This window comes from Chenopodium quinoa, unplaced genomic scaffold (genome assembly GCF_001683475.1).
Source record: "Chenopodium quinoa cultivar QQ74 unplaced genomic scaffold, ASM168347v1, whole genome shotgun sequence".
Classification (NCBI taxonomy): Eukaryota; Viridiplantae; Streptophyta; class Magnoliopsida; order Caryophyllales; family Amaranthaceae; genus Chenopodium; species Chenopodium quinoa.
In genome coordinates this window covers 3,149,741-3,210,059 of record NW_018742359.1, presented here as the reverse complement: position 1 = coordinate 3,210,059, position 60,319 = coordinate 3,149,741, and the positions used below count along the sequence as shown (strand labels likewise).

The 60,319-nt window shown below is 35.2% G+C and overlaps 5 protein-coding genes across 5 annotated transcripts; 1 reads left to right on the top strand and 4 right to left on the bottom strand.

The window, feature by feature from the left end:
* Positions 1-20,920: 20,920 nt before the first annotated feature.
* LOC110696112 (protein CHUP1, chloroplastic-like) lies at positions 20,921-23,277 on the top strand. The gene is made up of 5 exons (XM_021873397.1): positions 20,921-21,707; positions 21,869-22,185; positions 22,293-22,404; positions 22,698-22,829; positions 22,923-23,277. Exons 1-5 carry the CDS (start codon positions 21,120-21,122, stop codon positions 23,013-23,015), a joined length of 1,242 nt encoding a protein of 413 aa, XP_021729089.1. The 5' UTR covers positions 20,921-21,119; the 3' UTR covers positions 23,016-23,277.
* Positions 23,278-24,301: 1,024 nt separating this feature from the next.
* On the bottom strand, positions 24,302-25,117 carry LOC110696368 (RING-H2 finger protein ATL63-like). Its single transcript, XM_021873657.1, has one exon. The coding sequence runs from the start codon at positions 25,115-25,117 to the stop codon at positions 24,302-24,304; it is 816 nt and encodes a 271-aa protein (XP_021729349.1).
* A 2,269-nt stretch (positions 25,118-27,386) lies between these two features.
* LOC110696357 (protein ALP1-like) lies at positions 27,387-28,718 on the bottom strand. Its single transcript, XM_021873649.1, has one exon. The coding sequence runs from the start codon at positions 28,716-28,718 to the stop codon at positions 27,387-27,389; it is 1,332 nt and encodes a 443-aa protein (XP_021729341.1).
* Positions 28,719-29,198: 480 nt separating this feature from the next.
* On the bottom strand, positions 29,199-30,392 carry LOC110696349 (glutathione S-transferase T3-like). The gene has a single exon (XM_021873642.1). The coding sequence runs from the start codon at positions 30,390-30,392 to the stop codon at positions 29,199-29,201; it is 1,194 nt and encodes a 397-aa protein (XP_021729334.1).
* Positions 30,393-31,972: 1,580 nt separating this feature from the next.
* On the bottom strand, positions 31,973-50,205 carry LOC110696102 (6-phosphofructo-2-kinase/fructose-2,6-bisphosphatase-like). The gene is made up of 23 exons (XM_021873385.1): positions 49,947-50,205; positions 49,784-49,847; positions 49,331-49,620; positions 48,438-48,635; positions 47,154-47,360; positions 46,966-47,061; positions 46,709-46,807; positions 46,589-46,618; positions 46,406-46,459; positions 44,803-44,856; positions 44,634-44,711; positions 42,458-42,549; positions 42,325-42,382; positions 42,159-42,233; positions 40,846-40,893; positions 39,066-39,163; positions 37,095-37,170; positions 34,161-34,223; positions 33,935-34,026; positions 33,452-33,520; positions 33,266-33,329; positions 33,097-33,162; positions 31,973-32,295 (listed from the first exon to the last, which is right to left on the bottom strand). Exons 1-23 carry the CDS (start codon positions 50,124-50,126, stop codon positions 32,218-32,220), a joined length of 2,229 nt encoding a protein of 742 aa, XP_021729077.1. The 5' UTR covers positions 50,127-50,205; the 3' UTR covers positions 31,973-32,217.
* Positions 50,206-60,319: the final 10,114 nt, after the last annotated feature.

Sequence of the window (60,319 nt, the reverse complement as noted above, 5' to 3'; positions counted from 1 at the left end):
AAATTAACCTGCCTATTGAAACTAGACCTAAACATTAATTCTCATCTGTCGAATCTCGAATCAATATTGTTAAACTCATGCATAAAAGATCTACGTAAATCTAGTCACAGAGCATTAAATCAATCAATAGGAAATTAATCTAGCATTGACAACAAACAACCATAAATTACCCCTTCATATTATTTATGGATCCCCACAAACCCTAGAAATAAAACTACTCACACATAATAAAAACTAAACTAATCAAAGCAATAAAACAAGACATGATCAAAGGAATAAAATAAGGAAAAATTGCGGAAAATAATACAACCTTTGTGCGGTTCATTTATAATAATACAACCTTTAGATTAATTCTTAATATTATAACCTTTTACCTCCCATCTATTTTAATCAGGCAAATTACAGGCAACCTATTGAACGCAAGTCAACAGTATTCTAATTAAAGGTTGACCCAAAATTTCCCCCTAAAATTATCCAACGTGGAAAAGACGTTGCCACCTACCCCATTTACTCACTCTCTTCTTCTCTCTCCTCCCTCCATTACTTAGGCTACCAAACTCAAACTCTGAAAAAAAAATCCGTACTTCGACATTGATGATTCTCAACCACTGCACCAAGGAAGTGCAATTGGCATTGGAGAAGAGGTTTGAAGCGGAAATCAGTTGCATGCGACACAATTCGACCATGGTATGCTGTGCTATCCCTTAATTTGCCCAGATTTTGTTGGATTTTGTTTCGATTTTTTTGATTTACAACAATTCATATCTAAAAATGAAGTCTTTAGGGTTAATTGATGTTTGTATTGGTTGAATTGGTTATGAATTTGGTAATTTTGGGGAAAATTTTAATTTTCTTATTTACATTTGCATGATTTAGAATCCAGGTAATGTAACCCTAAGATTTTGGCATGGAGGGAAGTTTAAACATGTTAAAAATGGGGAACTTGTTTATATGGGTGGTGAAGGCAGGACTTATAGTGTTGACCCAGACGAACTATGCTACTTTGACTTGTTATTGATGGCTAAAAAAACTTGGCAGTATGAAAAAATTGAGGGGTTGTTGTACTTAGTTCCAGGGATGTATTTGGTTGATGGGTTAAGGAGAATTCAGGGTTATGATGATGTGTTTGAGATGGGGCAGCATGTTTTGAACAATAGATCTATTGAGTTGTATGTCATGCATCCTTGTAATGATCCTTCATGGCAGCTTAGTGAGTCAAAGAGTACATCTGAGTCTTTGGATGACATGAGTGTGTCTTTGGTGGACCCTACTCCCACTCAACTTGAACTTAGTCAGCCAAGTATTAATACAAAACCTCACTTATTACTCCACCTAGAAGAAGCCCAAGAAAACATGTTCAAATTGATGATTCAGCCACCACCCAAAACAACAGTATTAAAAAGACATGTGGCAAAGGGAAAAAAGTGGATTCCCACTCATCCAAAAAAGATGCCCACCCCTCATCTAGCTCTAAACCAACTGCCTCTGTTTCCCCTCTAAAACCTACACAACATTTGGTTGAAAACACTAACCCTCCTCCTGTTGGTACTATATATGACCCAAACAACAACATACACTTCCAGCCTACTGTTGAGGATCTTGATCCATATGGTCAGTATGATAGTGATGATGATGATGTAATTGACTCGGATTGGGAAGATAATAGGCCAGATAGTCAAATACCATGGAAGGAGTTAGTTGGGTATTCTAGTGGAGATAGTGATGACCCTAGCTACAATGCATAAGATGATTTAGATGTTGCATTAGGGGATGATGAAGATGCTGAACTAGATGATGCAGATCTTGAGATAGAGGTGGGAGAAGTGGAAGAGGAGAGAACTGATTATATAGTTGGTGAGTCTGGAGATGAAGATGAGGAAGTGAGAACAGCTAGGGAAAGGGTGAACAACTACAACAACAGGCTGCTACAAGTTGCTGAGTAGTTACAAATAGAAGCTAGTGAGGGAAGGCTTGCTAATCAACAACAACAAGCACATCCAGAGACTGGTACATCTGAGGCTAGGAATGAAAGTGACTATGAAGCTAGTGAGGATGACATCCACACTCCTCCTGGAAGTGGGGATGATGATGTTGAAATTAAGAGGAAAAGGGGCATGCTAGTGAGTTTGAATGCTGATTTCAGCAAGTTCACTTGGAAAGAAGGATAGAGATTTGCAAAGAGGGATGATTTCAAGCAAGCTGTGGCTAGATATGCTATTTTGCAAGGTAGGAATTTGAGCTACTCACATAGCAACAAAAAGAGGGAGCAATTTGGTGTGAAGTGTGTCAAAGGGTGCCCATTTTACTTGTACTGCTCTTGGCACTCTAGGAGTGGTACATTTCTGGTGAAGAAAGTGGTTGGTACTCACAGTTGCCATAGGAATATGAAAAGCAACAGGCAACTTACTTCTGTTTGGGTGGCTGCTCAATTAGTTGAGGTGTTCAAGGCTAGGCCACATTGGCCAGCCAAGGACATTATTGAAACTATTAGGAGGGCTTACAGAGTTCTTGTGAGCAGGGATTTTGCTTATAGGGTTAAGTACAATGCCCATAAGTTACTGCATGGTTCTATGAAAGACCACTACTTGAAGCTTGGAAGATACATCAAAGAAATTCAGTCCAAGAGCCCTGGCACAGTTGTTAAGCTAGTGACTGTAGCAAGTGCAGATGGGAGCACACCAGTCTTTCAAAGACTGTTCACCTGCTATGAGGCACTAATGGAAGGTTGGAAGGCAGCATGTAGAAGGGTTATATGTGTTGATGCTGCTTTCTTGAAGACCTTTCTTGGAGGGCAAATTTTAAGTGTTGTTGGCAGAGATGCCAATGAACAAATGTATCCAATAGCTTGGGCAGCTGTTGAGGGTGAAAATAACCTTTCTTGGGAGTGGTTTTTCACCCACCTTCAAAGATGCTTAAACCTAGGAGATGGTGCTGGCATCACAATAATATCAAATGAACATCAGGTATACTTTCCAAACTCATTCTTGTTGGTTCTTTATATTATTGCCACTATAATATGTTGCATGTTCTGTACCCTATTGTTGTTGATATGTTATGCAGCCATGTGTGTTGTTGTTTATATGTTATTTTCCTTGGTTTTGTTGTTGTTGGTTTGTATTCTTGTTGGTTTGTGGTGTAGCCTGAAATTTGAAATATTTCTTGTTGTTCCTGTTTGTGTTTGTGAAGGCCATACTGCATACAGTAGCTACAGTGCTACCTACTGCTGAGCACAGACACTGTGCTAGGCACATATTTTCCCATTGGCATAATAATTTTAGGGGAGATGAAATGAAACTTCTTTTTTGGAAGATAGCTAAGTCCTATAACAGTGCTGATTATGAGGAGGCATTAGAGGAGTTGAAAGAGCTTAACCCTGATGTTGAGGTTGCCTTTATGAGTTATAATCCCAAAGTCTTTTGTAGAGCATTTCTAGACACCTCAGTGAACTCAGATGCAATAACCAATAATATGGCTGAGACTTTTAATGGCTATATTATTAATGCTAGGACTAAACACCTTATATGCATGCTTGAGGATATTAGGATTGCTCTTATGCAAAGGGTGGTGAAGAAAAGAAGTGAGATGGAGAAATCTGCTTCAATATTGTGCCCTAGGATACAAAGTAAACTAGAAAAAGAAAAGGCCAAGGCAGCTAAGTGTGACGTTATGCCTTCCTCCCAGACCAAGTTCAATGTGAGATACATTCTTGATATAGTGACTGTAGACCTTCAAGCTAAGAGCTGCACCTGTAAAAAATGGAACATGACATGTATACCCTGTTGCCATGTTGTAGCCTGCATTTTCTTCAAAAACCAAGAGGCTGAGCTGTATGTTGATGAGTGTTTCAGAAAAGAGGTGTATCTCACTGCCTATGTTAGGGCCATACAATCCTTAGAAGGAGACATACATTGGCCTAGGGTGAAATGCAATGTGGATCCCCCCATTAAAATTGGTCCTGGTAAACCAAGAAAAAATAGGATCAAGGATCCTTTTGAGCAACCAAAGAAACCAGGAACACTGTCAAGAACAGGAATGGAGATGACCTGTTCAATATGCAAAACCAAGGGACATAATAATAGGAGATGCCCTGACAAGGGTATAACATCTGTCTTAGAGCCAGCACCTAAAAAACCAAGGGGCGGGCCCAGGAAGGAGACAGTGAATGAAGCTTCTACTTCCAACATTGCATCTGCAGCACCTGCAGCATCTGGTTCAACAGTTCAAACTCAGCACCACTCTAACACAGCTCAGCCAATTCAGCTAGGCAGAGGGGGGAGGGTTATATTGGGTGGAAGAGGTGCTAGAGGTGGTAGCAGCCAAAGGGAAGTGGGTCCTGGAAGAGGCAGGGGAAGGGGCACAAATCACGTTCCAGTTGGTGTTGGTGTTATAATTGATGCAGATGGCACAACTTTGATGCCCAAGGTATACTTTTGCCTTTTTTTATAAGTGATTACTACTAAGTTATCTTTGCCTTAATGTGTTTCCTTTTTTTTTTTTTACTCAGCCTTCTCCAACAAGAGGCAAAGGGAGGCCTAGGAAGCAACAACCAAGTCAACTAGGAACCCAGTCCAGCTAAGCTTCCACGGCCCACCAGCTCACACAGTAGCATCAGCATAGCAGCATCTGTTCTGTTTAATTCTGTCCTAGGATCAACATTGCTTTAAAAACTTATTTATGAACTTATGTTCTTACTTATGAACTTGCTTCAAGTTGTAATTTTGGTTGGCAGTCACTTGCTATGGTCTATGTATTTTGTGGGATCAACATTATGTCTTTTGTGGGAACAACATTACTCTTATGTATTTTGTTGAGACAAGTTTATGTACTGATTTTGCAAAAGTTAACATTTCCAAATGAAGTCTAAGTTCAGCTTAGCAAATTGCAAATAAATAACATACATAATCTTGTTTATCTAAAGTTATCACAACTCATACAAAGAGTTTACTCTACTACATCACTCACCTAATCATAAACATAAAAAAAAAAAAAAAAAAAAAAAAAAAAGCAAACACAATCCATGACAACAACAACATCAAATACATTCTTCTCTCATTCTTCCTACTTTTCTTGATCCGAGTCTTCAGCTCTTCCATTTCTGTCTTCATCCCAGCAAGTGCATCAGAGTACTTGTCCTTCTTCAATTGCAGCTTCTTAATCTTGTCTTCCTTCAATTTCTTCTCATATTCCAACTCACAAATCTCAGTATCCTTCTCCATAATTTTCAGTTCAAGATCTTCCAAGTCAGTAGGTACTAGTAGTTACCCACTTAAACATCTCACATTGAGTATCCTAAATCATACCCAAAATCAGAGTAATTGTACAACATTAACAAGAATTAAGTAAATTTAAAATAAATAAATAAATAAATAAAATAAAACTTATTGGCCATAAGGGGCAACCATAAAATCTCATCCCCATATTTGGACCATTCTTCACTGTCCTCACAACAGCATACTTCCTACATGAACACCGAATTCTTGAGTTAGCGCCCCTTTCCGAATTGGTTGTGCTTCCGGATCCAACCGATTGGGATGGTTGCCTTATCCCAGACATATCAATTATTGCAGAGTAATTGAAGGGGAGAGTGCGAATTTGACCAAGAAAAAAGAAAGGGAAAACAGCAAATTTGGGGAAAAATGGTGAAGGAACAGGGTATATAAGTAAAGAAAGGGATTTTGAAAATGATGTCCAACGGTCAATTACACGTACGAAGTATTACTACCACGTCATCAGTTTACCTCTTGTAACAGGTTGCCTCGTAAATTTGCCTGATTAAAATAGATGGGGGTAAAAGGTTATAATATTAAGAATTAATCTAAAGGTTGTATTATTATAAATGAACCGCACAAAGGTTGTATTATTTTCCGCAATTTTTCCATAAAATAAACAACTAAGATTAAGAGAAGAGAAATCGTTACCAAATAAATCTGGAATTAAGAATAGATTAATAACAAAGTATAAGAGAGATAAAACTAATCTAAAAGCTAAGTAGAGAGAGAAAATCTAAGAAATAATTAAGAATCAGTAAAAGGAGGTAAAAGAAAGGTACTAAACTCGTTTTACGGAGAAGTATTTATATTCCGTAAAAATGTTAAACTAAAACAAACTTAAACGACGCTAATAGTCTCCTAACAATAACACGCGCCCGATCGGGCGAGGCACCGCCCGATCAGGCGCGCCTTTTTCCATCATGTACGTTTCTCGCGCCCGGCCAGGCGCGTCTTTGGACGCCGACCAACCTTTGCTTCCCTCGCCAGGCCGGGCGCGCCCCCGAGCGCCAGCCTCTTTGGCCGGGCGGCTCTCTTGGGCCATTGTTTGGACTACGATTGGGCTCCAATTCTTCGTGCCAATCTGGGTTTCCTCTTTGGGTCTTAAATACTCGGTCCAAACGCCCCGGTATCACATGTACCGAGCCCTTAATCACCGGTTCGATGACTCTAACCGGCCCTGGGCTATAAAAACTGGTCGTGCTTCTCCAATGCTCGTAATTGCTCCAAAATATCTCGGGAAAATGCTCCAAAAGTGCGAATCCCTACAAAAGTCATCCAAAAATACGAAAACACTAGAAAACACCAATTAGTACTAAAAGTGGCTCTAAAGAGCCAAAAACACTACTAATTATGACCAAGGGACGGGAGTAAAATACTATATAAAATAGACACATCACCGCTGGGGAGGATTTCTATTTTAATTCCTGAAATTTATTTCGGCAATGATTTAGAATGAGTGGATGAGACTCAAAAAGTTCTAAGTATTTCATGTGCATAATTTTAATTAACATTATTGTCATATGCATAAAAAAGATCTCATTGAAAAGACCATCCGTAATGAGTTAAAAAATAGGATTTTTACAAGTAGGAAATTTGGGGAATATCTTTCACAACTAGGACTGAAATAATGCTGCGCGAAACTGTAAAATTTTATCGAGCACAGAAAGTTGCTGAGGCATGTGGGAACTAACGTCAGAAAACAGAGTCTAGCGCCAAGGATTTGACTCTGGCACCAGGCGCCACTCCTTACGCTAAGCGCTAGAGCCAAATCGCGGCGCCGACCTCTGTTTGTTGGTGCCAAGTTCTTCCAATACCGAGCCAGAAATATGCATTCTAATTTTGACCAGTTTTTAACATTGTTTGTTCGATCCTACTTCCTGATTGAGTTTTTCTCACTTTTCTGAAACACATATGTGTTCTACATATGGACATAACCCTCTGGGAATTCATGCTCCATCTACCTGATTGAACGCTCTGTGCAACTAAGGGTACATCCGAGAATGTTGAATTCACCAAACTAGGAAAGCCAGTTTTTAACTCGCGGTGTCCCGTCCACTCGCGCCAACCCTTCAAAAGGAAAGGCTTCGCGCAGTGCATTCGAACAATTAACCATGGACCCTCTCAGACTAACCCATATCCTGAACTTTAGAGAACTAGAGCCATGGTTAGGTTGCAAACTCATTGCATCATGTTGTGACTACTTGAGTACTTGTGCTTCTCTTACTTGTGCATACTTATTATGTGATTAAACTAACCATTTGGTTTGACTTGAGTTTGTAAATAAGTCTAAATAAACTAATTAATGACTAAAATACTTTGCTTAATTAATTAATTAATTAATTTGAGCTAATAAATATACCTAAAATCGAGTTATAGTTCCTTTAAGTCAACCCGAATTTTTATTCCCGTATACTGCACAAACGTCAACTTGTTTTGGTCATAGGCGGAGTTCTAGGATCTGTAGCCCCGAGTTTTATCTTTAATTTGGTGTTGGTTTCATCCCAATCAGAGTCACAGATCAAAAGTTATGACTAAAATACCACAGCCTGTCCAGTTTAATCCATATACGTGAGGTCTTAACTTAGTGTTTGTTCGAGTCTAGTCACATGGTCTAACCACATGGTCATGACACGAGTCTTAACATGTCACTTGCACTCACAATAAAGCACCCACTAATATGTATATACACCATGACCATTTCTTAGGTTCATGCATGAGTCGGTTTTTTCCGTCATTTGAGTTGGAGGTACATTATATTCCTAATTTTTCATATCTCTCCATCTACATCATCTTTCTCCATATCACAATATTCATTCTTCTTAATTTCTTCCATCCATGCATGTTGAATCGAGTTTGAGTCATGTGATTGAAAAACAAAAAAAATGAGGGTAATGATGAAACAAATGCACAAGGCAAGCTTCTCACCAAGTTTCATACTTTCTTCTTCTTTTTTTCAAACCCTTTCCCCAATAAGTCTAGCATAGGCACCATTATTTTCCCTTTAATTTATTTTGTAGGTTTTTTCTTTTTTCCTTTAAAAAAATGAGAATTTATTTTCTTGCATATGATCATTGCATTGAATTGCATCAAAAAAAATTATAAAAAAAAAAAAAAAACATGTCGAACTAAGCACAAGGTATACCAATGATTTGAGGCACCCCTTGTAGCCACATCATATCACCTTTCACCCTTTCAAATATACAATCCTTTCTTGATACACAACTTTGAGCCTCGTCTAACGATACACGTTTCTTTTTTCCACCCATATCTACCTAATCTTGGGATGGGATGGCGTGCAATTTATGCAAATTTCAAAGAACAAAAGCTTGAGTGTATCAAAAGATTAAAATAGCAAAAATAAATAAAGTGTACAAAAGGGCAATTGTTCCAATGTCTTTGACATGAACATGTCTTTGATATGAACACGTCTCAGATTGCGTCTCTTATCGAGTGCTCGGTACCGTGCCTGAGAAACATAAATGCCAAGTGAGTGATAGGCCGCATGATCGGGATTGCCCACACTTATAAAAATAAAATAAATAAAGCAAAAAAAGAGAGCTAAACCTCAAGCATGAAAATATAAATATTCCAAAAGCAAGGTTGCACACCTTGGGTGCTTATCTAGGGTCTTGAGCCTTTATCCCTTTCCTCTTCAACCTTTAGCCTAACCACGTTACAACCCTTCAAAAGACCTTTTTGAGGTACACACACACTTGTGCGAGGTTTGGCTAGAGCTACGTTCGGCCTGATTCCTAACGGATACGTAGGAAACCTCACATCGAGGTGCGTCCATAATAAAATGCATTCATATTCACATTCAAATATCATGATCATATCAAGGGATCTCCTATGCTCATCCCTATCTACTTAGAACTAGACTTGGGGGCTTGATCCTTACATCATTAGCCTACCTAGCCTAGGAGTCACCATCATTTGACTCTTCTAAAAATAATATCTTTCCACACACTTAGCCCTTGCGGCCTAACTTTAGTGTCACTATCACACACATCACAGATACATGACCAAATATACTTCCCTTAGGAACCCTTTATCATGAAGTCTTAACACAACGCTGAAGCATGCCTTGTCAACATCACTCATCAATCATCATTGCATCACAAAGTATGAAGTACTTAGCCTCCGCGCCTAAGTTACCTAAATACTTTCATTATCGAGTCAACTAGGATAGTCTAAGATGTTACAATCCTTGTACTACGAGAGACAACGTTAACAGATTAAGCTCATTCAACATGCACCATTAAAAGCTTCAATTTTTTTTTGCTTCTTTTATTTTCGGGAGAAAGTCGGTACCCTCTACAAAAATGACAGAAATTTTTTGCTTTTTTGCATTTTTGAGTCGCACGATCACATTACAATGCACACACGAATCATGTACACATTGAGTCATGTCGTGTTATCACATTGAGTCAACACTAAGTCTTAGGTCAACCCTAAAGAAAGATGAGCAAAGTCCTATAGTCAAATATATAAATGCAGGTGCATCCCAGCAATCGAGGACATTCCCGGATTTTTTTCAAAAAAACCGCGAATATGACACATAAGATTCTTCCAAGATGTGAGGAGTTTGAGCAAAATTACATGGATCAGTAAATTAGACATGAAGAGATTTAATTTACAAAATATTTGAGTGGATTTGGTTGAAAGGAAACAACCAAGCTCAAAGTTCGGAGCAAAACTAAGCAACAGCGACAGCAAGAGCAGAATAGGGAAGACCCAACTCCAGCACCAGGCGACAACATCCGTCGTCTGGCGATAGAGTTCAGCGCTTGGTGCTAGATCCCAGCGTCTGGCGACAGCGCCAATTCTTGACGCCAGCGATATTTCAGCAGCGACAGAGCTTGAAGCCTCTCAGAACAATTATTTCGACCTCATACAACAATTTCGGGTTCCTTGGTACACCAGTTAGCCCCTCTAAGCAAATTGACATGATTAGTAGTCGGCTCGATTACAATCGCAGTAAGTGATTGACCTGACAACGATCATCTCACTTAGCTTAATCGCCTAAGCATTGGCTTATTTCAAACATCAACACATCGGTTCAAAGGCAAAGCAAGCACTTATACGACAATTTTACCAAGATTGGATTGTCATCCTTAATTGACAATATTTCCAAAAATGGATTGTCACACATTCTTCTTAAAACGACAATTTTTCCAAGATTGGATTGTCATCCCCAACTGACAATATTTCCAAAATATGGATTGTCGCGCATCTTCTTCAACGACAATTTTTCCAAGATTGTCATCTCCAACTGACAATATTTCCAAAATATGGATTGTCGCGCATATTCTTCAACGACAATTTTTCCAAGATTGGATTGTCATCTCTGGAAAAGTTTCCAAGCATGGATTATCGTTCTCCTTCTTTGTTTGGCAAGTCTTTCCAATTTTGGATTGTCATACATTCATTGATCTTTGGCAATTTTTCCTAGATTGGATTGTCATGCACCCAGTTCCCTATGGAAAAATTTCCCAACGGATTGTCATAGGTTTCTATTCATCATAAATTTCGGCAAAGGTTCCTCAACGTGGATTGTCATTCATTTCAGTAAGTGGAAAATTTTCCCGAAGTGGATTGTCGGTCGACTCTTTTTTGCAAATGTTCCAAGACGCAGATTGTCAATTGTGGCAATATTTTCCTAAAAGGATTGTCGCATATCATTGGAAAAATTCCAAGGTGGATTGCTTTCAAGAGTTATATTCCAAAATGTGGATTGTCGATCGTAACAAATTTCTTATGATAGATTGTTACGAAGCATTGGAAACTTTTCCCAAAAATTGGATTTTGGCAAATTTTCCGAGATACGGATTGTCGCTTGATCGTAGGAACATTTCCAAGGATGGATTGTTACGAAGCATTGACAACTTTCCTTAAATCGAATTGTCATATATCATACAAGAGTTGTGTTGGCAACTATTCCCAAAGAAAAGAGGATTGTCATCACCAAAAGCATCAACAGCAAAATTCAAGTAGCATTAAGGATCAACAAGCAGTGGACTTTTCGAAGACTTTCACGGTGGAATTGGAGGCAGTTACAGGCGTAGCAGTCTTCAGGCGGTATTCTCTAGCTTGCAGAAGATTGTCAAAACAAACAGCAGGATGGCGTTACCCTAGCTTGTGGAAGGTTGTCACAACAACGAAGCAACAAATCGGTTACCCCAGATACGTGTGCTCGACGGTGCAAGATACGCGTTTCTTTGACTCTCTTATTAGTTTTAACTAACGCCAGTTTGCATGTATCGGCATTATAACAATGATTTAGGATTGCAGAACGTTCTGAATCATTCTCCGTCCCTATCGCTACTTTGACTTTTATTTTCAAAACTTGCATTTCTCCAAACTCAGTCAAAGTGGGGGCTTCTGTAGACACCCAAATGTGTCTCCCCAAAACCAAACCCATTGATGAATAACTTTCATGTCATTTGATTATCGAACAAAGCGAAAGTGTGAAAATTCTAGTGATGAGGATGTTTTTATTAAAATATCGTTTCTTTCTGTTTTTGAAAATATTTCTTTTCTTACCTTATTTATGAAAAACGTGCATTTCAGTTTAGTTTGGTCCATGATAAGGGTCCAATAATATGAAGTTGGATAGGGCTTGAAAAGACCTTTACAACGATATATTATTAGCCCAATTCCGATGAATAATGAGGAAGTTATGGCCGAAATACTAAACTAGGCCCGGTTTGGTTTTTATATGCGGCCCAATGATCTAGAGGAGGGCCTAATATTAATTATCATTCCTAAAGCTATTAGGATTGATTATAGTCTTCTAGAATATTCTAGAAGGTTCTTTTAAATCCTAATGGAGTTAGGATTGATAATTACGTTTTAAAGAGTTTGAAATTGAATAAAACTACTCCTTTTGAGAATCCTTGTTTTGTACGAAGTGGAATATATTCAGATTTTATTTTTGTGCCTCACAATCTTTATCCAAATTTTATATTGTTGGATAGATCTTGAAATTATCTTTCCAATGATATATTATAATATTAAATCCGACAATAACGAAAAAGAAAACTCTATCCAAAACTGACACCCTTTCACTATTTCGGAAATATATTTTTATCTATAAAAGATTTTAATCTGATTTGAATTGGGTTGGAAATTAGACTTCAAGACCTTTCCAACAACATATTATATGACTTATTTGGACTTCTGGATCAAAAGATATGATAAAATAAAATCCGCAAAAACTGTTTTGCAGCGCCGGACGCCAAGCCTAGCGTCTGGCGCCAAGCCTAGCGTCTGGCGCCAAGCCTAGCTTCTGGCGCCAAGCCTAGCGTCTGGCACCAAGCCTAGCGTCTGGCGCCAAACCTAGCGTTTGGCGCTTCACTCAGCGTTTGGCGACACGCGCGTGTTTGACGCTGCGGTTGTGTTTTATTCTTTTCAAAACTCTGATTCGTTTTTTATCACATCCGGCTGATTTTCTCTATAAATAGCCTCCTAAAATCTCCATTTTTAATCATCAACAACAATCAATTCTTATTTTTTTTTCTCTCTCTCTCTCTCCATACTCTCATCAAGAATCTCTTGATTACTCTCTCTCTCTCTCTCTCTCTCTCTTTTCTAAACTAGCTTTTTACATACAAAATTCCGCATTCACAAGATCTAGAAACACCTAGCATTGTTCGAAGTTGCCTTTGCCCTAGACGTGAAAGGTTTTAATTTCTGAGGGTTTGGTCTCAAATCTCTCTTTCAATTATTTAATTTAATTGTTTTTTTTATTTTTTTCCTTGAAGTTACTAACGTGTGTATTTTGTAATTAGAAAGAAATACGAGGCATCCAAGTAAGTGCTTTAATTGATTTATTGATATTATGATTAAGAAATCATGTCTAGGTTATTATTATGATTCCTAATGTCATGTTAGGATGTATTGATCTTCTAGTATCATGTTTTGGGTAATAACTATAGTTTCTAATATCAAATATGACAATTGTGATTCCTGCGATGCTTCTTATTCTTTCCTAATATCATGTTAGTATCATGTTAGGGATATATATTTGATCTTTGTTGTTTAGTGACATGCTAGGGTTTGTTATTAATCTTGTTAGTATCATGCCTAGGATCTTGCTATTGTTATGCTTTAACATTTTTATGATTGTTATGATGATTATTATTATGTTACTTGATTACATTTATTGTTATTGCTTGATCACACCTTTTATGCATGTTTAAAGGGAATTGGCACTTGTAATCACGCTTAATAAGATAATTAATAATCTTGTTTAGGGTTAATTTGATTATAATTCAAGTGATCGCCAGTAATAGATTTATTTGTGCATTATATTCAACCAACATAGATAAACAGGTTTAGGGTTAATCCTATTGATTGTATGTTAATAAGGAAGCGCACATGAATACGATCAGAATAAAGTAGAGGCCTATTATTAGGGCAGGTTCAATCTCTTTTAGGTTGGATTTGTACCTTCATCCCGAACTACCAGTCATGGTTCCAGACCTATTGGAGTTAACGATCTCCTGGATCGTTAAGGGGTGTAACCTTCACCTTGTGAACGGTTTACAAGTTCCTAAAACTTGTTGGCGACTCTTTTGCTCTATCTTCTTTCCATTTGGACGCCACCGTATTTTAGTGTATGATCACAGTGGGGTTCAAGTTTGGAGTAATACTTGAAATATTCCCTACACAACCAAAAAACCTTTATATTCTAATAGAATAACATAATTTATACTCCGTAATATCTAATTCAAGCAATGTGGGATTTAAATTTCAACATACACCTCAAGTAATAATCCATATATACATACAAAATTTTATCATTCAAACAATTAGAAATTACTCCATATTATTATTGTAGAAAATGTAGTATGAATTTTATATAGCAGTTAACTAACTAATGATTTCACCAAAAAATAATAATTACAAGTTAGAAAAAAAAATAATTAAAAAATAATTTTTTTATTATTATTTTTTTGGGGGGGGGGGGGGAAGCTGTCCCCTTTGTATCCCCCTCCCTCCGCCACTGTATGGGACATGTGGTATGTGACCGAGAAGGAAGTAGGAGATCAAAGGGTAGGATAGGTGTTGGGAATCGATTGTTGGTAAGTCATGAAATATATGTAACTTTTGTTTGGTAGTGATGAGAATGTGTAAGAAATATTTAGCAAATTTACAAAAGTATTTTTACTAATTTTTTTTTTCTTTTAATATATATTTACCAAAAACATAATTCTTCCTTACTTTTCAATAATGACCATTTTATCATTTTGCTCGTTTCTCTCAATTTTCCATTCCTTAATACTAGCCCTCTATTAGTTTGTGGGAATAGAAAAATTTTATTACCAACCCCAAGGAAGCATTGTGCTCCTCAACATTCGATATAGGAACATCATATGTACCTCAACTTTTCTTATATGCGGGTTGATACTTCAACCTAGTAGAGATCTTTTGGGTAGGAATTTTGGCCTGCACCAAAGCAAACCTTATGGACTCGGTCTAGAGAAGACAATATATATCTACTAGTGGGTTTATATTGATCTGGCCTACTACACAAAAAATTTAAATTCATGCCTTAAGTATCCTTATTTCTCACTTGAAATTCTACTACTACCAACTCTTAACTAAAGTTAATTTGAACATAAATTAGTCTCTACCCTAATTTCGGCTAGTTTAACCCATTTGACATGTCTGGTCATATCCAATTATTAAACACCCCATCATCCTCTATTGTTAGGCTTATCTTCTTCTTCTTCTTTTTTTTTCCCCGATTTGTCGTCCTTTAGATTCTATCCCATAATATAAAGGCAAAATTGTCCTCAACTGCAAGGATTTTGAGATTTTTTTCAAAGACACATAATCTTTTATGTTTTGTTAATTTTTTGCAAAATTTGACCTTGTATTTAGTTCTTAAGGTTCAAATTGACCAAAGACCTTAGCCGAAACATTTTATAACACGCAAATCGATGCGTTTTTGGTAAATTCATGCTAAATTTGATCTCAAAATTGATCCACATGGACAAAGATGATCATTGAAACCTTGTTTGATCATTTTTCGAGCATGCAAATCGAGTCACGCAATCCATGACGATTTTTGATAATAATAAAATATTAAAAATGCCCTATCTTTGACAAAATCTTTGGTGTCAAGTTTCATTTATGATATTTTGTGCACCTGTTGAAGAAGTTTGTGTTATTATAGCTACTAGTCAAAATTATTGCTTCTACGTGCTATTCAACTTGCTAAGAGTCTATGCTTTTGAGGCCAATTTTGCCTAAAATATATGGTTAATAATAATTCCATAATTATCACAGGTTCAATTTGGTGTGGATTGAGACTCAACCCAAACCAATAAAATTTTACAATTTGGCTATTTCCAAACAAAACCAAACCAATTACATTACCTCCCACATTAGACCAAACCAAACCACACCACACCACGTACAATAATTTGCTACCAACTTTTTTTAATTTTTAAGTTTTTTGTACGGTAAGGTTAACTCTGGGTTTCAGTTGAAGGCTCCTATCACAAGGTTAGCAATGTGTAGGGCTTGGGGGAGGGAGGGGGTTAGGGAAGGGGATTTGTTCACGGTAAAGGTCGAACCTTACACCTCGAGGATGCGAGGCGACCCTTGAGCCACTACACTAGGAGATCTTCCATCCTCTAATAGTTTGCAATATAGAAGCTCAATATATTAACAAAATGAATTAGATAAGTCAATATTCTATTATATATATGGAGTACTTGTCTATATATGTAAACTAACTTTAATTTATTTAAACTAAAATAACTTATTTTTCGCGTTAAGTAACTTAGGGCCTCTTTAGTTCTAATTGACTGAAAGCTGAATTGAACTGAACTTATTGGAGCTGAACTGAACTAAACTGAATTGAATTGAACTGAATATTTTATGAGAAAAAGAAATTAAGATAAGAAATGAAATGAATTGAACTTATTGGAGCTAAACTGAACTAGGTCTGTTCACATTTTGAACTGAACCAAATGGATTGGAGTTGAACTGAACTGAATTTAGTAGAACTGAAATGAATATTTTATGAGAGAAGGAAATTAGAAGCGGAACTGAACTTAACTAATTGGAGCTGAAATGAAGTGAACATGCCCTTACCCTTATTATGACTTTTTTTTTGTGCGTAGGGGGGGTGTTTGGTTTAAAATTTGAAAAGCAAAACAAAATCATTAATTAATTGAAAAAATATGTCAAATCAAACTGCTAATAAATTAAAATCGGTTTAGTTTTCGATTTGGTTGATACACATACAATCATTGTATATTGTTCCTACATACAACACCATTAGAAATTTGACACATCATCAAAAAAGGGGAGAAAATTAGAAGTCAAATATAAATTGAATTCTAATGGAACATGGGCCCATTATTGTAGCCAATAAAAACATGACAAAGTAAGGTTGTATGTAGGGACCATATAACAATTGTATGTGTAGTCTTTTGCGATTTTGTGCGATCTTCAACATAGTTTAAAGTAAGAACACCTCTAAATTCCTGGTACATACATGGAAAAAACTTAGAAGTTGGCAAAGGCATGCAATATTTAATGGAATTTCTACCCAGATACTTGTATTATAAATGATGGACCGACCTTTATCTTTTGTTCATAAATATTTTCAACTACAAAATAAATGAATGTTGTTATACATTGATAGTAGATAAAAATACGTTTCATTCAATAAGAAATGCCCTCAATTTTAGGCAATGTGGGAAGTTTTAAGATCTTGATATTGGCATGTTCTAGCTATATGAATGATAGCTACTATGAACTTGCTACGTAGTGTACTTTCTTTTTCTTTTTCTTTGCTTTGGTTTGCTTTTTCAAGTTTCATACTTCGTATTTTTTAGGGTGGTGAAGGAATAAATAAAGATTAAAAGATGAGTCTAGTTTTTCAGCTTTAAAGGATAAGAGATGTCCCTTTCTGGATTAAGATAGATTGTTCATGAAGAAATATTATTATTCTGTTGATCTACTACCATAGTTGGCTAGTTCATAACACAACTTCTAAGCTCGAGATTAAGTTATTATACGTATTAGCTCTAACCAGATATGAAATTTCTTCAATTCAATACAATATATGTCTTTATATACAGTGGTAAATTCAGATTTTTTTTTAATGGGGTTAAAATACATTTAATAAATTTTAATGGGGTCATTTGATCAATATACAAGTAACTTTTATAGGAAAAAAAATATATAATTATATAGGAAACTTTTTTTTCCTTGTTCAAATGGGGTCACACTCGAATATACATGCATTCGCCAATGTCTATACAAAGGGGTGTTTGATATTATTTGAATTTACCAATTGAAGCATAATAACTTGACAATGTAATTTTATTTTATTATTTTATTTTTATTTATTAATTTTTTTTTTTTTTTGAGGAACTTGACACTGTAATTTGTACATAGTTAAAACTTTAAATTGAATTTTTATACGTAGTATAAATAATTGATAGACACGTTACACTTTCTTCAATTCTCGTATTTGTTACATATCTTTTGTTTATATGGAAAGGGAGAGGGTAAGGGGGTTGGGTGTAATTTGAACATTGTTCAAACGAAGAAAGAACTTTCATGCATTGTTCACTTTGTACGCTTATTTTTAAACCTTTAATTTGTATAATCATGTAGATCTTTTCCATGCATGCCAAATATAAATGTCATCCATGTTACTCGATCTACCATGACCCTACCTAAGACGCTTATTTAACCAGAACTATGTTGAGATAAAATTTGAGTTCGATCCAAATCAAAGTTGATTGTACTTAAATTGATCAATAATAGATTAAAATTGAATATTGACCGACTTAATTGTTTTCTACTTGATCTAACAAACACTGAATGGCTTGTTATTTAGTTACTCCCTCCGTCCCTAAATTACATTCGTCTTTCTCTCTATTATGTGAGGAATAAATGCTAGAAAGAGGAATGTAATGTAGGGACGGAGGGAGTACAATCTAAGCCCAAATCAAATGACATTCTCCCTCCGTTCCCGATTGATAGTCACTTATGCTATTTTTAGGCACCCAAAATGTTAGTCACATTTGCTTTTTTCAAGTACTATTAATATTATTTTTTTACCAAAATTCTCTAACATTTGCAAAAATATTTGTGCAAATTTAACTTTCCAATGTAAATTTTACTTTCCCATGTACTTTAATTACTTTCTCTTTCTACTTTTTTTTGCATACCAAAATGTAAATTTACTTTTTCAATATACTTTCTTTAATTATCCTTAATTCCCGTGATTTTTCTTCAAAAGTGACTATCAATCGGGGACGGAGGAAGTATTTACCACCTTTAACTAGAGAAAGATATGTAGTGTTTCAACAAAAAATATTTTTAACCGTCCTTCATGTCATTGTTAAAATGACTATCATTATAATTATATTTTATTGGCGGATTGATATTAATTTTTTTTTAAATGTCCAAATTTATAAATTATTTATTTAATTTTGAAATATTTATTGTATTTTTTTAAAAAAAAATTCCTAATTAAGTTACAAAATTTAGTTTTCATTATTATTGAAATTAAAAAATAGTTCATAAATTAATTATGAAATTAGAAAAAAATTAAAAAAAATAAGAAAAAACATTTATAATTAATTTTGACATGAGATGACTAGCTACCATAGAATTTTGCGTTATCAGATGATGAATTGACTAAAAGACTAAGTTGATGGTTTAGAGACTAAGCAAATTATAGAGTATTGTGAAACCCTAAACACAAAAACTTTTACCCATAGAGATTTGAGTAGCTCTTAAAGTAATTCCAGCCTTTCAATTGGGGTACAAAGTTGGAAGGTACCTTTATTACCTTTGGGGAGCAATCATCATTGAAAACCTCATACATATTGGTGGTGGCGAAATACACTTTCAAGGCAGTCGTAAAACACATCACATCTTTTTTAGATCTTTAATGTGGTCATCGTATTTTTTCCTAATTCTATATTATTTCATGGTTTTAACATCTGTATTTCCTACAACGTCTTAATACTATAAATATATATATATATATATATATATATATATATATATATATATATATATATTTTGAAAACTCTTAATACTATATATGTCAAAGTACTAATTTAACTAAAATCTTAATTAAGTTGATGGTTGAATTTGATGATCGATTATTATATTCTTAATTTTACTTCATACTAACACTTGTAGATGGTTAGGATGACAATGTCTTGCCAGCAAAATGTATATTTTGTACTTCAATTAATTAATGTGATTATTAGTAAACTAATACTAATACTCCAAACCAACTTTGACAAGATACATGGTTGTTTCTTAAAATTGTTCAAGTCCAATAAAATATAATAAATACATCAATATAGATAAGATGTTGCTCTCATTGTTTCTTTTTTTTTCCCTAAATGTTTATACTGTCGGTGCACCTAAGTGCCTTTGAAATGGTTTCAACCTTTTACTGTTATTTAATTTAATTTTGATAGAAATAAATAGAAAATAAATGTATGTGGTCACATACATGAAGCAAAAACATAATAAATTCAAAAGTTTACACTGATTTGACTTAATAATTTAGAGAAATTGACATAGTGTATTAGTCCCCATCCTAATTTATGGCTAAGATAAAGAGTACGTACTATTCATTCTTTAACTATGACCATGTGATATACAAATTTATAATAGAGAAATGTTATTACATTGTACGTTATTATATGTTGTTGAATTACACTCACTGTATGCATTCAAATTACTATATAAAATCAAATAATTTTAAATATTGTTGGATTACACCGAAGCTATGTTTTCAAATTATAACATATGATTAATTAAGTTTAATTAATTGAAAAATTATATTTTTTTTATGGTAAAATACAAACAATGAAATGCGTGACTCCAAATATTGCAATACTTTTTTTTGAGAAATAGAGGAAATATACTGAACAAGTTATCTTCTTTTCTAAGGATTGTATTGATCACATTTAACTATTATTGGTAGAAATGGTATAAGGTAAAATGTTTAAGCTTTGAAACTATGCAATGAAAAGTGTCTAATATGGACTCGTTGGTAATGCAATTATTTACATTGTTCATTAACTCAAGCAATAAGATCGATATCCTACCTACACAAACAGTAAAATTGTTTTATATTTTTATGAAATATTTTTTAATCGTTTAAAATGTGAAAAACATAACAAAGACAACTTTTTGGTTCACCAATTATTGTCCTATTTCAATTTTAGAAAACCAAAAATAAATATAAAATCATTCTTTATATAAAATAACATTTTTTGTGATAATTGATTGTAGATTAATAACTCCTTAAAAGATGACATATAAAACATAAATCAAAACGACCTCTATAATTAAGAGTAATCGCAGATTTTGTAGAGAATTTCACGTCTCATCACAGGAAGAGGCTTTTTCTAGAATTTGCCATGATTGTGGAAAGCAGTACATGATCTACCTGGGTTAACAAAGTACAAACAAAAATCTAGTTGAAGCAAAACTTAAGTTACATTAATTCACACTAACTGAAGTTGCATTAAAAGGCAATGCCAGCTCATATAAGAAGGTTGCTAGGTAACTTTGACTAGAGACTTTTCAGCTTTTGTAGGACATATCACAGGAAACTTAAAACTTAAAATCTAACAATTTAGTCACTAGAAAAAGGAGGCTAAAAATAGCCTAAAACTAAGAAAGCCAAGTTTTTAGGTAAGAAATTGATTAGTTGAGAAGTAACATCATGTAATATGTAGTAAGATCCAAAGTTTTTTCAACACTTAATTTCTCCTTTACTTTTTTGCTTATTGCATATTTGCATTGCCTAAAAAAAGAGCAACAGCATTGCATAGCAATATGCAGAGGAGCAATAACAGTTCAGAGATGACCTTCCTAGTCGAAGACATCGAAGCTGTCCTCGAAATGAACAGATTACTAGAGAAGGAAAACCTAGAGCTGAAACACGAAGTGACTCGTCTAAAATCACAGATTGCTTCCTCGAAAGCTCATGATATCGAGAGGAAATCGACTTTGTGGAAGAAGTTGCAGTATCCCAGCAGTGTGGGAAATAATAAAGAGGAAAGTTTACAGAAACAGACACTTCAGAGTCTTCAGACATCAGAACAGCTACGTACACCAGTGTCAGAAAGTAAAAAACCGTCGCCACCTCCACCACCACCTTGTAAGCAGATTATTCCTCGGGATTCAGACATTGGATCAATGAATAATGGTCCGCCACCACCACCACCGCCACTGCCTTCTAAACTACTGCTAGGCTCTAAGTTAGCAGTTCGTCGAGTTCCTGAGGTAATTGAGTTTTATCGTTACCTCAACAAGAGAAATGCCAAGATAGAGAACAGAACAAACAAAACAGTAGCTTCAAAGGAAGTCAGTCCAGGGAATATGATTGGAGAAATTGAAAACAAATCAATGTATCTCTCTGCTGTAAGTAATTCTGACTTATTTTTTTCTTTTTTCTTTTTTTTTCTTGTGTTCCTAACTAAAGTAATAATAAAGTCTCTGAAAGTCATGATTTCTGTTTCCAAAACTCGGAAACTCAGTAATTGGGTAGTGTTAATATATATTTGATATTTGGGTTTGAACAGGTTAAATCTGATGTTGAGATGCAATGCGAGTTCATCAATTACTTAATAAGAGAGGTAGAAACAGCAGTCTTCACTGATATATCAGCAGTGGAAGCATTTGTAAAACGGCTAGATGGAGAGCTGTCAAGTCTGGTAGACGAGAGAGCTGTACTGAAGCATTTTCCGCAGTGGCCAGAAAGAAAGGCTGATGCTCTAAGGGAAGCCGCCTGCTGTTTCCGTGACCTGAAGAGTATAGAGTCCGAAACACTGTCTTACAAAGACAATCCCAAACAACCATTGCCTCAAACATTAAGGCGGATACAAACGTTGCAAGACAGGCGAGCATGTATATAAAAAAAATTATGATTATGATGCTAAGGTTCTAACAATTCTCAAAGTTAATAATCCAGATTACTGATATTATGACCAACTGTTGTATATGCAGGTTGGAAAGGGTAATAGAAAACATCGAAAAGACAAGAGAAGGTACGTGCAGAAGATACAAAGAGATGCAGATTCCTTGGGATTGGATGCTGGATACAGGCCTTGTTGGTCAGGTAAAAAGAAATGGTTTGCTGTTTAATTGATTCCATACAATGATCAAATTTCTTGTACAATGATTTTGAAAGCACATACAATTTTTTGAAATTTCTACAAGACCAATGATATTAGGATGATTGGGGAACAGAGGTAATAAAAAAATTAGGAAGAAGAATGTTTGTCAATACATGATTTAGACCAATAATAATTATAACTATCTTTTAGTTAAATGTTAAAAGGTGGATATTTTACATTCATTACTAATAAATAGCTAATGTATTCATTTTCCGAATGTGTAAATTACTGGCAGATTAAGTTGAACTCATTGAAGCTATCAAGAGAGTATATGAAACGAATCATCAAAGAACTTGAGAGTTCTAGATTGCCTAGTTCAGAAGACATCATACATCAGGGTGCTCGTTTCGCATATCGAGTTCATCAGGTTAGAACACTTACAACCTTACCAATTTCTGTTTCTCATTCTAACCACTAACTTGAACCATGCTTCTGATGTCTAAACATATAACTATTACAGTTTACGGGCGGTTTCGACATAGATACAGAGCAAGTATTTGAAGAACTCAAACGAATACATTGTGCAAACGCTCCACAAGTTTGTAAGGCTTAAGATATGGAATAATCAGTTATTGCAAAGCAATAAAATAAATTATAGTTTGTAATATAATCTTCCATAATATTTATTAGTGTATAATAGAGTATAAATTAGGGTAATCACTCTGTATAATTCTCCTTACTCTTGAACAAATAGTTTATAGGTATTCCGTATTTAGTTGATACAAATCAATAGAAATATAGAGCACTTTTTATAATAGTCTATCATAACATGGGATTGTATTAGGAAGAAAAACATAGTTATATAATTTTGAAATTATTCACTCTTGCTTGTTCCAATTTTTTTTCATTATGCACATAACAATAAATATTATAAGATTTTGTGAATATTTAATGTGCATACTTCATTTTAATTCGATTTTTGCTAGCAAACTTATGGCTACATTTTACGAAAACAAATCTTGAGATTTTTCAATTAACTATCATGTTCTTTACTAATCTTTACCAACAATAGACATTTGAATGTTCAGATTGTTTGATCACACGAATAGTAAGTTAGGTTGCTCCTACGAAACGAGTTTATAATAACATAGTACCTCTTCCCTGATTGGAAAAATGAGAAAGGGAGTACTTAGCCTACACATAATCGTCGGACGAACTCTGATGAGGCTTTTATGTTAATGTTCTATACATAAGTGAGATATACTCCTACATAATTTAGCTATAACTTTTTTTAAACTTTGAAACAATATGAAATGGGTCTGGGCAACCCAAACAAGGTGGAGGAGAGTTTGGTTCACAAACAAGGCATTGGAGCTTCCATACTAAAACCAATTGGCAATAGTAGGAGTAACTCCTCTACCTTATAAAGTGGAACCACCTCTCCTCTTTCTTCAATGTGGGACACTCACAAGTGGGCTACAATGGGTTTCAACACCCCCCCTCACTTGTGAGTGTCCTTAGAATTTAGAGCACACCAGAAGGTACTATATAATCCTCATTGGGAATGAACATCCAATAGAGGCCCCTTAACCAGTGGCTTGACAAATACCCAGTTTTTTGAACGGCCCAACAAACTTGGGCTCTGATACCATGTTAAATTTTGAAACAATATGAAATGGGTCTGGGCAACCCAAACAAGGAAGAGGAGAGTTTGGTTCACAAACAAGGCATTGGAGCTTCCATACTAAAACCAATTGGCAATAGTAGGAGTAACTCCTCTACCTTATAAAGTGGAACCACCTCTCCTCTTTCTTCAATGTGAGACACTCACAAGTGGGCTACAATGGGTTTCAACAACTTTGAAGTTAAATCAATAGAAAAAAAAAGGTCTCAAACAACCTATACTGTTGAAGTAGATGAAGGATTAAACCTTTTCTCAGATCTATTCCTACTTAACATCCGTCTTAGAGAGCAATCTAACATGGGATAATCCCTACTTCCCACATTCTCGTCTTCGGAATCTGCATCAATTCCCATAATTTCTACCACAACTTGATCATTATTTATGATGTTATCAAGGTTCATGATGGCAGACTCATCCGACTGATTCGTACCATCATCCACGAGTAGATGCTCCTCTGCTGCCAAATTTTCAGCAGCACCATCAGTTCCCTCACCACTCAGTGTCTCGCTTTTCTGACTAACATCAGCTTCCATCACAACTTGAGCTCGACAGATTGGACAGGTAGAATGGCTAAAGAGCCACATATCAATGCATTCCATATGAAACGCATGTGAGCATCTTGGCAAGCTCCTTCCTACTTCCCCTTCCTCAAACATACTCAAGCAGATTGCACACTCCAACGCCACCCCCTTATACCCTTCTCCCCCACTTCTTCCCTCCGACACTGGTCCATACACAAACGTCGGGATCAAATCTATCACCGTCAAGTCAAGACCCTTAGTTTGGTACGAACAAGAAGACAGAGAGGTGATATCATACGTGTAGGTTGTCGACGATACTGTGTGTGACCTGCGGAGGTGAGGTGTGCGGCCAAAGACACCAAATATAGACGTTCGACATAGGTGGCCCTCAGCAAGGAGCCACCTCGCGTAAATATGAAGTAGGAGGACAAAAAGGATGACTAACAAAAGACATAAGATGGCAGCAAGCAACAAGTTATTCTCATAGGCGATAGTGGTGCTACTAAGCATATTGTTTGTGTAGCTTATTATACACAAAGATGCTTCAACTAGTGATCGTATCGCTTCGAGCATACATACACATATATATATATGTCCTTACAAAGTATAGAGTCAATAGAGAACAAAGGAACAAAGATTAAGAACCATAGGATACCATGAAGAATGTGAGAAAAATGTGAAGTTGCGTAGATGCTAAGTTGTCAAAGAGAAGGGGAGGTGCCTCTAATAGTGTAAGTGTATAAAAATAAAATCGGTGTTACGTAAGTCAAAAGGAAGGTTCCCTGCATCCAAGGAGAATGGTTGGAGAGTAGATAAAGGACTCGTGAAGTTGACGGCAGACTACCCACGGAAAATTTTTATTTTTTACAAAAGCATATTTTATGAATTTGGTGCATTGAAAAGCGGATGATTTTTATGAATTTGTTGCATTGAAACTGGGATTTTTTTTTTACTTCAGAGATTGAGGATCCCAATCTCTAAGCACACGGGAACCAAAGGTCAAATTATATGGTATTAGAAACAGCAAGGGTGATAATAGCGCTAAGGGTAATGTTATATGTATTTAATATACTTCCTTTTAGTTGGAAATTTATCGACAATTCAAGAGTAAATTTGGTGTAATAAATATTTATTTATTGCCTATTATTTTCGCTTTTAGTTTCTTACAAGCAGCCCATAGGGCTGCAAATATTTTTTCCCGAATGCGAAATGTATATACTATAAGACTAGAATAGACCCGGTCTACAATAACTTATTGTAGACCCAACCTTCTAGTTTACTATACGAATGTGATTATATCATACGAAATATGATTATATTATTACAAAAGTGATTATATCATCTTGAAACTATTATGTAAATGTATCACTCAAAAAGTGAATTTATTATTATAAAAAGTATCAAATAGTAAATTACATCATTCAAAAGATGATTTTTAAATTTTATCATCCTAAAGATAATTATATAATCTCATTAAATGGTTTAATATGAGATCAAAATATGACTCACAAAAAGATAATTATATCATCTAAAAAAGTAATTATATCATCCAGAATGTGATTATATTATTTGAAAGTGTCAAATTTTGGGTCTACAATAATTTATTGTAGATCGGGTCCATACAAGACCAATTGATGACTCAGACTCAACTCAAACTGAGCTCGAACTTGATTCTATTTCTAAATACACTAAAAATAGATAAAGAATAAACATTTTTAAGGTTCAAAAAATTATTATACAAGTTTATCTAATGTTTATAATAAATGATATATTCTTTCAAAAAAAAATAATAAATGATTTATATTTAGAATTTCTCTGCAAAAAAACAAGATTTTTTTTTCCTTAAATTCTAACAATTCAATTAATTCTCTTAGATTTATATATAATCGACTTTACTATTTAAAGTTTTCAACATGTATCCTCGAGGTTCATTAAAATTCACCATGTACCCTAAAATTTTTATAAAGAAATAATCATTTTCTACTCAATTTTAGTACGCGTAAAAGAGAGAGATTGAAAGCATCAAAGCAAGAGGGTAATGTGCAGATAAAGAGTGTAAAGGTTTAACATGCATTGAGATTTTTACCCAATAATGTTGGTGACATACGAAGTACATTAAGTCACTAATACGTATATTGAAAATTCTCCCAAAAATTATCAATTAACAATTACAAAGTAAGTCTAAACATAATTTCAACCAAGGTTTGGTTCACTTAGAGCATTGCCACTAATGGGCATTTTTTTGGTTGCTCAATCTCTCTCTAACCACTTTCTCACTCCTCCTCCCCATGGGCATTTTCTTAATTGGTCATTTTTATTCTACACCAATGGTTAAAAATTATAATCCCCACCATTCTCTCTCCTATTTTTAACCCTATACCCCACCAATATTTATCTCTCCTACACATCATTAAATTTGTAATTTAGTATTTCTTAATTTTATTGTTAACAAAATTTTGTATTGATTAAATTATTTATGAGTAGTACAATATTAATTATTTTTAATATTAATTTTTGCAAAATGTATTTTTTAATAAAATAATAATATTTATTCTTAACTAAATTTTTTTATTGATTAAATTATTTATGAGTACAATATTAATTATTTGTGTCATTATTTTATGCGAAATTTCATTTTTCATTAGTACAACATTAACGATTACAACATTGGAACATAATGATCGTACACCAATCATACAAACCAAATAAATTAACGATTACAAAACTATTTATTCATTACGACCGTATTTTTGCCAAATATGCTCAACTAAATCATCTTTCAAAGAAAAATGGGTTTGGCTATCACACAGGGTAATTCTTCTTTGAATATACGCGTCAAAATCAACGTTTGGTGGTCGGCCACGTCAAATTCGAAAGGCTCGTTGTTATTCACTGTGACACTTGTACTCGGACCGGACCTTGCTCTATGAAGCTGAGGGCGATCTTCTTCATAATACCTTCTCAAAACTTCGGCACGAGTGTAATTGTGTCGTTCATCCTCGACAATCATGTTGTGCATAATGATACAAGCTTTCATTATGTCGCTCAAAATGTCTTCGTCGAAAGCAAGTGAGGGTTGTCGTAATATGGCAAACCTAGCCTGTAGAACTCCAAACACACGTTCAACGTCTTTCCGAGCTGCAGCTTGTTTATCTGCAAATAACTTGTCCTTCTGGAGTTGAGGATATGTGATACCTTGTATAAATGTTGCCCAGTTCGGATATATACCATCTGTTAAGTAGTATCCCATGTTGTACTCATGGCCGTTTACCATAAAACTAATTGGTGGTGCCCGACCTTTCAAAACATCGTCAAACACCGGAGAGCGGTATAGGACGTTAAGATCATTACAAGAGCCGGGTATTCCAAAAAATGCATGCCAAATCCATAAATCTTGATCCGCAACAGCTTCGAGGATAAGGGTTGCATTCTTGCTACGACCTGCGCATTGTGCTTTCCAAGCCATAGGACAGTTCTTCCACTCCCAGTGCATGCAGTCGATGCTACCGATCATGCCCAGGAATCCACGCATTTCATTTTGGTGAAGGATTCTCCTTAAATCTTCATCTGTTGGACTTCTTAAGTACTCGGCCTCAAAATGCTTGATCACCCCTTGAGTAAAATGTTGCATTGATTTTCTAGATGTTGTTTGACCCATGCGTATGTATTCATCTACGGCATCCGGAGCAACACCGTACGCTAACATTCTTATTGCAGCGGTACATTTCTGCAGAGGTGATAAGCCAAGCCTACCAGCTGCATTCCTACGCTGTTGGAAGAACGGATCACCCTCAACCACTTTATTCATAATCCGACAGAATAAAGGTTTGTGCATTCGAAATCGACGACGAAAATGATTTTCGGAATACACAGGATTTATTGCGAAGTAATCATTATACAATTGAAAATGCCCTTTCTCCCTTTCTCTATCTCTCCTATGCTGCGAGATTGTTTCATCTTCATTTACAATTTCGATCTCAGATGGAGGTGGTTGAGGAAGCATTATGTTAGGTAAGTGATTTGTGACAAATTCGTCAACTAGATTATCAAATTCCGCATATTGATCTGAATCAGAAGAATTTGAGCTTGAGGTTGAGCTTATGGAAAACATTTTCTGTGTTTGGTTTTTGAATGTTTTGGTGTTGTGGATCAATTTATGGATTTCACACCTTTAAATAGGAAATGTTATCAGTGCATGTCCTTCAACTAAGTGTGAACTGACTACTCAATGTATAGTAAAAACAAAATACATGACTACTCAATTCTTAATAATCAATACCAATGATTGTCATACGGTTGAAGTTATGTATGAAATGACTACTCAATGCTTGTATAAAACAAAAACTACAATTGGACTTGACTACTTTTTGGGATTTGACAGTTCAATGGTTGATAAAACCAACCACTTGACTCATAATTGTATAAGACAAAATCTACACACACTAGCTAGTACTTCACTCATAATTGAACAAAATATTTGAAAATGTAATATAATTTGATTAATTTTTGGAACATAATTAATAATAAAAATTAATTCATTGCAACATAAAATAAACAAAATACTTGAAATCATAATGCATAATAAACTACTCTACTTTCCACCATACACTTCTTGAATTAGTTCCTCCTTCCACGCTTCTTCAGTTGGTGTAAGTGGCGTCGTTTTTGACATAATTGCTTGCAACATATCAAATTTCATCTTCTTCTCTTGTAATTCGACCTGTTTGTTTTTCCTCTTTTCCTTTTCCCTTTCAAGCTCCAACCTTTGCTGCCGTAAATTTGCCTCAAAGCTTCTAACTTCAGTACAAGCCTGTATCTGTTCACCAATACTTAAAATTGCACTATCATGAGCAATAGCTTTTCCCTTACGCTTAGCCTTTGCTTTTTTTACCCCGTCGGTTCTGGGTATACCTCCTGATGAAAACCCACCAACGGGAACATCTCCTTCAGCTTCACTGTCAGTTCTCGATCTCTTTCCACTTCCACTGATATCCTCGGTGTCCCCTTTCGGACGCAGTTGACAATCCTGTCGTTCCTTTAGTGACAATGCCCATCTGAGTTTCGGCCTCCACTTTGGGTCATTCTTTATCATTTCCCAAGCGTGGGAAAAAACAAAATTGTGTGGTGGTTTGGCTGATATATGGAACAACTTCGAGGCCTTTTGAATTCGACCAACTTCGTTGAATCCACTTCCAGTTAACGGACCCGCTTCATCATAACAACTTGTCCATAACAATACATCTGTCGCCATCCTTCTCCAACGGTTCTCCAAACTCTTCGCATTTCTGGGTGGTAGTATTTCTGGCTTCTTAGCTTGAACCATGTCGTATGCCGCAGATATTTGTCGCCAAAGTTCAGCTACTTTCATGCCCGTACCCACTATCGCATTTCCACTGTATTTTAAATATAGCCCAATAAGAGCTTCATCTTCTGCGACTGACCAAATACAACTAGCTTTAGCGAGTTGTTGGTTGGAACCCACCCGCATTCTTTGAGTCGACGGAGGGTATTGAGGTGTCTCAGGCACATTTTCTTCTTGGCTATCATCGTACTGAGAGTTACTTCCTTGGTAGACATGAGGTGATTGCTCGTAATTAGTGTTTTCAGTTGGAATTTGTGGAGGTATTTCAAGTTGTGGAGGTATTTGTTGTTGTGGAGGATTTTGCAGAGAGGTGTTGCTCAATCTTTGTAGGAAAAGTTGAAATTGAGGTTGATTCATGAAATTCTCATCTAAATCATTACAATTTTGAGAAAGTATTGAGTAAAAGGGGTTATTGGGATCCATATCTATTTTTTTTGATTAATTTCAAAAACTAACACAATAATAACAATAATAATAATAATAATAATTATAAAATAATAATAATAATAATAATAATAATAATGATATTAATAACAAAAATAATAACGAACAACAATAATAATATTAATAAGCTAAAATAATAACAATAATAATTATACTTCCAATAATAATAATAATAATAATTATTATTATTATTATTATTATTATTATTATTATTATAATTATAATAATAATAATAATAATAATTATTTTAATAATAATAATTATAATAATAATAATAATATTAAAAGGATAACTAATTATGAGGGAGAAATTGAGTGAAAATGTAAATACAACAAATTTACGTGAATTTTGGAAATATGAAAATATAGGCAAAATGGGTCTCTATTTGTAGAGAATTTTTTTTTCTAGCCGTTGGTAAATTTTTTTTTTTTATTTTATAAGCACAAAATACCCGTTACAAAGTTGTTACCGTTGCAATAATCAGGAATTTCCTGATTGATCCAACTCACCTGACAGAACGCGTGTCAGCATCTGATTGGTCGTGCTGACGCGCCTGTCAGGGCTGCACATATATTTTTTTTTTGCTAAGCTTACCTCAAAGCGCAGCGTTTTGAGGTGAAGTAAAGCAGACGCTTCCTCAAAACGCTGCGCTTTGAGGTAAGCTTAGCAAAAAAAAATTAAAATGCAGCTATGCACGTGGGGCCCAGTTCTTCTTGGTCAGTTTTTTAATTTTGCCCAAACTTTGATCAAAAATTGATTTGCCCATGGGCATTTTTAATTTAGACCATTGATGGGGAGTTATTTTTTTTTATTAAACCCCAAAAACTACCCATGGGCATTTTTCTCCCCATTGGTGGCAATGCTCTTAGTAAGGTTTTTACCGCGTCTAAGGTTCAAATGTTGCTAAGTAAGGATACTTGTGGAAAGAGATTCCCTTACCTTCTAACTACACATAAGTGTCTAACCAGCACATATTGAAGTTAAAAAATAATAATAATATAATTAAAAAAAAATACAGTCTGAGTTGAAGACTAGTGAGAGATTCTGTTCCTTGTCAAAACTAAAAAAGAAAAAAAAAAGTCAAAATTTGCTTAGACATGCAAATCAAGTGAATGAGTCAATCCCAATCTAAACTGAAGCTGGACAAATATATAAAGCCTGATTTGTGGCTCAAGAGCCGCAATAGATGGCCCAGCTAAATTTGATTTAAATCAGCTTGGGAAAAAGTGGGAGAGGGCTTGCAATAGTGCCACAAGTCAGAACATATTATCCATCATGAAATCCTTTTCCATTCTTAGCATGTGGCCTGGATCAAACAACAGAAAGCTCTAGTATACAGGCCATACGCCCATACACTGCCTTTTATCTTGCGAGTGTATTATAGAGCTGTCAAAACTAGCCCGACCCTAAATAAGACGACATAATAATTGACTATATATATGCCCAACATGACTAAAAACCGACCCAACTCTGAACGTGAACTTTCAATTTGACAATTTTGACATGACATCAATCAACTTTGATGATTTACAGTTGCATCTATTAGATAATCTGACACAAAAGACAAATGTAGCAAATTTATATTGACATTGAACTTGTTATTTATATACGATGTATATTTGTTTTTATGAAAAATAAATTATGGTCAACGAGAAAAACCATGACCATGAAAGATATATGTCAATAAGTACATAGAAATAAAGATAGTAATACATTCATCATGGGAGAACAATAGAAACACACCAAATTCAGATGAAGGATTTTCATGTTATAAAGCAACAAAAGACCAGCTTCTCCCACCAGTTTAATCCATAAGCTTGTATCGTTTCTCTTGTACACCTGTTACTCCCATTTGGATCTCTATGATTGTGTGAAGAGGCACCTACACATCGATAACTGACATTAGCAATACAAACATGAAAAAAAACATATAGGCTCATGTTATATAGGCTCAGCTTCTCTCTCTCTCTAAAAAAAAAAAAAAAAAAAAAAGGAAACAGAAAGCAAAACACTGGTGCATCCAACCCTGACTTTCAGAATTTGAATTGAAAGCATGATGTATTTGATAGCAATGCCATTTGAGAAGTACTTCAATTTTATGTACCGATAGTAGAAAGTGTTAAGTTATTACGGTTTAAATTTTATAGTTAAATCTGTCCATTTACAATTTCTAATCACCTCTTCAAATAGGGTGCCAAAAAGGTGTGTTGCAAGTATGAAATGACAGAGGAAATAGTAAATAAAAGTACAAGACCGTCAAGAGTACGTACAGATGCTTTTAGACATCCCCAAAACCCTACCCATAGCAGGATTTAAACTTTGTTTATTGTTCTTAAGCTCGGATCTTTCAAGGACCTACGAGATCTAGACACTACCAAAAGGGCTCCTTAACAATACCTAATCCCAAAGAGGGCAAGATCTCAAACTTTTTCCCTAAACTTTAAGGAACCCACAAACATCCAAACTTATCACTATTAGTACTTTCTGCAGAATTTTGTATTTCTGGCAAAGTGTTTGGAGATGAGATGCTTGGAAGTAGTCTTTTTATAGCAAAATAATTCTAGAAGATATTTGGTCCCAAATGGAGGTGAACAGGACAAGTCTATCTGTCTATCGGTTTTGTTTATAGGTGTTCATTGTTAACTTGTGAAACAGCGAGGCTATAGATGTCTGCAAAGGTTACCTCAATATGTGGTATTTCTTTCAAAGGCCTGTCAGCAAAATAAGCATACAATGCTCTCAGAACAGCCTGCAATTAAAAAAATAAAAAAATCAGGATCATGGTAACATGTTATTATCAATAACCAAAATTTGGGGAACACGTTGAGTAAATTATCATTAAGCTGTATTACCTGATGAGAAATTACTACAACAGGTGCTCTTTGTCGCTCAAGCTCAATGATTACAGGCTCCAGCCTGCATCACAGGAATTTATTTATAGCTATGAATTTTGAAATCAAGCATATATTACTCTGGAAAATAGTGTGAGGAGAGAGAAAAAGGGGCTCTTAAGATTATCAGAAGATGAATATACAAACCTCTGGATGACATCCAAGTATGACTCTCCTCGAGGATAGCGATACCGAAGCTTGTCTTTTTCACGTGATCTGGAATTTGAAGAATAAAGGAATTAAAACAGATATGTATTCCTTTTAAATTGCCATTTTACATGTGTAGGTTATGCTGATATAATGATGCAATAACCTATATGCAAATAATCCATAAATGAACAAGATATAAATAGAACAGAGTACATTACATAATTTGAGTCTATAGCATACACTATGTCAAATATTGACTGTCAAATATTGACAGATATCCTTGGTCAGAAATAAGATTCAATCAAACCAAGTCCACCCGGAAATAAAAGTTAATAAATTAAGAGGGCCTTCCTCAGTAAACTGTAAATTTAACTAAATGTTCACAAATTAGATCAAAAATATGTATTCTAAGTTGTGGAACCATTCATAAAACGAATACGTAACAGTCAATACTATATGTAAATGGAATGAGCTACATACTCGTATTCTTCAGGCATGTTCTTCTTGATCTCCAAGTAAGTCATTCCATCACATGCTCCAGCATTAATTTCATCAAGTGCACGCCACTGCACCTGTGGAGTTCACAAGAATACGAGAGTCAAATAGTTTTATAATTTTTATGAAGTAAAAATCACCAAAAATTAGCAAAAAGGAACATTTAATGTCAAGACTAGAGACACATATTGCAGTTCTCAATTTAAATTACCTTGGGAAATCCAACTATATGATTTGCAGTTGAAATCGATCTCTGCAAAGTGCTGGTCCATATCTGCATGATGAGAGAGAGAGAGAGAGAGAGAGGAGGGGGGAGTTTTAGTTCTCTGTGAATAGGAAAACCCAAAGATGTCTAAAAGTCCAACATACACAATTTTTTAAGCAGACAGTTCACATAACAATCATTGAGGATGCAGCTGAAATAGCTTAGGTGCAGAAACCACTGCAGAAAATAACTAAAACTATCTGGTCAGACATCAATAGTAATGATACAACCCTTTTTGTGGCGCACAGTCCATCAGGACCAGAAACAAACAGAAAGATGAAATTACTTCTTAAAAGGGTGTGGGGAGGCAGAAGGGGGGGGGGGGAGACCAAGTCCCTAGGCATGGACTCCTGAAGTTACCGTAAATGGATAGTATTTACAATATTCTCCATAAGCATGTGGTCAGGTAATGACAAAGTTCTCTCCCAAAGTGGCTTTTCCAGTGTGGGCTTTTATGTTAGTACAATTACCAGATAAACAGGTGATGAACTAATGACACCAATCTAATGATGGTGAAATTTCGTGAAGTCAAATAAATTCCCAGCTTATCTTTCTTTTGCAAATGTAGTAATTCCATAACTAGTTAAATTCATTTTTTTTCTTTTTTTTTTTTTCTTTTGGGGGAGAAGGGGGGGGGAGGTAGTGGGAAGAAGAGTTAACTATTATAGGAGAGAGGATATATGGAGGAGATCAATGTACCAATGAAGTAAATCAGAGTAACATGATGTCATGATCAATATAAAGGACCCTTACACCCATTCAGAAACTGCTTATGAGCAACGACAACTAGGGATAGGGAAAGACCCCCAACCCTAAGATACGGGTATGAGTCTTATTTTTTTAGATCCTATGGGTACAAGTAGAATATTGGTCTAGGTGGCATTGGATAGGGTAAGGGTCCGGGTATAATGTTTTCAGACCTAGACCTACCCATGGACCCTTAAGACCCATACTCTACCCATACTCTACCCAAACCCGTACATAGACTCACACAATATATACACTAGGAAAAAGTTTCAAAATCAAATTAAAAAAACTTAAGGATCTTGATTTTGTACGATGTTGATAATGAAATCAAGTATGATATGAAAGACGACTACAAAATGGAAGCCTATTAACTTTACGAGACTTTAGATTGTAATAAGCTTATGGATTACATTTAGAGAGCATAATTGTCCAAACTCTATTTATAGAGTGTAATCATTAAATTACATAAGGAAAATCTTAAATGCAATTAACATCATATCAAAAGGGGCATATAGGTAAACAAACATTTTAAAGAGATAATTATCCTCACACTATTCATAAATATTTTCGCATACTTTTTAAAGGGTAGGATGTCGGTCATGTTTTTATGTACTCCCTCCGTCTCATAATATAGTTCTTGTTTGTGATTTTTCACAGTATTTAAGGAATAGGAGGAGAAAGTGGATGAAGCACATTAATAAAAGTGAAAAGTACAATCATAGACAAAAGTTAGAGAGAGAAAGTGGAAAAAAGTACAAAGTATGTACAAAATTCAAAGGTAAATTAGAAAGTACAATGAATAAAGTTAAAAAAAGTGAGGGTATAATGGACTTTATATACTATCCAAAAGTAGAAACAAGAACAACATTTTGGAACTCCAAATAAGAAAACAGGAACTATATTATGGGACGGAGGGAGTATTAGTTTATTTGTTTTTGGCACAATACAACAATCGCACACTAAAAAATAGACAATAAAAATTTGAGAAAAAAAAGTAAGCAAAGGATCCAAATGGGACCCTAGACCCTACCTACATCCTGCTAGACCCATATGGTCAGGGTAAGGGTCTTAAAATTTTAGACCCTAAGGGTCCGGGTAAGGTGTGGATATGGATTAAGGGTCCTGTTATTACTAGACCATACCCATTTCCATCCCTGACGAAACCCATAAAAATTTGATGAATTAGACTTTGAAATAAAAATCTTTTCTATAGGATCAACTTATTTATTATTTTATTCTTGATGAAAGATGACCAATTTATTGTACACTCAGTTGGACTGGTTCAACAACCATCACCTATATTGAATCCTAATGTGGGAAGGTCTTCTAAGTAGTACTATATGTACAGCTGTACCCAGCTCCAACCCTAAACAATAACAAAACCACTAGAGAGGCTCTTTCAAAGATACTTCAAATAAATACTCACCTATATGAAAATGAGGTATGGAGTAACGAAAAGAATTTTTTAAAAATTTGAAGTATAAATGATCAAAATAAAAAATAAAAAAAAAGTTCAACAAAGCCTTTTTAAAATGGAGATTATAGGAATAAAGGCTGTCTAATAGATAGAAAATGCTAAATAAAGTAATACTGAATAAGCACAGATGAAAACAAAAACAAAAACAAAAAAAATCTTACTGTTAGCAGAATTTAAGGATAAGGCCAGCATCATGAGTAGAGTTCAAATATCTCAGAAAATACCCAAGAAAAACGAACACTGACATAGAAAAGTAATTTACTGAAAGATGAAAATGAACAAGTCTCGATGTCATGCCTACTACTAATGGATGGGAGAATTGGCTCAGGATACAGGACAAGTGACTTAAGGAGCCTATATACACTTCTCAAGGTTGGTTTGGAGAAGAACAATGCAAGTTATATGCACTACGCATTGGAACTCACTTGGTCCAAGCCCAAAAGATAAAAGGAGACAAGAGAGAATTTCCAAAGAATCACTAAGGTTGGATCATTTCACAGCATTAGCATATGAACCATACAAGTGTCACATTGTACTGCAGCATTGCTTTTTATAATTTTTCAACCATCAAGTTCCTAATACAAGGCGTAAATAAAAATAATAATTCATTGTACCAGCTTCTAGTAACCAGTTCAAATTGTTGATAATATACTTACTGAAGCAGCACGTTCAGATTTTAACCGCTTTTCTACAAAGTCGGCAAGCTTCTTGGCATACAGCGCTCCAGTATCACTGCAAACACAAAGCAGATATTCATTTTTATAGAGAGCTATCATCACTATTAGTAATTCAGCAGCTAATATATCTAAGAACAAAGTTCTAGTTAAGTATGATATTAAAGAACTAACATATAGAAATATTCAATGAAAGAGGTCAAATAAGAAAAAAAACAATGCATTAATTAACATTTATTGATAAAACTAAACTATTCTTCTGAAGCATACAAAGGAAATGAGAAAGCTAAAAGGGGGTTCATAGCGCAGGTCCCAAGCTAATATTCATTCCATTTCCCTTCATTTCCATTTAATTTTTAGAACCAAACATAGGAAGCCATAATATTCCTTTCCTTTTTTTTCTTTTCCTCCGATTTCCTCCCAACCAAAAAGGGCCTCACAGTTGCAATATTTTGACTTTCACATTTGTCAATGCATGATTTCAACTCTTTAAATTTCTTGTTGTAGGCAAGTAAAATATATAAATAATTGACATTGTGAAAATTTAAATTGAGACGAAGCTAATAAGACCCTACATGACTATATTTCCCAACATATAAATCAACAAAGGTGGTTAATTGAGAAAACATGACCAATGTAAATTTCACTATATTGCAACTAAAAGAGAACGGAGTTAGTATAATTTTTACATAGGAACTTTACTATGTTAATATATATACAGGTTTGTTGGCCAATTTTTATAGGAAAAATTGTCAAAAATAATACAAACTTTGAGCAATCCGCAAAAAACAAATCAAACTTTTAATTATTTTTTAATAATACAAACTTTGAGGGGTATTTGCTTTAAACAAGTTAAAATCGATTAGTTACTTCATGAACAGGTTATATTAAACACGTGACATTGTATTATTTTTATAAAACTATAAAATAAGTTTATAAGATAAATAAAAAAATAAACCGGCTTAATAAGTCGTAGGTAAAATAACTTGTTTATAGCGGATATCCCTCAAATTTTATATTATTTAGAAATAATTAAAAGGTTGATTTGTTTTTAGCGGACCGCTCAAAGTTTGTATTATTTTTGACAATTTTTCCTTCTATTTTTATATAAAAGTTGTCCATCATTAAGTTGAGGCTAACAGCATAAACTCCTCACTTCATAAGTCATAACAAGACTTGCACCTTACTCAATAGGTACTTAATTGGCACTAGTTTTTTAATATAAAACCAATTCACCATAACGATCTATGATCACCACCATATGGCTTTTTTCAAAAAAAAAATAGAATCAGTTTACTCCTAAATTCTGATGTTCCTACTTTAGAATGTTGCATTTGTACGAAAAAGTCAAAAGATAATAATAAGAATCTTATATTAGGTATGATTTTTATGTTCAGCAAGCCTTATCAAATGCTTCACTAATTGTATTATTTGACATGTTAAGTATGACCTAGAATTAGGTGCACACATTTTTAATTTTATTCCCAAAAACAAAACACTAAGCTATATCCTTAATTTTGTACATGCCTTTAATTAAGTCACATCCATATCAAGATTCAAATTTACGGAAGGCATTACATGACATGGAAAAAGAGAATGTCAATGGAAGATGCAAAGATGAACCAAACAACTTTTTGTTGCATATGATTAATTATTTACGATAGTTAGCATTTAGCACAAATTTGGAAGTTTAAAATTATAACGATGAAGTATAAATGGATGCAAAGATGAAGAGAAATAGTTTAATCATAATTTAAAGATAAATAAATGACCCAACTTTACCTTTCACATTACATTTGAGTTATTTAGCAATTATCAATATTTAGCATACACTTGGAAGTTAAATCTTAACACCGTAGATAAATAAAAACTAAGAGGCAGTTGGCAGTTTTAGAACATTGAAAGAATCAAATAGTCTGAAAAAGAAGCTACAACATGGTAAAGCTAATGCACCTTAAAGCAGAGTCACCACCAATCCTGGTTCTGACATTATCTCGGCTTTCACCATGTCTAGTAAGTAATATAGGACGGGGGGTGAGATGGGTGTTGACCTGCAATACAGTGAATAACTATGGTCATGGATTGTTCAACAAGCACTGTATAATTCAATGCATCACACAAGCTTGTGCACTCTTAATTTAAATTTAGCATGTTGTTAATCAGCTACTTACCAAATCATGTAAAAAGACAAAACAAATATCATCCAACAAAAGAAATGGCATAACCTCCACCAGAATCTAAGCAATAGACATATAAATCCAATCTTGTAATACATTAAAAAGGGATGCAGTAAGGAATAACCCCATGGGTGTGAATCTGAAGGGAAGCTAAAGACATCACTTGCCCCCAAAGAGCAAAAGACCACCAACCATAAATAATCTCATCACCCATTACTTTCCAAATATAAATTCAACTTGACCCATTAAATTGATTAGAATGCAATTTATTAGTAGCACACAATCATAGCATTTTGAGTTAAGGGCATTTTGGGTTGAGGGATAACTGGAAACAGTCAATATGCTGTCAGACTTATCTCACAAGGATAAGGCTTTATACAACCTACCCAGGCACCCAAAAAAATAGCAAGTAAAAATAAACAAATAAATAAAAACCATTATAAATCTAATTAGAATCATGTTGATGCTGATTTCATACCAACAACAAGATCAAGCCATCTCAAGTAACTTCGGAGAGATCTCAACTTCATACAGTATTTTAAATCATGAATTCAATATACCATGAGTCCAGATCCAAATCTTATTCATAGTACTTTGCTATAAAGTAAGTTTCATTTATCAACAAGAGAAAAGAATACGAAGTAGAGGGACCATCCACCACACATCAAAACAGACAGGAAAGAACACTTATTTTTGCAATTAGTCAGAAAGGAACACATGACAAAACACCCCATGAACTTGAGCAAAAAATAAGAAAAGTGAAATATACTCTCTCTCTCGTTAAGTAACAATTCCCCAAAGACAAGAATTTGCATCATTTTTCTTCAACCAAAGCACCCATATGATAGAAGATAAAATGACCATATCATGTCTTCTCCTCTTTCTGAACTTCATTACTGAATCTGTAAAAGACCCCTAAAAGCAATAGGAGCACTCTGACAAACCCCAATATAGCCAATAACCTCTTCCAAATAAATATCCATGATGATGCAAAAACAGCAAACATAATTAATCACGAAAGGTTAGTTTGTTTTTCCATCACTTTAAGTGCCTTAAGATTTCTCTAAAAATAAAGGGTTCAAGTAGCTTAGTCATCCAAATAAATTTGCAAGACATCCAAATAAATTCGACAACAAAGGCAACTCTGTCTAGAAGAGGAAGCACCATCAAGATATTAGCGAAAATTGTTTTTAGGATTTCTTATAAGGTCTTCTAATCAATGACAATTCAGAACGGATGAAACATTATTGTAAACATCTTTAGATAAACATTTGAAGCAACGATAAGTGCTGTTACATTTGTGGGGTTTAATTATTACTTAATTGGTATTACTATTCCGGAGAGCATGAAAATTCTTATGCACAAATTTGTGAGAGACTATTTCTTAGGTTATATTTTGGAGGTAAATATTTTAAGTGCCAATAAGTTGCTGGCAGAAAGCATTCACCCACATATGGTAAGGAACAACACAATAAAAAAATAAAATAATAAAAAATATTAAATAAAAAAAAGAACATAAAACAAGATTTTAACATTTAAGGATTCTGATAGCATACCAAGAAAAAGACAATCCGACCTGGAAGGTATCCACTTATGTTATTCACCTACACGAGAAGAATATATAGGTTCATCAGCAAATAAAAGCAGGAATTGCATCAAAGCCAACAAAGGACACTCTTGGGCAATTTTGCTTCAACAGAAGACCAAACTTCAGCTAAAACATGCTCCACCTAAAACAATAGGAATCATGATACTAATAACAAGCAGGTAAATAATGAATGGGGAAATAGGGGGGAAAGGTTGATGCCTTGATGGAGGGGAAGAATTTACTAAAGCTTCCTTCTTTCCACTTCAACTGAAAAACTTATTTGCACTTCTTATAATTATACTGAGTTTACTGATCCTTATTTGTATTTATACCAACTTATTTGAACGTGCTTGAACCCAAAGCTTTACAAGAAAATTTAGATGGGATACAATAACAGTTGCAGAACTACAGGTAAAGGCACTGTAAATAACCTGTGACTGCATGGTCATGGTAATTTTTTCTTTTTTTTTTTTATTACCTTGAGGTGATGCAGCCTTAATACTCTATGTGAATATATCTACACTTGTCTAAATTGAAAATTCAAAATGGAATCCCTTATCTGAGCAAGTTCATTTTCCCACAAATATTCATTTTAGGTGAAAAGAACAAAACCTAAGAATTCTATTAATCCCTATAATTTCATTGTTCAGGTAAGCTGCACAGTGCTAGTTGCAAAGTACAACACTACAACTACTCCCATCTTGACTCTTCTATTTGTTGAGCCTAACCCATATTAAGGTTTCGTGGACACTTAGATGTGATCCTTTAGGGATATGTAGCATAAAATAAAGGCAAAATTGGCCGCAACACCCTGAAGTATGGCTTAGGTGCACTGAGCACCCTAAATTGTGCGTAGTAGCCAAAACACCACAAACTATAGTCTTAGGTGCGACGCGTGCCTTAAATGAAAATTTTCGGCCACTTATTTCATCGGAGGAGGTGAATCCATGCGTGCTAAGTGGATGGAAAACTACATCACTGTTCTAGAGAGTGAAGATTCACCTCGTCTCGGTGAAATAAGTTGCCAGAAATTTCCATTTATGACACGCGTTGCACCTAACACCATACTTGGTGGTGTTTTGGCTACTACGCAAATTTCAGGGTGCTCGGTGCACCTAAGCCATACTTCATGGTGTTGCGGCCAATTTTGCCTAAAATAAATTCAAAACAACATTCTAATCAATTCATAAATATTGATTTGATGAGTTTGTAGAACTTTTGATAAGACTAAATAATAAAATAATGGTAAACATGAGCATGAGAAAAGATGGAAAACTTTACCTGAATTTGGCCACCATGTCCACTGACCGTATCTATCATTTTTATATAGGACCCTTCTTCCACTGGTTCATAAACCTAGTATAATACACAAAATGGTGCTACTCTTAACTTTATATACACGATTCACATCAGAATTATCAGAAATACAATGCAATTTTGTCATTACCTTTTCGTAATTATCCAGTCGACGTTTGAAGTCTCTATATCCAGCTTCAAAATCTGGCCTGATTATATCACAAAAATTAGTATTTTTGAAATTCCAAGAAATGGCAAAGTTACAGCAGAGAGAAAATGCATACTGCTCTGCATAATCTGGGCTCTGTTGGACCTTAAGGCGTATGTTTCTCTCAATAATTTTTTCATCATAACATAAGGTCTCCAAAAATATAATCTGAAAGAGGTAGATAAAAGAATAATCAATAACAGATATAAGAGGCGTAAGGTGATAAATACCAATTGTCACGGTCCGGGAGTTTGGAACCCGAAACGTGCGGTGCGCTCTAGCCTTTTGGCAGCAAGAATGCTACCCTTGAGCGAAAGAGGGGCTTGTGAGCACAAAGCAACACAAGCGGGAAATTAAATCACAGGAACACTCACGTCTATTTGGGCGACGGAGTGCGGGTGGTCGAGGGCCTGTGACAGCCGATACTTCAAGGCGGGCACAAGCGGGTCCGAACCACGAGTTCTTAGTGCATTAAGTTGGTTTGGAGGGGAGCTATTATGCAAGTAAGACACAATATCTATAAAGGTCTAACAACAAACAAGCATTAAAGCAAGGCAACACTTGGAAGAAGGCTTTTTATAATTTGGCACAGTTGCTAACAGTTACTCCGTCAGTTTCATAGGCAATCTGATGCTGTAATTGAACAGAAGGTACCAAGTGATTTTGAAGGTATAGCGTATCCTTGTCAAGGTTTCAAGTTCCAGTTTTTTAGGTTTTATATTGGATGATGTATCTTGATTTGTCAGATAAATTGCTTCATGATAGTTCAAGTGCATGAGTTACTTTTACCTTAGCCTTCCTTATGTAAATGGATGGCACACCTTAAAGGCCTTTTTAATACACTTCTTAACTAATCGCCAAAAAAGGCACTCCTTCCATCGAGCATTGACCCACTCACCATGAAGAAAACAGTCACAAAAATAACTAGTCAAAGTAGTCACTGTTTTGCATAAAATATCCTAACCAAATTCCTATATACTTTTCGGTCCTAATGCCACACATTGACCTTGCATAGTTATCGTATACAACCCGGTCACCTGCTATTGATGTCAAAAATTTAGACAAATAATTCTAAGGATATATAGAACCCTGTTTTAAGTTCCAATGATTTTAATGGATATCAATCTTAGGACAAAGGGTATTGATCAAAGTTGGTTAAACAAAGTTGGAATTTTTTGGCAAAGGGTATTGATCAATTTCAGACAGAAGTACTTTCCATGATTTAGTGGGTGCTACTAGCAGAATAACACGATATTCTTGGCTGCATCAACCAAAAAGAATAAAATATTTCACTTAAATTCATCCCTCTTACAGAATTATATCATTCTGAAATGCAACAATGGGATGACCAGGATCTAGTTTCCAATAACAGAGTTTTTAAATGATGCTAATAATTAATATTATGTTTCATTTAGGTATTGTTATAATATATCATTTACTTAGCAGAACATGCATATTTTTTTATAGATAGATAACACTGCTAGATGATAAATATACATGATTTGATTGACAAACATATGTGAAGGTATAGAGTAATAATAATCATATTTCATATTTGATCCTCAATATCTATATAAAGTCATCAGTGGCACAAAGTTTTAGGAGATTATTTAGATAATAGTATAATACTATGAAAGTGGGGCTAGTGGATGAATAATATATTCTGATAAAAGGGGTCCATAAGTTGCAGAAAAAATAAATAAATAAATAAAAAATTAAAGCCCAAGGGACGAGGGAGAAATAATAAACAAAATGTAATGGACTGTAAAAGTTTACCGTGTATAGAAGTGATGCAATTAGTCTGAAATGGCTGAATTTGGCATGTGATGCATATATATAATAATACAGGGAATAGAAGTATACCAAAATGGATAAAAAAATAAATAAATAATAAAAATTTAAAAAAAAAAAAGGTCTAGATTTAGGAGATGCCAGATAGCGCATGCAAAACACATCAAAGTGATCAAATAGACATCACAACACATCTAGCACATGCAACTAGATCTTTACATGTAAATACTTTTTGAGGGATTCAACTAGATTTATATGAGCCATATAAATCATTGTGGCAACAGAAACAGAACAAACTAAGCAAAATGCTAAGCTTCCTGGAGATGCAATGAAATAACTTAAGTATGTCAACCTGATCTAAAACAGTTGAAAACAACATATAACAAAACCAATCTTAGCAACCACAGGTAGAGTTCAATTGACAGCATTTAAGCATTGAAAAGAAATTGATATTATAATACCTTGCAATTTCCTTCAGCCAGTTTCATCAACATATTTCTTCTTCCTCTGGTGCTGTTAGTAGCATCAAATATACCTACCTAAATGAAATATTAATGAATAGATCAAAATAGAAAACAAGAGATACAACTATCCCCTACCAAATAATCACAGTTTAACATAGACACGCACTTGGCCGCCTTCTTGCATCCAGGATATCATATCTTCCATTGCAAGGGCAGCAACCTATTAGCAAAGGCAAAAGATATAGATTAAATTAGTACAGAATCTAGCTTCTAACTCAGTCACATTGCAGTTAAAAATACAAAAATCTTAACTTTTAAGTCGCTTATATGACAGTTTTAAATAAGGAACTAAGGATCACGCCTGTAAGTTCTACTGTTCGGAATTAACAAAATGAAGCGGTTTAAAATATTAGGTATCTTCCAAATTAAACCTGGTCTATACAGACATGTATGATAATGAATAAAAGCATCATCGATAAGACTAGGAGGGTAGGGGCAGGAAGGTTAACCCTTTTGTTTCTAGGTAGGCATTATCAACTATCTAAGGGGGCGGAAAAAGTTAGTATCACATCAATTTTGGGGTTATAGGTTATATGCAAAAGAAACATTTGCATACTCATTTTTTACTCAATGTTAACCATAAAGCATGAATAGAGGTTGATATTGTAATAAAAATTCTTCCACTTCTGCCATCACTTAAGAAACTCAAAAAAGTGAAACTGCACATGATCATTAACTCCTTTTCCCTTCTCAAAGTTCCCATTTTTCTTTTCCCCATCATAATTTAGTTCCTAACTTTACAAATAAGAGAGTACGTATAATATACTCTATCGACTTTCATCATGGTGATTTGTCCCTCAAAATGATTGCTTCACTGTATTCAGCTTTTAACTAATTTGGTGAAGCAATGCTACAAGTATCTACTATGGAGGTCAATTAAATTTTAATCATTTCTACTTGAAGTCTAAAGATGAATTGCCAGCAATTGAGCTTCAGAACAACACCAATACCATGCCATAGAGCCTAACATTATCTAGGTTGAGCAACCTATTTGTATTTTTGACACTTCTTCAAACATCATAAAATTCAGCCATGAGGTTCATTTCTTATTCGAGAAGAAAGAAATTCCATGTTGGATCTTAGTAGCCTTTACCCCTCTCTTCTTCTCATCTTTTTTTTCTGAATTAATAGAAATAAATCATTTATGAGCTGTAATTATACAATTTCCAGGTTTAAATAAAGTAGAAGTGCAATTGTAAGGAAAAGGTCAAAGGGAAACAAAAGAGCAAGATTATTCAAGTAAAGCTCGTATTTGTGGTTTCTAGAGTTTCCACTATTTTGTATATTAACCCTACCCTGTCCTCTTCCATATGCCTTTCAACTTTCAGCCTCCCAAAAAATAGGAAAAAGAAGAGAAATGCAGAGCAGTGTTGGGTTAAGGCAGCTGGGACATTAAGATTTACCAACTACAAAGGAACATGTGAATACTTCTGTGTTTTACAATGCCTCCTTGTCACTTGATTGCATCATATAATCTTTCTTTCAGAAATTAGAACCAAATTGACTTATATTTTATGAGACATTCTTCATCTAGTACTCTCTTAATCAAGCTGATGTAAAGTGGTTGAATATCAGGTTTAGGAATGCCCCTGCTATCAGCCATAATTGTGAATCAGGATTAAGACAAACTAATAAATAATTTAACACAATCAAACATAGCAAATCTAAACATATACACCTCAGTTGGAATTCTTCCAAAAATGATTTACCTCATTTCGTGCCTCTATGCCCTCAGTATTGTCACCTCTAAAAAACTCAGCAGACTGCAACAGAGGATGCAAAATCATTCAAGCCAAACATAAAGAAAGTGAGGAAATGTTCCACATATATAATCCCATGGAGGATCAAACCAGTTTATTAAGACAAATATGAATCCAAGAACCACGCTTTACCTGATTAGTTCCAAGCTTCAAGCGCCTATACTGTTCAGAAAAGAAAATTCATGAGTCTCCATGCCTTTGTCCATATAGACTAAGGAGAACAAATAAAGAGATCAGGAAAAGAATAGTCACCTTCCCCACATTAAAGTGCTTGGTATCATGGCCTAACCACCTAAGATATCTTGTCAATTTAGCAGCAGTGAAGGTCTTGCCTCGAGCAGGCAAACCAACCTTTATGATAGAGAAAGAACGGAAACATATAAGGGGAGAAAGAGAGAGAAACAGGGGGAGGGAGGGGGGGACTGGGTAAGGGAAAGAAAACAATGCTCAATCCTATCTTTACTTTAGGCATAAGGAAAGCTAGAGCATAGTATTCACGTAAAGCTTACCAGCACAATTGCTAAATGTCTATCTTCCTTTGGGCCAAGCATCTGATCAGCTACAGCTGCTGCAGCTACTGCTCCGGCAGCTGCCGGCATTGCAGTCTTAAATGAATGAAGGAAGATATAAATAAAACATCCAGTCAAGAAAAAAGAAACTCCTCAATACAAGTTCATTTGAAGAAAAGTTGCAAAACCTTGTTTTCTGAACCAGGTTTCATATCATCAACAAAAGTACCAGCACTAGCTGATTTGACTAGTCTAGGAGACCCCACCCCTCTATCCACAAAAAGTCCCTTAGGAGATTCCTGTTTCTGCAAAGGTGAAGTAGTCATCGCTGGTTTTTCTTCCACCACAGCAGTTGTGCACACTTTAGCAGGATCTTGCAGTCCTACCTCTATGTCCTGCATAAATATAGCCAAAGTACTTTAAACCTAGAAAACAAAAGATAGAAACACTGAAATCAGTTATGTGAGAAAAGTAATAACATCTTAATGTGAGACACAAGAGATGAAAAAACTACAATGAAAAATTATACAGACTAACAACTGATGCTAGTAGGGTTTTAGTCTTCCTATCTAAGGCGGGTGGTTTTGTATGTATGCAGCTTAACCAAAAAAGGCTGGTCCCCAAGAGATCCTTGACTACTGAGGCAATCGACTAAGCTACTCCAATAGCGTACTAGACCACAATCAAATGCCTTTAAAAATGTTCCCTCCTAGGACTGGACAAGGGGCCAGACGTACACAACCTTACTAGCTAGTACTTTAACCTATGTTACTCGGACCGTTCATTTCACCTCAAGTACCCGTGTTGCATCCTTGACACTTAGACATAGGAAGGGCACTTGGAGTCTTGGACATAGGAAGGACACTTGCACACTTCATTTTTAGTTTAAAATTAAGGAAAAAATTCACAAAATAGCCGAGTCAGACACTTGGACACTTACATGTGTCAAACATGGGTTCCCAAGTCTGAATAACATAGATTACTAGTACAATTGCAAAGAAAGTCATGCAGCTTTGCACTTGGAACTGACAGACCCATTTCAAGCCAACTAAGAATTTATGAGTAGATAAAATCAGAGATTGAAACACATGCTCAATCTGAAATTTAAGCAACAAGAACTTTACAAATTGTGGGGTTTGCTACCTATGAAAATCAATATTAACTCTAGCCCAGTTCTTGGGGTTGAAAATTAAGATACATCCCAAGCATAATCATTATCTAAGATCTGTATACAAATAGCATCAATATTCATATTAAAGTTCTGGTTTTGCAACTTTTACTTCAAATTCCTTCAATAAGATAGACTTGTCAGGTACAATTTCTAAGGGACTGATTATCCCTCAAGTTAGTAGTTTTAACTCACTTTTTGCATTTACCTCAAATAAATAAGTCATATAAGCCTTTTACTCTAGGACATTTAAGAATTGATAATTTCATTAATTACACGTAACACTTGAAAACAAATAGCAAACCTCATTAACTGTAGGCTCGCTTGGCCGACTGCCAGTATCACCAGTTTTTGAGAATTGTGAAGAAGTTCCAGAGCTAAGTTTGCTAGCAGCTATGTACCTGGGCGTTTCTGCCTTATTAGCTGGATACACTGCAGATGTTTCAGGAGATGGAACAACATAATGTTCAAGATCAAGCTCCAAAGTAGTAGAAGACCCACTCTGCATTTAGAGAAAAGGAGATGAAAAACAGAAAAAGCAAAAAAAACAAAAAAAACGTTATACTATCTACCAATCACATGGAATTTATTTTTAAAACCCTATTAAGAGATATCTTTAAACAATGTGTTCAGAAAAACTCGTCTGCAATTTAAGCATAAACAGCTAGCGAAAATGTCCTTACCAAATAATAGCATGATGTAAACAAGATAATGCTGGAGAATATTGGTGCAACTGTGCAAGATAATGTATTTCCTAAACAAATATAATGTAGGCACCATGTAAATAATCAATTGCCAAGCTTGAATGAAGGAAGTTTGAAATTTGAAAAAATATATACATAGGAAAATTTGTCAAAATAAGCCACCTTTGTGCATTAAGCTCAAAATAAGCCAACCCCTAGATTAACTAAGAATAAGTCGACTTTTATAGGATATCTTCCAAAAATGACTCAAAACATATTGAGTTGGGAGGTAACCTGTTATTTAGGAAACTTATGCCACCTGTTGTTGACTTATTTTGATATATAATGTCTTCATTTCAATAAAGAATAACCAACAACTATATATATCTAACAAAATCAAACCTAAGTTGATATGCTTCATATATTAAGCAATAAAAATCATTACATTCACAGGAAAGTTTTACATGCCCCAACAATCTTAACAAACCACAAAAGACCTTGAATTACATTGTACCTCAATGCCTGTCTTTGCATTAATGCTAACATCAGGAATTCCACGAACAGCAGAAGAGTGAATGTTCTTCTGGTAAGCTCTCCAACTCGATGCGAGATCAAAAGGCGAAACTCTATCAGCATTAATACAAACCCGATACTCTAAAACAGCATCAGCATTCAACCTAAACAATGCAGCCCTTGCATCTCCCTCCAACCTACCTCCAGATAGTATCCTGTTCGGACCTTCCTCGATTATACACGGATTATTACTATCTTTCGGCCTCAATAAAAACTTGAAATCCAATGTTTCTACATTTTCCAACAACACACAATCAATCATCACTCAATCAAAACCCCTTAATCCCTTATAACTAATATCAATTCAAAAGCATTCATTCATCTATCCATTATAATCCAAAATACACAAATAAATCATCACAATAAACTTCATTTCATCATAAACTCAAATTACCATGATTAGGAGGAACAACAAAGCTCAATTCCCAAATTGAAGTCGATTCACGCTCCAATGGCAGCTAAAACCAAACAATCAAAAACAACATATTAACTCCCACAAAATCAAAAATCAACAACAAATTCATCAATCAAAATAGAAATAATAATCATTTTTTTACAGCTTTAGAAGAATCCCAAGAACCAACTAAAGGAGCAGAACCAAAAATATGAGGAAGAAGGTCGCCATTGAGAATATAATTCTCCATTTTAAGAGAAACATAGAGTTGTCCACCATTAGCTTGATCATCGTTTCCGCCATGAGAGCAGCTATCGGAGTTCGTCGAAGTTCCCGCCCCCATTTTTCTCTCTCCTAAAAGCTCAAAGGTTTTTTATTTCTATCTTACTTTGTTTTTGTGAGTGTTTTTGGTTCGCTCCTTTTTATTTTATTTTTCCCTAATTTTATTGTTTTTTACCTCTATTGTTATTTTTATTTTATTTTTCTTAAGGCAACTATTGTTTTTTGTTTGAAATGGTTTAATAAAGACGGCTAAGATCTTCCGAGTCACTAGAATTTAGAGGAATTTTGTGTTTTTTTATGTGTGGATTTGGTTGGAGGGTTGAAAAAATTAGTGTCCATTTTTTTTTTTCCAAATTGATAAGGCTTTGGAAATGAGGTTGAGATATTGAGACGGATAGGAGGGTCGATAAAATTCAAGAATTAACTTGATTCTGCTTTATTTTCCAATTAGTTTTAGAACTGTGTAATGCATGGTTCTAAACTTAATTCTGTTTTATTATCAAACTAACTTTTTTTTTAAACCAGAAGTAAGCCTTTCATTGATTAATAGACGAACTGTCCATAAGTACACAATCAAAAACAGCGGGAGCAATGACTTTCCCAAACTTGTTTGCTCCAAAAGTACTGAGCTTGCAAGGTGATGAGCAACTATATTGTCATGATGACATCCATTTTAACATGGGATAAAGAAATAAGCTAAAAGTTATAACTAATAGCAAGAACATCATCCAGAGTGGACTCCATATCAATCAAGACAGTAACAGAGTTGGAAAGACGAGAGATCACCACTTGGCTATCAGATTAAAAAATTCAATTATCACACGATTATCGCCATACTTCTATAGAGGTACAGGACATTGTAATTTGGTTTATTATTAATGCCCTGGAATTCTGTCACAAGAGTGACATCGTAGTGTCAATTAGGGTAGCTCCCTAATTGGAAGCCCGTTATTTTAAAAGGGCTATTTAAAGAATGAAATTCGTTCAATGGGTAATTCAAAGCTATTATTTATAATTAATATTGCTAGTCATGAGTCATAGGTAAGTTGACTTGTGTTAGGGGTGAGCGAAAATTCTAGGTACCCGGAATTGGAACCAGTTAGGAACTAGCGGGTCCAAAATCGGAATTGGACCCGATGGTTCCAATTTCGGGTAATAAATTAATGACCCGGTTATAACTAATCCAATTCCAATTCTCAACTTTTTGTAACCGGAACCGGTTGGGTACCCGGTTACCTAATATATACTAAACTAAATAAATTTTAAATAATAAAAATGTGTTGAATGTATCTAATTTGTAAATTAAGAAAGTATTATTAATACCCAACATAAATACAAATAGCTTAATGCATATATAATATAAGTATTAAACGCTAAAAATGAGCTTAACTAAAATAAGAATTATAATTTGTATTATATTTTAACAATTTCATACATAAGTGGGTACTCGGAATCAGAACCGGTACCCGGTGGTTCCAATACCAATTCCTAAATTTTATGACCCTGTTGAACCAATTCCAATTCCGAATCCGAATTTTAGGACCCGATTCCAACCAATTCCAAGTCCGGGTCCTAAAATTTTGACCGGGTAACCGTTTTGCTCACCCCTAACTTGTGTTGTGTGGAGAGCATGTTTTGTTTATTTATTTATTGTTAGGATATGGTGCATATGTACTCAGATTTTGCTGATTCGTACTTTGTTGTTTGTGTTTGGTTTTTCTTTGTATTGGCCTACTATGACCCATTTTATATGGTAAGTAGTGAGGTTGAACTAAAGAGGAGTACATGTAGGAAGAGCATATCAAGCATGATGGGATTGAGCGAATAGGGTTATATGTTTCATTGTTTTGTTTCTTATTATATTTGATTATTTATGTAATTGTTGACACTAACATATAATCATTGTATTAATATTTTAGTTTGGTTTTAAAGGGGCTTGTAATGGTTCCAAGTTATTGGTTTAATGTTAGTTGGGTTTATTAAACTTTATTTTATTTGAGATTTCGAAAGTTAGTCTTCCACTGTGTGACTTTGAAATAGTTTTAGCCGTGGCGGTAATATTTTGGTTATTTTTGAAGTTTAGGTTTTATTTTGGAAATTTTGTCAAAAACCTCCTTATAACTTTTTTTTGTGAAATCATACCTTAATCAATTTTTTTTTTACAAAATCATACCATTAGACGGAAAACGGGGTTTGACCCCGTTTTCAGGCGTTGACCACCCACGTGTTCAATGGAAAACCACCCAAACCCACCAGTCTACCACCACCTCCTGCCAGCGTCTAAGGTTCCTTGTCCCCCCCCCGCCGGCGACGCTATCCCAGCGCCAGAACCCCGTCGACGACCCTCACTCTCCTTCCTCTTATCACCACAACCAGAACCCTCCTAACACGGTGGCTATCTTCGCGCAACCACATCACCGCCACCTGCTCCACCGCACCACTTATCTCCGCGCAAGCACAACAACATCAATCCCCAGCAGCCTCCATCTCCACCACTGCAACACCGCACCAATTGCAACCCCAATTCGCACCAATTAAGCCCCCAAAATCCCTAGCAGCCTTCATCTCCACCGCCTAGGGTATTGTCGCCGCGAAGGGAGTGGTTGGGCCGGTGGGGTTAGGCGAGTTGCGAGGGTCTGGCTGGCTCAAATTGGTGGCGATTGGAGGTGGTGCGTGCGGTAGTCGATTCTGCGGCTGTTGTTGGTGTCGATTGGTGGGGTTGTTGGTGTTTGCGTGGGTGTTGTGGGGGTGGGCGTGGTGGCTGGTCTTTGGTGTTGGGTTAATTTTGGGAAAATTTTGGTGGTGGATGGTCTTTGGTGGTGGGTTAATTTTAGTGGTGGTTTTCCATTAAACATGTTGGTGGTCAATGCTTGAAAATGTTTTCCGTCATAAGGTATGATTTTGTAAAAAAAAAAAATTGATTAAGGTATGATTTGACAAAAAAAAAATTATAAGGAGGTTTTTTACAAAAAAAAAATGCTTTTAAAAGGAGGTTTTTGACAAAATTTCCTTTTATTTTAGAGAAAAAGGGTGTTTTTAAAAGAAGGAAATTTCAAATGTATTACACGAGCTATCGCTCATTAGCACGTGAGCTCTCGCTCGCCCTTGCCATAAGCTGACCAAGCATCCGAGCACCTGACAAAGGAATAGTTGTGCCGTCAAACAACTACACCTAAATCAAATACAATTTATAACACTCGACTCAACCTATTACAAATATAGGGTAAGTAGAGGGGTCGAACCACAGGGAGAAAATGCATAAACACCGCATTCATTACCTAGAGTCTAAGCTATCTCGGAACAAGAAGTGTGAATAACTAAGAGATTAAACTAAGAACGAAATGGATTAAAATTAATATAACTAAGAACCAAGGGAAATTGGTAGATGTAGATGTCGTTTGATCATGCAATAACAAAGTAGCAAATCAATGGTAAACTAAACATGCATGAATATCGAAGTAAGGCCCAATCTAACTGCCTTCCGGGGTTAATCGGTTTCTCCTAAAATAGCCTCTATGTTTCCACACTAGAACCATATATTAGAAGGTGCAATCAAAGAACTATCGATAGTAATGAATCTCAACTAAGTTAACTTCCGTTACTTGTTAGCAAAGACTCACCTTTAATCAACTAACAATGTGCACTTGCAAGAAGATCAAAGAATATCAAGTATGCAAAGACTTTAATCACCATTAACATAACCCCGACATTATAAGCATGAACAATTAGCAACTACACCATCCCCACACCCTTGGCTAGGTGACTACTCACAAATCATATTGAAAACAATATCAATCATCAAATCAATAAGCATCAACATGATTAATAAGCAAAGAAGAAAAATCAAAGCAAATAAGCAAAATAAAAAACAAAGGTAAAGAGAAAGAGTAAGAGATTGCTCATTAATTGAAGATGAAGGTCTACAAAGGATTGAACAAACTCCTTCTTCAAAATCCAAGTTCATCAATGAAGAAAACCACACTTTCTCTCTCTACCAATGAAGACTAATAGTGTTTCTCTCTCTAGATTAAGCTAAAAGTGTCGAAAATTGAAACTAAGTTAATCTAATTACATCAAAACGTTCTAAGATGGGACTTATATAGTCTGTACAGAGCTAGCTGAGAAAAGGAGGGGTCCGACCGAACAATGGGAAGGTTCGGCCGGACTACAGGGTAGGTTCGGCCGAACCATGGGTAGGTTCGGTCGAACCTCAGATCCTGGTCTGGTCGAACTTCTATGGTTCGACCACTCCTGCAAAATTGCCAAATTGCATCTTGTCCCTGCCTCGACGTTCGGCCGAACCACTGAGCAGGTTCGACCACACCTTGGTTCGGTCACACCTTCAGTAGGTTCGGCCGAACCTCTTCTGAATCATACTTCCTCCAGCTTCCCTTGAGCTTAGCTTCCTCCTCTTGAAAATCCCGATGGTTCCTACAAAGCATAAGCATGAAAATCACAATAAAAACAAATCAAGAAAACTAAGAAAAGGGAAGATAAAGGAGAAAGAAAAGAGGAAGCAAAACTAAGTAAAAATGCTTAGAAAAAGGGCCAAACAAGTGCAAATGAGGGGAGAATCCTTAGAGAAAAAGGATAAAAGAGTGGCATAAATGCCACTCATCAGCACCATTCGTGCTATCATTCGCTCACACATGAGCTATAGCTCGGCCTTGCCGTAACTCATTTGCCTTGCGAGCTATAGCTCTCTCGCTACCTCAGCTTGTGTAGGTTACCTGCCTGGCGATCTATAGCTCTCTTGTTGCTCGTTACATACAATATCGCTAGTGGTTAACAACACTAACTAAGAAACACTTCGATTTGAATTACAAGTATTATTACTCCAACAAGGCCAACCACTCGAACCCCACCAAATAGGACTTCACCCTCACCATTCCTCGCGACTACTCCAAGCCTGTCCAGCCATTGTCTTTGAGGCTTGCATCATAATTAATTTTGATGAAGCTTGTAGAAAGAGGGATTTAACTATCGTCTTTGAGCCTATACTTATGTACATATGACACAACTTACAATAAGATGTCGAGTTATTGGCGAATCGGACATTATACAATATATAAGAAAGGACGAATTTAAAGGTCATAAAATTTTGTGTTCAATAATATAACTTTCTATATTTATAAATCAATAAACAATAAAATATGTAAATGTGCTTTGACCTATATTGTATTTGTGAAGAGGGGAGGGAGGAGTAAAATATTGGTGTCTAAATGTTGGAATGCCCAAAATACCCTTTTCTTTAATGTATCTGTCTAAATAAATTTGAAATACTCCCTCCGTTTCTTTTTACTCGCAACAAATACTATAAATAGCCGTTACACATTACTTGCAACAAACTATTTTATTTCCTTTTATAATATGTTTTTTTGTTTGATTTTACAAAATTACCCTTACTTTTGTTTTTAAACACCCTAATTTAACTACTGATTTTATCTCATTAACTTAAACTCTACATTAATTAACTTAATCATTTCCACCAAAATCATTCCCCTCCCAATTAAATTCAACATCACTTTCAATTGCCAACCACCACCACTACCATCACCAGCACTGCTACCACCACCACCACTACCATACCCAGAATTTCTCTCTCTTTCTTCACCGATCTCCCCTTGTTGTCACCGCCGTCCTTTCTTTTCTTCCGTTTTCTTTTCTTTTCTTCCTTGTCGCCGCCATCCTCGTTGTGGGCTTTGTGGGTCAAAATAAGTGGTGGGTGAAATACGTTGTGGGTCGAAATCGGGGTTGTGGGCGAAATAGGTGGTGGGTTGTGGGTCGAAATCGGGGGTTGTGGGCGAAAAGGTGGGTGGTGGGTCGAAATTGGGGGTAGTGGGCGAAATAGGTGGGTGGTGCTAGGTCGAAATCGAGGGTTGTGTGTCGAAATTGGGGGTTGTGGTCGAAATCGTAGGTTGTGGAGGAAATAGGTGGTGGGTTGTGGTGCGAAATCGGGGTTGTAGGTCGAAGGGGGTGGTGCTAGGTCGAAATCAGGGCGGTGCGCCGTTGCTGGGTCGAAATCGCTGATGGGTGGTGGTAATAGTCGTATGGTGCTAGGTGGTGGTGATATGGTGGTAGGTGGTGGAGGTGCTGCTGCTAGGTGGTGGCGGATTGGTGGTGCTGCTGGTGATAGGTGGTTGTATTTGATTTTTTTTTTTTTGGGTTGGATTAATATTAAACACATGCCCTTATTTTTTTTGTTAATTACACTTACCATTTTTTGCCTAGGAGTCCGCAAACTACTAGTTTGTTGCGAATAAAAAAAACGGAGGGAGTACAATTTAGCAACTAAAAAAATAAAATACTACTCCGTATTTGACTTACAAAATTGGAAAGATTTAACAATTAGCATACTTAAAACATATTTAACATTTAAGATATTATCAAATCTTGAAACAATGATGAGATCTTGGGATGCCATCATTTATGAAAATACAAATTCTTAAATGAACCTGGTTCACACTAATTTATTGTGGACCACTAACATTAGAGAAAGTATTTTTATTAACAAAAAAGGGTCACTATAATTTTCAAAAAGGTCACTATGTTGAAATAAAAATCATTTTGGTAATATATAGGCCTAAGTGGTTATTTTTGTAATGAAATATTTTATATACTGATCAATATGAATAATAAAGGTCACTATGTTAAAATTAGGGTAATAGCGTCGTATTTCAAGTTCACAATATTATTAAACGTTGTAGTAGTTTTAATAAAGGTTACTATATTAAAAATAAAGTTACTATGTTAAAAATAATGGTCACTATGTTCAATATAATGTCAGTTGCGTGTGTATAGACCTCAGGTCCACACAAGTCTTTTTGTTATGAAAAAGGTTTCTTAAAGCTTAAGATGGTTGAAACGAGGCCTTCGAATTCATTGACTCACCAAAATGCAAGATACCCAAACAATTGTTGACAGATCAAATCAGGAGGTAGATTCCAAGTTGCGATAATTCGTCGCAAACAAGAGATTGTGGCCTGGCAGCATTGCAGATCGGTTTATCTCAAGCTATTAAGGTTGGAGACTGAAATATGACTTATTTTCATATGAAAGCAAGAGAAAAAAAGAAAAAAGAAATTTGTTCCGAAGTTAGAAGAGAATAATGAGAGAGTGGAGTGCGAACTGCGAAGGACCAAATAATATTCAGAACATTGTCATGAAGTACATACTTTGATGATTTATTCACTTTATCTCGATTGTACTTGGTTATTGGGCGGGTTGATTTAGGGTTCGTGCGGGTTGGATTAAAGAGGGTCTCATTTTATAAGTTCAATAGCGGGTCGGGCCAATGCAGGTTGTGGGTCGGTAATGGACAGGCTAACAAAATATTAATTAAAATAAATATTGGACACATCCATAATTCAGTATATATATACTAATAGGAAAATATATATATATATATATATAATTTTTTTTACATTATCTATTTGACATATCTATTAAATTAGATAAATACTTTAACGTTATATTGACCTTACCTTATAAGGGCCCATTCCATTAAAGGTACATTAAATTTTGCCCTAACCCTATTATTATTGGGCTATCCTACCCAATAACGAGGTTTAGTCGCGATCTCCAATTATGCCCTTAAGGTAGATATGATTGATAGAAGCGTTTCTAGAGATATGGCAATTTACTTGGACAAACCTTTCGCCAAAGATGGAAGATCATGAAGCACTAAGAGAAGTGCATTCTTGTAAATCACCAAGACCAGACGTAGGGATGTCAATGGTGCGGGGCGGGGTGAATGTTGGCCTTCCCATCCCCATCCCCACCTAAGATTTTCATCCTCATCCCCATCCTCGCGGCGGATCTAAAATTCATCCCTATCCTCGCCACGGCGGATACAATTCCAAAACCATCCCCACCCCACCCCCTCACTTGGATATTCACCCCCACCTAATCCCCACCAAAGACCCGCCTAATCCCCACCCAAGAGCCACCTAATCTCTGCATCTCAAATACACAATCCTACGTAATTAATATGGATTACAATAAAAAAAATTCTTAATATTACACACGTTTTTGTTCATAATATAAGTGTAGTACAATTAATTTTTTATTTTAAACTTAAGATTGCAACACTTACAGAAATATTACTCTTAATAATCTAACACAACAATATTTATTTGTTACCTTGAACTAAAGTAACAGAAAAAAAAAATGTTGCTCTAGACTATATAAAGCAATCGTCGCTTAAAGTGTTACCTTTTTCTTGTCTAGACAATATATATATATATATACATATATATGTATATATACATATATATGTATATATATATATATATATTGTAGACACCCATTTGTGTCTCCCCAAAACCAAACCCGGTGATGAGTACCTTTCACGTCGAATCATAATCGAATGAAGTGAAAGTGTGGAATGTCTAGTGTTGTGGATAGTTTTAATTTATTTTCTCTTCTCTCTATTTTTGAAAACCTATTTTAAGAAAATAGCCAATCCAGTTTGGTTAGTCCATGATATGAGTCCAATAGTAGTTTAGTTGGATAGGGCTTGAAAAGAGCTTTCCAACGATATATTATAAGCCCAATTCCGATGAATATTGAGGAAGTTATGGCCAAATTACTAAACTGGGCCTGGTTTGAGCATTATATGCGGCCCAATGATTTAGAGGAGGGCCTAATATGGATTTATCATTCCTAATGCAATTAGGAATGATTTTAGTCTTCTAGAAGGTTCTTTTGATTCCTAATTCAGTTAGCATTGATAAATTGACTTTTGTTGACTTTTAGAGTTTTAATCAGAATAAAAGAGTGCTTTTGAGAAAAATACGATTTTACGATTAAATTCTATCTGATTTTAGAAAACGCGTCAAAAACCTTATTAGCGCCTAACGCCAGCATTAAGCCTGGCGTAAGCTTGGCGCTAGCATTAGCGTTTGGCGCTAATGTCAGCGTCTGGCACTAACTTCGTTTTTTCGCGTCAGAATTCTGGTTCGATTTTCTATCTTTTTGGCTGATTTTCTCTATAAATAGCCTCCTAAAAACTCCGTTTTCAATCATCTACAATCATCAACTCTCTCTAAGCTAAAGCTTCTCTCTCTCTCTTTTCTAAGTCTACCTTCTTTTTACAAAATTCCGCATTCACAAGACCTAGATACACCTAGCATTATTCGAAGTAGCCTTCGCCCTAGACGTGAAAGGTTTTAATTTTTGAGGGTTTGGTCTCAAACCTCTCTTTCAATTATTATTTAATTTAATTGTTTATTATTTTCCTTGAAGTTACTAATGCGTGTATTTTGTTATTAGAAAGAGGTACGAGGCATCCAAGTAAGTGCTTTAATTGTTTACATTGTTATTATGATGTAGAAATCATGCTTAGGTTGTTATGATTCCTAAAGTTATGTTAGGGCGTTTTGATCTTTCTAGTATCATGTCTAGGGTAACTTTAATATCAAGTATGATTAAAAGTATGATGCTTCCTATGTTCTTCCTAATATTTATGATTGTTAGTATCATGTTAGGGTTAAAGCTTTGATTTTTATTGTTTAGTGACATGCTAGGGTTTGTGATTAATCTTGTTAGTATCATGCCTAGAATCTTGCTATTATTATGCTTTAACATGATGTAGACACCCATTTGTGTCTCCCAAAAACCAAACCCAGTGATGAGTCCTTTCACGTCAAATCATAATTGAATGAAGTAAAAGTGTGGAAAGTTTAGTGTTGCGGAAAGTTTTAATTTCTTTTCTCTTCTCTCTGTTTTTAAAAACCTATTTTAGAAAAACAGCCAATCTAGTTTGGTTGGTCCATGATATGGGTCCAATAGTAGTGTAGTTGGATGAGGCTTGAAAAGAGCTTTCCAACGATATATTATAAGCCCAATTCCGATGAATATTGAGGAAATTATGGCCAAATTACTGAACTAGGCCCGGTTTGAGCCTTATGTGCGGCCAAATGATCTAGAGGAGGGCCTAATATGGATTTATCATTCCTAATGCAATTAGGAATGATTTTAGTCTTCTAGATTCTTCTAGAAGTTTCTTTTCATTCCTAATTCAATTAGCATTGATAAATTGACTTTTGTTGACTTTTCAGAGTTTTAATTAAAATCAAAGAACATTTTTGAGGAAAAATACGATTTTATCCTCCCGTACGGCAATTTTTATCTGATGTTAAGAAAACGCGTGAATTTCTGAGTCAGCGCCAAACGCCAGCTGTAGCGCTGGGCGCTACGCTTGGCGCCTGGTGCTAATGTTGGCGTCTGGAGCCAATGACCAGCGTTGGCGCT

What these genes read in the sequence shown, in the direction of transcription:
- LOC110696112 (XM_021873397.1), top strand. Translation starts at nt 21,120, where the DNA reads ATGCAGAGGAGCAATAACAGTTCAGAGATGACCTTCCTAGTCGAAGAC. An exon ending in AATCAATGTATCTCTCTGCT is followed by an intron (nt 21,708 to 21,868) that starts GTAAGTAATTCT and finishes GGGTTTGAACAG; the next exon opens with GTTAAATCTGATGTTGAGAT. An exon ending in ATACAAACGTTGCAAGACAG is followed by an intron (nt 22,186 to 22,292) that starts GCGAGCATGTAT and finishes TTGTATATGCAG; the next exon opens with GTTGGAAAGGGTAATAGAAA.
- LOC110696102 (XM_021873385.1), bottom strand. Translation starts at nt 50,126, where the DNA reads ATGGGGGCGGGAACTTCGACGAACTCCGATAGCTGCTCTCATGGCGGA. An exon ending in CTTGGGATTCTTCTAAAGCT is followed by an intron (nt 49,848 to 49,946) that starts GTAAAAAAATGA and finishes GTTTGGTTTTAG; the next exon opens with CTGCCATTGGAGCGTGAATC. An exon ending in TGTTGTTCCTCCTAATCATG is followed by an intron (nt 49,621 to 49,783) that starts GTAATTTGAGTT and finishes TGGAAAATGTAG; the next exon opens with AAACATTGGATTTCAAGTTT.
- LOC110696357 (XM_021873649.1), bottom strand. Translation starts at nt 28,718, where the DNA reads ATGTTTTCCATAAGCTCAACCTCAAGCTCAAATTCTTCTGATTCAGAT.
- LOC110696349 (XM_021873642.1), bottom strand. Translation starts at nt 30,392, where the DNA reads ATGGATCCCAATAACCCCTTTTACTCAATACTTTCTCAAAATTGTAAT.
- LOC110696368 (XM_021873657.1), bottom strand. Translation starts at nt 25,117, where the DNA reads ATGCTTAGTAGCACCACTATCGCCTATGAGAATAACTTGTTGCTTGCT.